Source organism: Microtus pennsylvanicus, chromosome 7 (assembly GCF_037038515.1).
Source record: "Microtus pennsylvanicus isolate mMicPen1 chromosome 7, mMicPen1.hap1, whole genome shotgun sequence".
In the NCBI taxonomy this organism is placed as follows: Eukaryota; Metazoa; Chordata; class Mammalia; order Rodentia; family Cricetidae; genus Microtus; species Microtus pennsylvanicus.
Window position 1 is genome coordinate 29,837,606 of NC_134585.1, and position 65,870 is coordinate 29,903,475.

General features: G+C 42.8%; 1 protein-coding gene across 2 annotated transcripts; it reads right to left on the reverse strand.

Annotated features, from left to right (window-relative positions):
- Window positions 1-1,316: 1,316 nt before the first annotated feature.
- Slc9a4 (solute carrier family 9 member A4) lies at window positions 1,317-53,123 on the reverse strand. Of its 2 annotated transcripts, none has more exons than XM_075980287.1 (12): window positions 52,305-53,123; window positions 45,906-46,369; window positions 31,680-31,939; window positions 29,598-29,815; window positions 25,811-26,013; window positions 25,150-25,236; window positions 24,047-24,117; window positions 22,083-22,244; window positions 13,602-13,698; window positions 9,604-9,735; window positions 8,741-8,828; window positions 1,317-2,806 (listed from the first exon to the last, which is right to left on the reverse strand). In XM_075980287.1, the coding sequence occupies exons 1-12, from the start codon at window positions 52,558-52,560 to the stop codon at window positions 2,451-2,453; spliced, it is 2,394 nt and encodes a 797-aa protein (XP_075836402.1). In that variant the 5' UTR covers window positions 52,561-53,123; the 3' UTR covers window positions 1,317-2,450. The 2 variants fall into 2 exon arrangements, with proteins under 2 accessions (XP_075836402.1, XP_075836403.1); XM_075980288.1 differs by having other exon boundaries at window positions 45,906-46,079; window positions 52,305-53,111.
- Window positions 53,124-65,870: the final 12,747 nt, after the last annotated feature.

Below are 65,870 nucleotides of genomic sequence, written 5' to 3' on the forward strand. Positions count from 1 at the left end.
AGCTGTGTTTATAGATTTGGAAACTATTGCAAGTGCACGCATATACTCAGGGTACCAGACGTGACCTCTGTAGAGAAGAGATAGAACTCTACAAAGGCAAGGTTGGACAGGCATGCAGTACAGCTGTGAGCATTGTCTTCTTGTCCTCAACATTGCATCATAGCAAGAGTCATGTTTCCGTCAACTAACCTGGATGCTGGTTGCAGTTTGCCTATAGAATGGGGTTCTTTGCTCAGAATGAGTTTTCTTAATGGCTTCCACCATTACGTTGCTCTACATCCCAGTTCCCCTCTTCTAAAATGGCATTGATGTCCAGAAGGAAATCAGGAGCATTTGACGGGTCCCTGTAATCCTTAGATACTATTAACTATTTTGGGAAGAAGCCCTTGGCACTTTGATTTCTGTTGCTATGTAGATGGAATCCAGAAAGGAAGGCGCGGCATCTTCTCCTTCTGAAGACTAGGTTGTACACATAACTCTGCACAGGTGCATTCTCGTGACCCCTTTCTGCCTCTGACCTCCAGGTGCTGAGTGAGGACCCAGTCACCCCCTCTCTGCGAAGCATAAAGGTCTTTCTTCCTTTGATCACTGCCTCCAAGAATTTTATGTGTGTTTCTTCCCTCCTCTGAGCTTATCATGTTCACTTGACAGCGCATGGTTTTTATTAAAATAAAGATATTGTATGATTTACAAAACACATTCTCTTTCGGATTCCCAAGAACAATGGGCTTCTTTGATTTTCATCTCCACTCTGGCCATAGGAACCTGGGTGATATCACTCATGCAGGGGGAGTCTGGAGCAAAGTCATGAGGTCGGAGTTGATATCCATAGGTCATGTTGAAGGACAAGTCCTTTCCCACCAAAGGAAAGCAGGCCATGTGCTGGCTTCAAGTCATATTTCAGGACATCGATTTTGACATCTGGAAAATACGAATATCTGAAGACCACACCTTCTCTAAGATCCCTTCCCGCTCAAAAACATTGCCTTCTCGTCAACAGGTAGCAAACGCTGTGACAGCTAATTTTAGGAAAACTGGTGAAAAGGAAAACAATGAGAAAAAAGTCACAACTGGTAAAGGGCCAAAGGCAAAATGATCAAACTATCCTCTCCTTGTCCTTTGAGCCATAAGACTAAACACACATGTACATGTGTAATATAACTCACAGGCAAATTTCCTAGCCCATCTGAAGAAATACAGGGGCACCTAGAATTTAGGAGAGTGAGAGAAATTTGTAGCAACAAGGCGTGTCTGCTGGTGGCCCTCAGAGATGTATGTGATTCAATCAGATGCGCATGGCAGAATGGGTAAAGCAGTAATGGTCAAAGGCTCTTTATTAAATTGAATGCCATGGGTCTAGCTATCTGGCATGGGAAGTAGCATTTCAGAAATGCTTATGCTCTTGTAGATGTCCAGGTAGAAGACAGCAAAAGAGTAAGGCAGGAGGAGAGAGTAAGTGGTTGGTAAAATTGCCAAGCTGAAGTGTGGAGTTCAAGGTCAGGTTTGGAATAATCACCATGAAAAACTCATCTGAAGAATAGTTACTAAACTCCAGGGCCCAACATCACAACTTCAGATTCAGGGCAGATAAATCCTTTTGTTCATTTCATTGCTAATTAACTGGGCCTCTTACATTTCTCAAGTTTACTTTTAAATTAACACTCTAATTATAAAAATAGTGTATAAATCATTGTTCAAAGATGAACTCCTATAACGTAGATTGCATCTATCCATATCACTGATTAAATATAACAATGTTGCAACAAAGTTTACCTCTCATTTGAGGTACATTACTGTATCTTTGCAAACAGAAGAGTTAAAAAGAAATTAAAGCCAAATATATTCAGTTTGCAAGGTGACCAACCTACCATGGGACCTTTGTCAGTGTCCCAATCTGAAAACTCTAGGACCTGAGCCAAATGACTTCAAAGGTCCCTGGCAGTTCTAATTGGTTGCTAATTACAAGTTGCTAATTGATTGTTAATTACAGCCTATAGGAATTGCTAATCAATCACACATAGTTCTTGACATATGGCATATTTCAGACGGTTGTAACAGAAGGTTCCTATATATTCTAAGTGATGAATTCTTTGTTCTTTGGTTCTTTTAACAGCAATGAGATTTCCTAATGGCTTCCATCATTGCATATCTCCAAATCCCAGTACCTCCCCCTTGATGTCTGTAAGAAAACCAGGAGAACTTGGTAGATTTCTGTAATCCTTAGATATGGCTGACTGTTCTGGGGAGTTAAGTTCTGTGACACACCAAGGCACAAACAAGTATGTGGCTCGTCCTTCAAGTTTGTTTGGAAAGTCATCCTGTTTTATAGATAGGTGTCCAAAAGCTTCAAAAATGCAAAGTCAATAGCTCTGTTCTCAACTGTGAGAATTTTTGTTTTATGGTGATAGAAGAGAGACTCTGGAAAGATCCAACAGCCTTAGCGTAGTGAACTATTTTTTATGGAGCAAAGGACTGTGGGATTTGTAGTGCTCTCGGCTATGTCTGTGCTGGGCTATCCATCTGGTCCCGGTTGCTGACGTCTCCTCCTCGGTCTGCTCCCCAGACTCGTACTCCTCATCTACTGCATAGAACAGTGGCTTGGGCCGGATGACGTCCCGCCTGCCCCATCCAGCATGCTCCTCGCGGCTGCTGTTGCTTCGGTAGCTGAAGCTGAGCGCCTTCTCTCCTCTGTGAAAACTCTTCATCGGGATCATTGCTTGGCTCTGCCGTCTTTCCTGAAGGGACCCTGCTCGCGGGTGTGCTCTGAACATTAAGGGCTGGAGTCCTGGATCGATGCCGTCATCATCTAAGAAGACATCATGACAAGAATGGAAAGAAAACGTGAAAATCGGAGTTAAGACTTCATGCCCAGGTGCAAAAAGGGTCAAGACTGCAGCTCCTGCTCTGGGCTTCATGGCTAACGTGGCTTTCCCTTTCAACACCACAACCTCAGAGGAACGGGGTGGGCAGTGCTAGATGCTTGGTGCTGTAAATAAATGGGGATGCATGGAAACCTGTGCGTCTAGCCAGTCTCCCCTAGATTTGTAGCAGAGTAGCTTATCACACTAATGGATTAATAATAACATAATGCATATACTAGAAAAAGTTTTGTCTTCTAAAAGATAAATGCTATACTAAAAAAGTTCTGTGAAAGTGGTTGGGAATTTTTTTCCCCCTGTGTGTTTCTGTTTGTTGAGACAAGGTCTAATCCTGTCATGTCGAATGGCCTTGTCTTGTCTTTCAAAGGGTTGAGATTACAGGTGTGAGCCCCATGCCCGGCTCCTGGTTTGATGCTTAATTGGTCACTTTCTGAGAGCTTTACATCTGAGTTTCACTGCCTGGACCTTGAAAATGTAATCTTGGAGAAACAGAGACGGGGGGTGGGGGAAGAGTGGGGAGTCAAAAAAGATCCCAGGCAGTGGCAGATGCTCCCCTGTCAATGGAGTCGATTGCGAGCAGTCTGCAGTGGTGCACGATGACATGATGGGGCTGTGTGCCTGTCTCTGTCCTTCTCGTTTTGCATGTTTTATCCATCTAATTACCTTAATGGCCCTGAGAGATGTATAAAACCATTGCCCTCAAATCCTATGCAAAGTGCCTAAAGTTATTGTTCAAGAGGAGGTGACTTTCAGTATGATACAGCTGGCAAAAGTGGGGTTGGAGCCATTCCCCTGTATTCTCAGGAGGTAGATCAAAACTCACACATGCTCTGGTCTCTCATATAAAACGGCACAGCATACAGTTTCATTTAAGTAATCTCTAAACCACTTGTAATACCCAATACATTGCAAATGCTAAACAAATATTTGTTTTATTGCATCTGGGGGGGGGTAATAAGGGTGAGAAAAAAAGTCTTCTTAGATGCAGAAGTCAGCTGTACGTATCACATGTATGCTGCTAAGGCTGTGTGATGAGGGGCAGGACCACCAGGTATCCATGTGATGCCCTGTTTTTGAGTCATTTTAAGATTTCTATCCTTTCCTAAAACACAGCGCCTTTTCCTCCCCTTCACCGAGGGAGCTTTTACACAAATGTCATCTATTGTTTCTTCCAAGCTTTAGACTCATGGATTTATTTTTCCCTGACATGTTCTCTTCAGACTTTCACCATTTTCAGGCATTTATTTATAAATCTGGAAATTGTTCTTTCTCCCACATTCCATCCCCACCCCCTAAAAATGCAAAAAGAAAATAAAGTCAAAAGAAGCGACATAAAATTAATGTCTAAAGGCTTGCACTCAACAAAAAATATGCATATATTACCAGACACAAAAAAAGTGTAAAAACCCTCCTCAGAATTGTTTTTCCAAAATGCAGCCAAATCATCACGGGCAGGTAGCCGGGGGCTGACATAGGGATGCTCTACTGGAGGTAAAGATAATCTATTTTCTGGTTTTCCTTCCCAATTCCCACTTAACTGGTACTGAGATCACACCTTCTCTAATATCCTTCCAGCTCAAAGTACTGAGTAGAGCTTGTACCTCCATTCCTTCCTCCAGCTCTTTTGGTATCTGTAAGACTCTCTGAGGTGTGGACACTCACTTCCGTCCACAAACCCTGTCTCGTGTTTCATTCTACCTACTCCTCCTGAGGAAGAACTCTCCGTGAGTGGACAGAGTCTAGCCAGTCTTGCTACCCCCCTGGAGGTTAATGTAGAGTGTAGCCCAAGCATTTAGAAGAGGCTTGCCAAGTTAAGCTCAACGTAAGTTACTAGCTCTGCCCAAAATGTGAAGGAACGTTCTGTAATGGAGAAGATGGAGGACAGAGGATGGGGCCTATACTTGGTCCTCGTTCACATGTCTACCTGCACATGAGCACCCAGTACTCTTGTCCCAGGGAAGGACAGTGGCTACCTCTCAAGTAACATGTGAGTATCTTTACCATCCTCTGGACTAACAGGCTTAATTACCATGGCTAAAGGAGAAACAGGGAAAGTGCTTTTACTTGGGTCAGGGTGGAGCCAAAGCCTCAGGAGATTAGCTACTTGGTACAATTTGCATTGCTTAGTGACTCAGACCCAGAGGGCAATACTTCCTTATCTCTTCATTTCCAAAGGTATATATACACATATATTTTTAAATATCTATTTAATATATATTAAACCATTTCAACCATTTCCGAGTACAGTTCAATGGCACCCAGAGCTTTCTTGCTTCCCTGTAATCCTCACCACCATCCATCTCTAATTCCATTGGCTTAAAGCTGCCTCACACGCAAGAGAGGTTTTAGGGTGGGGATCTCCATAATTATGATAAAACATGAACCCCAAAGGTATAGGAGCCTTGAGAGAGTATGCAGGTCTCTAAAACCATCATGAAATCCACAGACATCCTGCCAGGAGCATGCAAACCTTGGCAGCCCTGCAAAGAGCCAGGAAAGAAAGTGTTACCATAGATTCACAGTGGTTGGCCAGGCTACGTGGTTGAGGCAACCCCATGCCACCCAAGGTCTCCTAGTAAACCATCCCTCTTCTGATTTTCAGACAGAAGGTGATCTCGAACAATCAAACTGTTAGCCACACATGGAGGACTCTCCATTTCATTGTGATTGCTTCCATGGTCTTTTTGGGGGGAGGGGCCTTTTTTGTTAATTCTTGTTACATACTTATTGCTAAATATATAAATACAACCGGCTCAGTCTGGGCAATCTTATTTGTATGTGTATGTTTTCAGGGCCTGCCATTTGGTATTGGGTAACTAATGGGTGTGTTCTTGCCTAGCTTATCTGCTGGTGGTATCCTTGTTCACGTCATGGCGAGGCAGCTGTGCTGGTGAGAAGTCACGAAGTCAAGAGTGAGACTTGACGAGTGTAGCTTCTCATATTGACCATAATCTTTTAAAACTTGCTAAGGGGGGCTTTAAATTTCATTACCTTCATCTCTCAGATTTCTAGTTCAACCGCTTTCACCTGGGTGAAATTTAGAACCAGATTGGCATGTAATTAGAAAGAAAAAGCAAACCAGCAAAAACTGTCAGAGATTATAATTTTTCTTCAACTCCGGATTAATTCATGAGAAGTTCCCATTTTGGAGAGTTCTTGTCCTTCCCGTGGCTAGTGTTTCCTACATGCATAATTGGCTATAAGCCTGCTTTAACAGTCTTATGGTTCCTGCTCATGTGGGTACCCCGTGTCTCATTTCCAGTCGATGCTATCATAGATGAAGGCTTCCAGTACTATTCCTCTGCAAAGGTAACAGCAGAGAAGATACAGATGTTTCCTTTCGAATTCCTGTATGTTCTTGCTGCAGTGTGTCCCCACAATAAACTCCTGTTGAGCCATAATTATTGAATGTAATGAATTTGGAAGGTATTCAGGAGGGTTTGTTCTCAGTACACTGGGTACTGCTCTCTAAACAGGTTGTTATTACATAGGAGAGTTTCCTGCCTTGTCTTCTCATGCATGTGCCTGCCCAGCATTCTCATGGACTGCGACTGTGTGATGTCATTAGTCATGGGATGACATTCTCATGAAAACCTCACTTGATGTGGGTCGTCAATCTTGCCCTTTTCTGCCTATCGGACCATGAGTCAAGTTAACATCTCTTCTTTATAAATTACTTGGTCTTAGGTGTTCTGTTTAGAAACAGCAACGAAAACCTGCTAAGGGAGTGCATACAGTTTTCAGGCATTAATGGCTTTTATGGAAAATATGCTTGAGATGCTGTTTGTTAAAGGAATCTACTAAAGGGTTAGGATCAATGAACCTCGTGAATTCATTGAAGCTGTGGTTGCCCGCACAAGATCAAGCCAAACAACATTCTAGCATAGAATGGGGAGGAGTTCATTGGCCTCCACCCATGCTGAGGAACTATAGACAGTTGACGGTTTCAGGGTAAGGAAAAATCTGTTTTCTTTAAGATATGGCTCCAGTTAGGGCAACTTTCCTCCAATGGATGCTTCACACCCAGGAAAATGGGCATCACAAATTAGAGTTGGTCAATCACTTTAAATTTAAAAAAAGGACATGATATGAGGGTGGTGATGCTGATACAAGACAGGGTATCTGTAAGGAACTATAGGAAGGAGTGGGACAAATATGATTTAAATATATTGTGTGACATTTGTAAAGAATTAGCAAAGTATTATAAGATAAATGTTAGAGTCCCTTCACCAATTAAATCTGATGAATACATAAATTCATTTCCAAGTACCAAACAACTCCTACCTTCTGGAATGAAGCACACATTGCAAGGTTTAGTATTTAGAGTGACTGTGTGACTGTTCACTGTAATGCGTCTTTACACTTGCGCATCCGTCCCCCAAGAACCTGCCTGATGTCAGCCCTGGGTCAGAATCCTGCAGTACTGATGACCATGCCAGAGGAGAGCTGTGGCACATCCTTGTTTTCTATTCACTTAAATGATGAGATTTATCTTGAGTTATTAGACTAAGAAAGAGATTCTAAAACCCATCTGTTCATGTCCCATGTTTGTGTGTCTCTTTTTAATTCCCTTTACTTTTGTTTGTGAAATGCCTTCACGATATGAAATGACACTAATTACCAGAGAGTCATCAGGAACAGACAGGATTAATGAAACAAAATTACTCGTCCAAAGCCCTCTTCAGAAGGAAGGAATTTAATGTAAAGGTGGCCTTTCATTTTGTAGAAAAAGATGGTGTTAGAAGGAACATAGTCATAGCAAACAATCTGAAGGGTATACTTGACTTACTCCATATGCAAAGAAAAGGCTCAAGATGGTTTGAAATGTAAATAGATTTGCTCTGTGCAGTTGACTTGTATTTTATCATTAAAAATGAGAACTAGGGGGAGGGAGAGGGGAGGGGAAAAAAAAGAAAAAAATGAGAACTAAATTCCTACCTTTGAGATGAGAAATATGTCTTCTCTGGGACACTGTCAAATGAACTAGGAAATTTAGGGTTGGCAAGGGGAGGGAGAAGAGACAAAACCCTCGCCGATGTTTGATGTAATGTATAGGACGGTAGGATACTGGCTCTGTGAAGGTCAGTGTAACACAGAGAGAGACCTACAGAAGGATGTAAGTGTTCTGTAGTGATTACACCTGAGTCTTTAAAAGTCTGCTTGACTCTTTTCATTGTTAAAATAAAAAGCCATTTTAACCAAGAAAGTCATAACCAAAAATCCCTTTAATTCAAAGAATAATCATATTTCCTATAATAAACAATTATTTTAAGGTCCTGTGCCTTTAGTTTATTTGGCTACCCAAAGTGATTTTTAAGGTTTAAATGAGTATAAAACCAAGTGGGTATCATGGCATATGATTGTATTACATATTACCCTTTTCTAACAGACATCATTTTGATATGTATTTGAAACACAGCAAAGTTATTAGAAAAATGAGCTTTTTCAATACCTATGAATGTCGGTTATGTGTTGAATGGGTAACTGTTAATATGACTAAATCACCCCAATAAAGTTAACCTAATATTTAAATTGCACTGGACCCTTACAATTACCCAAAAGTGATCCTTTTACTCATATTTAAGACACCAGTGAAGAGATCATGTGACCTGCCAATCATTGCTACACTCTAAATGGCTGGGAAAATTAAAACAGGATAGTAGTGCATGACAAAATTGCGATGAGTTCAAACTTCTATGCCCATAAATAAAATTCTGAAATTTATTTGTAAAGGATGCTTTCATTTTTTTTCTCATTCAAGTTTCTACTTAATAGTCCTGATTGTGCCTCTTGGCCCTCACGTCTCCAAATCTTCACCATCTGACCCTGCCCAGGGGAAACAGCAGCCTAGAGTGGGTTACCTGTGGATTCAGCAGCCCTTGCTTCTCTCCTTGCTGACAGGGGATTGCTGTAGGGGAAGGAGAGGTAGCGAAAGTTCTTGGTGCCCACCTGTGGGTAATGAGAAGAAGCAAAAGCAGAATGAGTTACTGCAGTTTCGATTGGCACACAGTAAGTAAAGGGAAAGAGGCATTTAATCATTTAGTTACATCATTGGTAACAAGGTAAAAAAAAAAAAAAGGAAAGCACTTCTGACCTTAATGTCTATTCTCTCTCTCTCTCTCTCTCTCTCTCTCTCTCTCTCTCTCTCTCTCTCTCTCTCTCTCTCTCTCTCTCTCTCTGAAAGAACCCTTGTGAACCTTCCAGGGTTACTCTCATAGCCTTGCTCAGGATTACATTCAGGGTCTGTTCTAGACCCGCTGTCTGTCCAGGAGTCCGTATATGTTGAACAGGATACAGCCTCAACGAGTAAGATGTCAGGGGCTCACTGGTGATGCGAGGAGGAGACTTGGGAGACTAGGCGAAAGCAAATCCTTCTACTCTACATCCTGAGAGAAGCTTTGGTCTGAGGAGGAGTCCTCAGATGTTCAATACTTTGCCACCATGGGTTCTGGACATAGACTCAGCTCAGAGACCACTTGATGTCTCTGATCTACCTTGGAAAGCACCTCCCCAACATACTTAATTCACAGATGCTCGAAGTCCCGGGAGTCCCGGATCCAGAGACCAGAGCTGCTTTGGTACATTGCCCCCTATGACTTTCTCATCTCTCTGGTAGCATGTGAGGTTTGAGTACTTAGTAAGCGATAACAGTGATTTACCCTCAACTAACGAGGCTCTGCCCCAGGGCAGTCCCAGTTATTATTAGGCGGCAACTTACACTTACCGGCTTTCCCCAGGGCAGATTCTGCCCTTTCCGCATGCTCTCCCTCAAGGTGTTCTGGCGGCGAATGAGAATCTCCTGGGCCTGCTTCTCACTTGTTTGGGGCTTGAGGTTATATTTGTTGTAGGACAGAGTCTGCAGGAAGAGCGTAATAATAGGCAGGTAAGAACTCCAGTGCTACCAGGGGCCCCAGAAGCATCCAGAAACTTCTAGAGTGGGTAGACAGAGCTCCTGGGCGAGCTTTGCCCCTAGAATGACTGAGACAGCCTCGTGTGAGGAAAGCCTGCAAGCAGACTCTACTCTTCAGCTTAGCTATGGCTGTGGACAGTGCCTTCAGAAATCCCTGCAGCGGCTGTATCACCACCTGCACCCCGACCGGAGACCTCCCCCAACTGTGGCTGCCCTGCGCACACGTGTTTTTTCCTGGGGCCATTTTTATGTTCTAGGCCTTCAGAGTTAATGGGTAAGAAAAATATCAAAAGTAAATTTTGGATGTCCCACTAAGGTTCTGCTTTTCATTTCTCTACACACAAGCACCTGCATGCTTACTGAGGTGAGCCTGCAGCATCCAGCGGGTACTTTCCTGGGATCAATGCAGATGGAAGGGACACAATAACTAAGGGAGAAACTACTAAGCAATTTGAAGGGAAGGTAGGGAGGACCCCAGGAGAAAGTCCACCAATGAGTTTGTTATTGTGTGCCTGAAACACAGCATCCAAGACAGTGAGTAGAAGCAAGGAAAAGGATAAGAAGTGAAAATAGACATACATGCTTCCATTTTCTTGTTTCTTATCAACCAAAGCAAAAGAAATTAGGCTTTATAGTATATAATATATGGTACATAATATAGTGTTCATAATGAGCCAGGTGCCTACCCAGCCCCAAGGGGATATGGTTAGTTTCCTATTTGAATGAAAAGAGTATTCCTAACAGAGAGCTCACTGTGACTTTGTGTGTTGAATTAGACTTCACTTTACTGTGTTCTACTAAATGTAGACCCAGGTTGCCTATAGGTGATTTTCACTATCTATTAATGAAATCAATATTCTTCAAACAGGAAGCTACCAAGAAGGAATTTTCAGGTCAAAGGAAGAATGAAAAGTCCGCTGACTCTGCTCCACCTCGCAGCTCCTTATCCACCACTTTGGAAAAGCACAGTGCTCCGACAATTTGTGGGGAGGGGAGAGAAGAACTGTGAATGCAATTTGACATGAGGTTCTTGCCCATCTTCTATAAAGATGAATCAAACTTAAGTACATTTAATAAGCTTTTATATTCCTACATCCCAGATTAGGCAGCTTTGCTTTAAGTAACATTTGGACTATTTTGCCTGATAAACCGTCGTCCATGTCAATTTGGCCTTCTGCAGAGAGCACAGGAGTTTCTACACACACAGTGTACTATGCTAGTGTCTTTTCTTTCTTCTTTTTCTGTCCTTTTTAGAAGGAATCAGTGCCTGGATGAGGCTGGTTCATTCTCACTAAACCTTGAGCTCTGCTGGAGAAAGAAGGCTTCACTATGTACCTAGACCATGAACATGTTTGGTGTGTGCAAGCTATAACAACACAGAGCAGAACAGAATTAGAATATATTACTCTCTTCCTTCAAAAGTCCGTAGAAGCTTGGAGAGCAATAGAGGGCCTGTGCTGAGGCTTGTTCTATGATAAGTTTAGGGTGTGCCTTTCTCTCTCCATTCCACTGTGTTGCCGTTTCTTCTGTGGTTGTACCATTGGAAACCTCCAGTAGTTAGTCCTTCACCTCCCCACCCATATAGATTCTATCCTGAACATGCTAAGAGGAAGTATTTTTAAAAGATGTGTCCAGAGTCCCAGCTCAGTTTCCTATCAACTGTAACTTAGGATCACCCAGAATCTTACCATATACTCTGCCTGGCCCTGCCCCAAAGCGACTGCTAAGTCCCTAAGACAAACTCTTCTAAAATATGCAGTGATAAATGTCTCCAGCCATCTGTCTTGCACCTCTTGTCCAGACTTGAGGACAACGGATGACTTCTACACAAGCTCTCTGTCAATCCTTCAAGCTGTAGACTGTCTGCTTTAAGCAGTGGATGTTTGTCCAGTTGCTTAGGGTAGCGTTTCCAGGAGAGATTTTCCTTTGAAAGAGTAGAGGACTTTCTCAACCCTACAAATGCTAGAGGTGGGTGAACAAACAGGTGTGTTGTCAGTTTTTGTGAACTTGACATAAATTGGAGCAATATGGAAAGAGGACATCTTAGCTGAGGGATTGTGTTTATTATATTGCCTGCAATCAAGGGTTTGTAGGCATTTTCTTGATTCTTGACTGATGAGGGAGGAGCCTAGCCCACTGTGGGCCATGCCATCCCTGAACAGGTGGTCCGGGGTGGTATAAGAAAGATAAGAAAGCAAATCATGGAAGCCAGGGAAAGTGAGCCAGGAACCAAAGCTTCTCCATGGTTCCTGCTTCGCTTGGTTTAGTTCTTGCCCTGACATCCCTCAGTGATGGGCTATGAGTGGGAAGTGTAAGCCAAATAAACCCCTTTTTCTGAGTTACTTTTGGTCATAGTGTTTATCAAACTAGAATATTAGGGAATGGGGACTGGTGAGTTCTATTTTCAATGAATTGAACATAGAGGTGACCAGGTCCCCGCAGCCTATCACTGCACTCAGTCCACTGATCTTATTCTGATTTGATTCTACTTGACACTTCGCAACAAATCCGTGAATGAAAAGGGGCCGACATACTCAAATTCAGAAAAATCAGGAAGGAAGAGTGACGCTACCTAGTTTAGAAGAGAGAACCAGGTGAAAGAAGACAGTGGCTATCTGTGTGTCTACAGCTGGGGAATAAAAGAGAATGTGAACAATGAATCATTTCATCAGAACATATTGGAGTTTCAGGGCTCCAACCTCCTTCCCTGTATCCTTAAGGTGGGGAAAACATCCAGTACCAGGTACTCAGTGAGCCTGGCTCTCCCTCAGCTCGCCATTCTTCCCACCAGGAAGTTCTTATCTACGTAGGGAAGGTGAAATGCAATAGTCTGGCTGGAACAGTTTCACTTGGAATGATTTGAAAGTCATTGAAATTTACCCTAAGAATATTGTCCCAGAGCTGAGCTATATATATTCCTTCAGCCTTTTCTTTCTTTGACACAAACTCTTTGATTATCAACCTTCCTGACCCAGAACCACAGAGAGCACCGACCTTCACTGGCTGTGTGAGTCCGGAGTCCTAGAAAGAACACTGGCTCGGGGCTCAGCAGAAACTCTTAACTTGTATTTACTTTATCACCTTGAATAAATCCAATCATTAAGATTGTTAACCCCAACATTTACTAGAAAACAAATAGTTTTGACTAGATAATTTTTTAATCCCATCCAAAGCATGATCTATGGCATTACCCAAAACAAACATCCTCACGAGAAACATACTTAATCACAGCAAGAAATAGAATGGACCAACGAGTCACCGAACTTGAAAAGTCTTTTTCGGGGATGACATTGACTTAACTGTCATTAACTCAGAGTCTCTGAAGATCCCTCCGCTAAACTCTAATGACGAAAGAGTCCAGACCAAAGCACCGAGACTCCAGTATTTCTTTTTAGTCTGGCTTCCAGCATTGTAGCTTCATGATTCTAACCCAATAAGTGCTGTTTGTTGACTTTTATCATAGTGGATCCCACTGGACATCTCGAGGCACAACAGGATCCTGGTGCCATGTTTTTCTTACACTGCAGGAGGATGGCTTCATGTCTTCCCTTTGAGGACAGGGAGACCTGTGGGTTCTGAAAGCTCTGGCTACAGGGCTGGGGCAGCCTGACCCCTAGAGCCAGAAACTGGATTTGCATTTCTTCTTAAGCCCCTGATGCCAACCTGGCAGCTGACAGCTAGCTCTCTGTTCTCCAAATCCAGCAGGCCAGCTGCTTGAGAGGACACTGTGAACAAGGCCAGGATCCTGAAGACATGGCAGAAGCAGAACAAGGCAGGGCAGGGGGCAGCGCAGAGGGCTCACGCTTGCTTACTCTTTGTCGAACTTGGTACATGTTTCTTGTCAGAATGTCCCGCATGGACTCCACATCTTCAGGGGAAAGCCTCTTGGTTCCCTGTATCCTCTCGGGCCTGGAAACACCATGGGAAAAAAGCCATTATTTTTCTACTTGGACAAAAAGTGCCATGAAGATACAATGGGCTTCCCGATAGAACATCCCCATTGTCTCAGTGTGTGGGTATACCCCTCGCGGTCCTGAGTTCCTTGCTCGTGCTCCCTCTCCTTCTGCTCCTGATTCAAGGCCAACTGGCCTGGGTCTGAAAAAGCATGGGATAAAACCGGACTAGCTGAACATAGCGGACAATGAGGACTACTGAGGACTCAAGAACAATGGCAATGGGTTTTTGATCCTACTGCACGTACTGGCTTTGGGGAAGCCAAGGCAGTTTGGATGCTCACCTTACTAAACCTGGATGGAGGTGGGCGGTCCTTCGACTTCCCACAGGTCAGGGAACCCTGATTGCTCTTCGAGCTGATGAGGGAGAGGGACTTAATTGGGGGAGGGGGAGGGAAATGGGAGGCGGTGGCGGGGAGGAGGCAGAAATCCTTAATAAATAAATAAAAAAAAAAAGAAGAAGATACAATGGGCTTTGCCTTTTCCTATCCTGGCGGAATTCCTAAATTCCAGGATCGTATTTGCCCATAATCATTCCTGCCACCCTGGCAAATCAATTTCAAGTCCAAACATAAGTTTCGATTTAAAGATTTAAAAACATGTTCTCTCTTACAGTTTTATGTGCTCATTATTGTAACCCATTTTTCAAGGGAGGATTAAGGTCATAAGCACCAACTAATATATAAACTACAATAAAAATCAATTATTTGGAAGTGATGCCATTAAATACAATCCCAAGATTTTACTGTTCAATGTAATAGAAATAAAAGCAATCAAAAGTTCGGGTTTTCTTTGTTAGTTCTCTGTTCGGTGTTATGTGGATGGACAACAAAGAGTTCAGAGTCCAATACCATCCACACCACTGCATTTTGTGCCTCACTGGTATGTTGGGTTATCGAGGTTATATGAGGAAAGGAAGCTTTCTGGGAATTTTGCCTTTAGAGGTCTGCCATGGTGAGTTTGAACTGTCAGCTTGAAATGGTCTAGAGTCGCCTGAGAAGAAGGGGTTCTTAAGGGGTTGCCTAGGTCAGGTTGGCCTGTAGACAAAGCTGTGGAAGATTGTCTTGATTGCCTTAATTGATGTAGGAGGACTCAGACCGAGGAGGCTCCATTGCCCGGCTTGGGGCCCTGGGCTGTGTTAGAGTAGACAAAGGTGACTGAGCACTGAGCATGCCTGCCTGCATTCTCTCTCTCTCTCTCTCTCTCTCTCTCTCTCTCTCTCTCTCGCTCTCTCTCGCTCTCTCTCGCTCTCTCTCGCTCTCTCTCGCTCTCTCTCTCTCTCTCTCTCTCTCTCTCTCTCTCTCTCTCGCTCTCGCTCTCGCTCTCGCTCTCTCTCTCTTTCTCTCTCTCCGGATTTGACTGTGGTGTGTGGTGTGACTGGTTGTTTCAGGTTCCTGCACTGACTTCCCCCAATGATGAACTATAATCTAGAACTGTGAGTTAGAACAAGCACCTTCGCCCTGCCTTGCTTTGTAACAGGATTTATTGTTATTATTATTATTACTACTACTACTATTATCATTATTATTATTTTGCTTTGTTTTGTTTTTATCATGGCAACAATACCTAAATTAAAACAGGGCCTTATCTTTGGTTAAGGAATAATTGAGAAATGGGACTCACGCTTTATAAACAGAATTAAATGATTTGTACCACAGAGATCACCCCAGCTGAGGCACTGGGCTCCCAAAGAGTTTAAAACTTAGCCTCAGGGCCAAGCTAGTGATCAATGCCCAATTGTCCCCTGAGATTTCAAAGCTAAGATGTTGCTATGACAAGAATTCTTATGTGACAGATGTATTTGATTGCAATCTAGTAGCGGTAATTGAGAAAACCTTTTTATTACACTGGAAATAGACATCAAGTCTAGAACATAGGTCTATGGAAAGAGGAGCTGAAAGCTCAGCCCTCCTTTCAGCACAGCCACCTCTCCCAGCATCGTGCTATAGCCCACAGGGCTTTTGCTTTTCTAGTCTCTGCCCATTTCTTGGAAGCACAAAGGCGCCAAAGCCTTCAGTATCTCCTTTCTCATATTGTCAGGGTAATTGGTCACAGGGATAAATCAGTAAATTCAATACAGGTTACATTTAAAGCACTCTCGCCAAAATTTCATAGCCATTTGACAATAAAGGTGGTTTGGATATAATGTGCCTTTTATGAAAATAAAGAGATTTTATATGGGGTATCATGGGTTACAGGGACTTTAGTTAGCAGCTGCTATCTGCAGAATGACTGACGTCCTTTTCTACATGCTGACTGAAATCAGAGTTTCTCTGTCTTAAGTTGCAAATGTCACTTATTCTGATATCAGGGGCCACCCTCTATGATCTATGTAAATGTAATTGTACTAATGTCCTCCAAATAAAATTTATTCGGATTTAGGTATGCCTGTTCACACAGTCTGAACACATTCTGTCATTATGGTGTGTGTGTGTGTGTGTGTGTGTGTGTGTGTGTGTGTGTGTGTGTGTTTGCGTAATGGATTGCTAAACAGAAACACCAGCTAGTCAAACATTTTTATGTTCTATGTTCATATAAAACAAATAGGAAAACCACAGATAAAGGAAACGGCAGGCGAAGCTTGAGAGAGCAGCAGAGCTGGCTTGGCATTCTCCCCGGTTTATAACTGACCACTCCAGGAAAGATCGGGCTTAGTTAAAGTCCTCTTGGGTTACTGGCTAGAGTTGAGTACCACAGACCTCTCAAAGCTGAGCCTCTCCCTGACTCACACCAAGAAATGGCAGGTACAATTCTACAACACTAGGTAACCTGAACCAGGAGCTACCTGGAGTGGTCTTTATGTCACTTCATGAGCACAGCTGTCCCTGGAATACTCACATTCCAGCTGCAAGAATGACACAATCCTTAGAAGACAATATTGCCGGGAATCTTTAGGACCAGCGATTCAGAGGGTAAACTGCACAGCTCTTGTCTCTGGAATATTCATATATTACAGGTAAAGGGGTCTCTCTACTGCTAACATCAACCAGGAAAATCTAAATCCAATTGCATCTGTACACAATACTTACATTTTTCATAAATTTTCTCCTTCTTCGTCCCCTCCTTCCTTCCTTTCATGAGATGCTATACTAATGTAAAGATACTTTAAGTGAATTATGAAACCTAACAAACACTATATTCACATCTTAGTAAGAATATCCCAAGAGCAACAACCACTGTGCCCAAATTCTTTGAGAAGAATACATCTTTCAGTATCAAAGTCATGAAGTATTCCTCATGAGTTACTCCATTTGCATGGCTACATGCAGTATTCCCCATCAGTTACCCTGTCTGTATGACTGACTGTCTTGCATCTTTTGGTTTGTTGTTGTTGTTTGTTTTGTTTTGTTTTGTTTTTCGAGACAGGGTTTCTCTGTAGCTTTGGAGCCAGTCCTGGAACTAGCTCTTATAAACCTGGTTGGCCTCGAACTCACAAGATCCGCCTGCCTCTGCCTCCTTTGTGTTGGGATTAAAACCATGTGCCACCACCGTCCAGTTTTGTCTTATATGTTTTTCAAAGGCCATTTAGATGTCCATATCTAGCATGAACAAAGTATGGTTTACAGGATACACAACATTCAGTCATGGAATTTACATCAGAAACTAAATCCCAATAGTCTCTTGTCAGAAAATAAATATAAGAACTTAATCCCATCAATGTGAAATTGATTAAAATAGTTCTTAAGCTACAATGAATTTGCCTAAATATTAAAAACCAGACAAACAAAGAGACTGGAGAAGGGACTTGGCAGTTAAGAGAACATACTACTTTCTCAGGAGATCTTAGTACAGCTCCCAACACTCTTATCAACTCCAAATCAACTCCAAAGGGGATCAGAGGTCTCTGTTCTCCATGGCACCTGCCCTCAGGCACACCTGACCACATACAGGCTCTCTCTCTCTCTCTCTCTCTCTCTCTCTCTCTCTCTTTCTTTCACACACACACACACACACACACACACACACACACACACACACATACATAATTTAAAAAAGAAGAACATGACACATTCAAACTCTTGGGAGTTTGGAAATAAAATGATTTGTGATGACAGAATTGTAACTAGTTATTCATAGTTGGCTTAATACCTGTAACACTAATCTCTATAAAATTAGTCTACTTATCTGAGGTAAGATTTTGAGAAGCTCAAGCTAGCTTTGAACTTATTCCCTTTCTACCTCCAGTTCCCAAGTGCAAAAGATGACAAGCTTCATCACCACACCCACTGGAAATCAAACTCAGGGCCTCATGCGTGCCAGGCAGGCACCATAGCAACTGAGATATATCCTTAACCCTAACAAAATTGTAAGAAGAAAACTGTTTTATGTTTATTTACCTGTCGTGTATGTGTGTAGTGGCGTTTCAACTCTATTTTAATAAATAAAGCCTGCCTGAAGATCTGAGAGGAAAACAGCCCCACTGCTCAGCCTTACAGATCAGGTTATGGTAACACACACCTTTAATCCTGGTAGCCATAATGACACACACCTTTAATCCCAGCAGCACACTAGTTGCTATAGAAACTGAGCAGTGCATGTCTTTAATGACGGTGGTGCATGCCTTTAATCCCAGCCCTAGAGAGGAGTATAAAACAGGGGAGACAGCTCTCAGGTGCAGCCTCATTCCGAGATTCCAGGAGGCAAAATTGTCCTATCAGACTGAGGTCGAAGTAAGAGCCAGTGGCTGACTGTTTCGCTTTTTAGATCTTCAGGTTGAACTCCAATTTCTGACCCTGAGAATTGCTAAGCATGCTTCGTATGTGTGGATTCGTGTGTTGGTGGACAAGCGCAACAGTGCACATGAGAGGTGAGGGGACAGTTTGTAAGAGGTGGTTCGTTTCTTCCACCACGTGGGTCCAGGGTACCAAACTCAAGCTGTCAGCCTTGACAGCGGGAACCTTTCTTTATGGAGCATCATACAAGCCCAGAAGCTTCTTTGCAGCACTTATCACTCTGAGTCAGTGTCCTTTCATAACCTCTAACAGATTCCCCGTCCTGTGTGAGAGGACCAGCTCTCCATTGGAAATAACAAGAGAAATGCCTATTCCAGCTCTCCCATAGGGTGGGATGGGGATTCAAATAAGTACTACCAAAAATATTATACCATGGCAAAAGCGCTGGGATCCCACAGAACCAACGTGCTCTGAGCTGTACCAGAGTCGGGCCAGATAGTAGCCTTCTCCTGAAGGTCCAAGAACTTGGAAATTAAACTATTGTGTGTAACGATTGCTTAAAGTCATAAAGAAAAAAAATATGTGTTTGTGGCCGTTATCTTCTCATACTGAATCCTGAGAGGCGCCTGTGTACACGGGTCTTTTCCTATTATTGTATGAAGGTTTGGTTTGTGTTTTGTTTTTTTGTTTCAGAAACTGGGCCCTCTTTGATCTCAGGAGAGGAATTCCTTTTTACTTGGTGCCCTACAGGTTTCTACTGAGATCAAATGAATGTAAGTTAAATACTAAAATTAAACTGACCACCGACGTTAACAAAATCTTTCCCACTCCAGTTAACTTACTTGACTGGGCTACATGAGGTGGAAAAATCTCTTACCTATAACACTCTGAAGAATCTTGGATCATTGTCTGAAGAAATGATTGATTCAAAGGAAGCAGGGGAGCGTGCCAAATAAAACTGGTTTAAAAACTCCCTAGTGGTTGGATTTGAAGCAGTTGCTTATGGCTGATACATGTGATGCTATACAGAAGTTAAAAATACGTTTTAGCCCAACAGACTGAAACACAGATGAGATTCTAGTCTGAGATAAGAGAAAAGCACCCTCGCATTCCTAGACAAAGTGCTCACACAAGCAGCAAGCAAACTGATGGAGGAAGTTTCTAGTGGTTTGGTCTGTCTGGAACTGTCCAGCCCTCCTCTGCCTCTGCAGTAACTGCAGTTCCTCCTTTGATGGGTAGGCCGCACAGCAGGAGATCACACGAGACACACTTCTCTTACAGTCACATCGATTCCTACTCCGTATTAGACTGCACTGTGTGGTCTTGTATATTAACGACATGTCTTGACCATGCCATGCCTGGAAGGGCAGCACCTATGTCTGTCTTCACAGCGTTTAGCACACACGCTAGGGGCCTCCCAAGCAGGACATGACCTAAGACACATGTAAGGGCTAGCCAGAAACTTTGGTCAAGGGTAAGATCTGAGTATGTTATCTTAGGAAGTAAAATGAACGCAAAGAGAGAAACTTCGATGGATAAAATAAGAACATGTCGAATGGGAGCAGGATCAGCATGCCTGGTTTTCCCAGTCACCCCCAGGTCCACTGCGGCTCCGGACAGCATGGCCAGTAAATATTTGTTAGCACATTCCCATTTTAGCAGCAGGCGTCTCCTTTTAGTTACGTAATGGCCAGCACGACACAAACAAACAAACCACCTAAAACAATCGCAGGGATAAAGAAGGCACAGAGCTTTCTGTTTAGGTCGGATGCCTTCAGGGACACTTGTTTACCTCTTCTCTGGTCTTGTAGGAAGGTGCTGGTGCTTCTGGTTCATTAGCAGGTGATGGGGGAAGGTGTTACCTGTGAGATAACACTCAGCTGGTTTGTGACAGTTCCATTGGTACCTATTCTTAGCTCTGTTCTCAACTCGCTTTCCTGATGTGGGGACATCATTGAAGCTCATGATCGAGTGCCATTATCCAAAGATGACAGGGTGGAGGGGCTGGCGTGTCCTTTCCCTAAATATATGCTGTCATTAATTTTTGCACGTTATACGCCTTTGCTTAGGAGAAAGATGGGCTGCTTTGGGAACTAATTCTAGAAGTACTGAAGGAGCTTTTGTAAAATGTCCGACAGTTAAAAGAGCTTTTAGAAATATCTGTCCAGCTCTGGGGACAGTTGGTTACCAGGTGTGGAAGACACTCAGCACTTATTAGTCTCGTCCCACTGCCTTGCCTTCACACGGAATCTGTATTCTCCTTTTCACCTGGAAGCCAGTCAACATTCTGGTCATGCTCCAAGCTGGTCTCACAGATTTCAAATCTCACATACAGACTCTTTTTATCGCAAACACCTCTTTACCTTTAAAGAGCCGTAAGCTGCCACACCTCTACCTACCACCTCGTTTCCTCCCTGCCTTGGTTTAGGTGAAGTCCTCAAAGGTCCATGTGTAAAAGCTGGGTCTCTAGGGTGGCAGTGTTGGGAGGTCTCTGCAGGCCTTTAAATGGTGTGCGCTAGGGAGAAGCTTTTAGGTCATCAGAAGGGTGATCTCAAAGGGGATTCCAGGACTAATTTTAATCCTTCCTTTCTCCCCTTGATTAAGGATATCCACCTTCACTGGGGTACATGCCTCTCCCACTCTGTTGTTATCAAAGAATCATAGACTTGACCTTAGATTTGAACCTCCAGAGCTCGGAGCTCCAGCTAACTTCCCTGCACTTTTACAAGTAGCCTGCTTCATATATTCCATGGTAGCGATAAAGGAAGGACTGATGTACCTCCCAGATCCAGGTCAGCATCCCAGATATCTACCACCTCTTCCCATGGAAGATAGGAAGAGAAAGACAGCTCACACAAAATACAACAGTGGAAGGAACAGAACCAAGTGAACAGAGCTTGCAGGAGAGAAATGTTATAAACTCTCCTGTCATTCTATGTCTTTACTTGGAAAATGTCATGTCATGTAAAGAAGGCAACTTGTTTAAAAAGTACTTCCCCTAACTGGTGAAACGTGGCAAGCTTGAAGCAAAGCATGAGATGTCAAGAACGAGACAATTTTATGATTCCTTCCTCATCTAAAGCCCATGTTCTAATAGTTTGGCCCCCAGATCATGGCACTACTGGAAATGGGGGACCTTTCTGAGATATTATCAAGGGGGGGAGTTTCAGGCCATTGGGGACCTGCTGTTGAGTGAGACATTGGAACATCTAGCTTCTCTTCCATGAGGTGAATGTTTTGCCATCATGGTGACATAATACGCCACCTCATTGCATGCCCGAAACTACCCACCACTGGCCTGCTAGTGTGAGCTGAAATAAACCTCTCCCCTTTCCAAGTATTTGTTACAGTTCAGAAGGTTAACTGTCTCACTCCTCTTTCCGCCTCCTCCCTTCTGCTACTTCTTTCAAATGAAGCCATGACGTAGCCCTGAAATTCGGATATTGAAAGTCTGAACCAGCAGTTCTCAACCTGAGGGTGGCAAACCCCTGGCGAGTCACATATCAGATGTTTTCATTATAATTGATAAGGGTAGCAAAACTGCGGTTACAAAGTAGCAATGAAATATTTTTATAGTTGGGAGTCCCCATGACGTAAGGAATGGTACTAAAGGGGTGCAGCGTTAGGAAGGTTGAGAACCACTGATCAAAAGGCAGATGGAACTCACTGATAGGATGTGAGGAGAGCAGCAGAGGTCAGTATCCCCGTCTCTACCATCTCGATGGCCTGCTTCATCTCAAGCTTCTTATACAAAGAAACGATGCTTGATTTCGGCAGGTTCCTCCGGATTAGAATTTTCCGTAAGTATCTATGATCAAACTTCTTGAACCTAAACATTAAAACAAACATCTCCATGTGTGTTGTGGAAGTATAGATTTATCTCTATACAACTGACAACTGAAATTCCATTCTGAAAAATGTCAAGTGCCTTAAATTCATCACATTTGAACACATTTTCTTTTTTTTAAAAAAAAAATCATAGCATTTATGCATTTAAACAACAACAACAAAAAAAAAGAATGGCCTAGTGGCCAGGATACAATGAAATCAACTAAACAAAAAGAAAGGGACAAGGTACAATCAGGGCAGAAAGTGTGCATAAGAGGTGGGGGAAGAGCCCTACTCAGTTCTAACTGTAAGACAAGAATTGAAGTGGCTGAGGCTTTTCAAAAAGCTTTCTCTCCTAAAGGCTCCCAACAACAGCTGCTTCTCTTTTAGTCGTCTAGGTCTGTTCAGCCAAAACCCAGCAACTTTAAATTGACTGCCAGTTAGAGCAGTTTTGCCTCATTGTGTTGCGGATCACTTTGAATCTTGCCAACGAAGGAAAAGAACTACCCCCTGCCCCCATCAAACGTCTCAGCAATCTGAATAAAGGAGAGCTAGCTGACTACGGTTGCAAACATCTGGTCAACGCATTAGTCTAAGCTATACACTTGCAATGATGCCTTGGGAGCTTGTCTAGAGTCACAATTTTCAATGCTTCTAATCATCTCACATTCAAAGAGGAGTTTTCTGCCTGCTTCGTTTTTTTGGTAGGGAAACACAGCTTCCTGGAATGCTGGCTCATTGTTTAGTGTTTAATTCCCTGGACCATAAGGTCAACAGACACCATCAGTTAAGTCCTTTCTGTGCATGGAAGACTGACCTCTAGAGCATTGTCATCTTTTTGGCTTAGATCCATAAGTTCTTTACAAGGAGGTCACCCCTTGACCTTCTGTGCTTGGTCATGATATGCTATATGATTCCTCCTCAAAGCTCTGTAATCAGCACCCCCCTCTGCCCTGAACCTGTCTTAACAATGGCATTTGACATTCCTCTTCTGAGTCTGTCTTGACCTTGTACTTGCCATCTCCTGTGACTGCCATTGCCCCCACCTTGTTAACCACTTAGGTCTCCTGATGTGCCAGGTCATTCCTTCCGTGTTGGCTCTCTCCTGCCTCCCTCCCATCCTCTCTCTTGGCTTCTCCCTGACTTCATCTGTTCCTCCATTTCCTCATCAGCTCCATCAGAGAGAGAGAGAGAGAGAGAGAGAGAGAGAGAGAGAGAGAGAGAGAGAGAGAGAGTTCTGAGTCCTCTGTTCAGTTTGTCCTCACATCTTTGATGAAAATCGCACATATGCCCATAATGTAGCTGCTAACTACTTGCTGATGACTTACCATCTGTCTCCAGCCACATTCCTCCAGTTTGAGATTAAAAGAATCCATTCAGAAACGTGGGATGCGGTGAACAAAAAGGCTTAGGCATTTCAGAAGAATTGCCATTCATGAATGACTTTAGAGGTTTCCAACTAGGGTTTCTTCAGGCCCTTAAAGAGTCACTAAACTCATCCCCAACTTCATGAACTTGAATATCGCATGGTTGAGCTACTGTTGTAAGGGGACAGGCATTGTCTTTGTTTCCAACCTTAAATATGACTTTCTACTTTCTGTTTACTGCTTGGGCTAGTCCTCTTCAAAACAACCTGCCCCACCTCTACAGCTTCCTCCTGACACCTCTCATCTTCCATGTTGGGCACACCCAGCTGTTTCTTGTATAGTATAATTCTGGATCCTCCATCTTCCTGGCTCCCTTTACCTCAAGGCATCATACTCTGGAAGCCGTTATTAGGCAATGAAACCCTAACCTACTTACTTGTCTCTCACTTGGTAGTGACTCCATTGCCCACACACATCTTCAATCCCAGCCTTCAGATGATCCATCAGCTGCCAAACCAAACATAAGAAATGTTAGTAAAGTATGAACTCCACAAGGCACGCACGCATGCACACACACACACACACACACACACACACACACACAACTATAGGCTTTGGAGACTAAGGAAGGCCTTAATTTGCTTAAACATAACCTCTTTCTTAGAACTCTGGTCATGTCATAGAATTTGTAATGCTTTTCATAGTAATTCCTTCTCTTTATGACTGAAAGATTCTGAAGATAAACTTCTTGATAATTTGCACAGAATAGAGTGAGAACAGTGTACCTGGCACTTGATTTGAATAAGACTTTTCTAGGAAGATCTAGAAATTTCTCATTATTGAAATCATATGGATGCAAAGCATAATGATCAGCTACTACTTTTTATTTTCATTGTGAAAAGAAAATCTCATGTCTAATTTGCATAGTTTTCCAAATATAATTCTTCAGATGCACTACTATAATAATAATCGTACTTGTCCATGTTCCTCACTTTTTCACATCAGATAGATAGGAAGGCAGGCAATGTCAGAAAGACCCAATCTTCATACTTATAAACCAATATAAGATCTTCATATTCATTTTAAAGTTCAATCCTTTAGTCTAGGAATTTACAGTTCAAAACACAAGTCAATTATACCATGTTTGTTTTGTTTGTAATAATTTATAAGAATTTTGGTGGAGATATAATCTTAAGATCTTCTAAATAGATCTACAAATAATTAAAAATTATTCAGGTTTATGACAGTTTCAGTTTTATTTTGAAAACATAAAAAAAATGCAAAATGGTTACTTAAACCTTTAATTGATCTATTGTCTTCTAATGATAGTAATAAAACAGTTTTTGAGGTAGGCTCTGTGGGTGTATAGATCAGACTGGCCTTAAACTCACAGAGACCCACCAGCAAGAGTAAACAAGTCTCGGCCTTTTCAGTGGCACTGGGAGGAAAGAATCGGAGTCTCCTGACATGTACACAGTCTCCTGGGGGCTCTTGACAACTAGCAGAAGTAATTCATTGGAAAGGACAGGGCTAACTTACCCGAATGTGAAGCTCTTCATTGATGGATTCTTTTTTATTGGTCTTTCTGACATCCAGGTACCTGACCAGTGGGCCAATTGTGATTCCCTAGATCACAAATAACAAAATAAAGGGATTTCCTGAGGTAAATAATGTTACTATAGAGAACAATTCTATCAACAAAACTATAAAATGCCCAATTTGTATGTGTTCGTTTCTATCTTCTATGGGATTTAATGCATCAAAATTACTTTAATTCCTAGTTCTTCTACACACTCCAACAAAACATATGCTATAATCTATTTCAATACATTGTCTAGGTGTCTTTAAATAAATCTTCATTACCTCATAACGACGTAACTTCAGCTAAACCAAAATATTGTGTTATCAAGTACTAGCAGCTGTCATACTTTCCAAGATAAACAGAGTAACACTTGTTCACGCCTTACCTGGGAACATCGTGATCAATATGTTTTATTGGCTCAAAGACAATGTATTGCAGAAGTTAAAGCTTTATCGTGAATACGTCTCTAAGTAATTTAGACTCTATTTAGACTCTAAACTTCAGAGGATGAACCAGAAGTCTAAACACCAGATACAGCATCTTTCTTTACATCTTATGAGTTTAACATAGAGCTGCAAAGGAACATATGCATTTAAAATATGAAAGAAATCCACCAACCTGAAAGAATACAGTAAAATATGTAACGACTAAAGTAGCAGTAACAAATAATTTCTTCCTAGGAAAAAGGGACAGAGGAAGCAGAAACGCAAGGGAAAAGCTTCCGGCGCCTCGCACGCCACTGTAGAAGATTATGAACTGATCCTTGACGGAGAAGGGAAAAGTCCGGAACTGGTTACTGACATAGAAGAGAGTAAACACGCCTGGAAAGGGGGAGATACATATTAGAGCAGCAGGGCATGGGTGGTGGCGATGCAGAGACTCAGCAAGGTAGCCCGATCCTCTCACACCCAAGATCACTCACCCCCAACAGACCCTTTCTCAAGGCTCGGCGTTTCTGTGATATTTTGGCTCCTTGAGTTAGAGAATTTCCTTGGTTGCTCTCTCTCTCTCTCTCTCTCTCTCTCTGTGTGTGTGTGTGTGTGTTTGACAGACACAGAGAGAGATTAAAATAATAAAAATCTTGATTTGATTTAAAATAAATAAGAGTCATATATTTCTAATCTATATCCACATTTGTGGTGCCTTTAAAGCCAGTTATAGATGTCCGTGGAATAAAAACCTCTTATCTCATATTCAGGGAACACCTCCAAGAAGTCTGCAGTTTGAAGGTGAGGTGAGACCACTCAGTGAGAGTATACATGATGGGAAGATCCCTCACACGACGGGCAGACTTGGTGCTTGAGGTTCAGGTAAACAAGTGAGAAAGTTTGCAAGAGTTTAGGGTTGGGGGTGGACATGGGATGCTTCTTGTGTGTAGTAGTAAATGGAGGTGGGAGGGCAGGAGAATTCATGAAAAGCATAGAAGTGGTTTCCACTGTGCAGATTCCCCATGGCCATTTCTTCCACAGGAAAGCCACTACCACATACTGGTTCTTGGCAAGCAAGGCTTTTATCATCTGCTAAGGCTTTGAGAGAGTCTTAGAAGTGCCATCTCTTTATGTCCCCCTGTGCTTCTAACCCCATATCTCACAGAAAGCATTTTTTTTATATCAGGCATATCAGACTACAAGGAACAACATAATTTATGGGTTTTGTTGGTGGGTCTATTTGAGCTTCTCTTCACCTTCTAGCCATGTGACCTTGGGCAAAGTTCTGCATCAGTCCCTATCATCAGATAGGGCACAGTCAGCCCTCAGTTTCTGCAGGAGACAGGACACAGGGCTCTAGCCGATGCCCATGTTCATGAATGCCTAAGTCCCTTTCTATTATGTCAAGTGTTTTTGGGTATAGTCTGTCCACATTCTCTTGGGTACTTGCAGTTATCTCTAGATTGCTTACAACATGGTTGCTATGCTGTATCGTCTAGGAAATGATAACAAGAAACAAAGCCTGCACGTATGCAATACAGATGCATTTCTTTCCTCAAAATGATGGAGCTGTGGTCGGTTGAAACCACAGCTGCAGAGCCAACAGATACAGAAAACCTAGTATACTTACCTAAGTTTGCGGATGAAAAGTTAAACCAACACCTTTCTGATACGTAACGGAAAACATTGCCTCTTAGACATAAGCCTTCGTAATCAGGAGCTATGGTTGGAGATAATGAGTTGGGAAGGAGAGACAACAGGCAATGACCTGTATTCTCACCCTTGCTCTTAAAGCCATGGTGGCCTGCCCAAGCCAGCCACTCTCTAAACTTTGGTTCATCAATTCTCTAGTAGAGGATTACAGTGAGGGGCTGGATGATCACTCAGGGTAACAGAAGCCTTCCATCTGGGTGGCTCCTTTTCCTGTTTGCTTGGCTGACTCTTTCTCACTTCACTTCTCTTGACATTAGTACTGTTTCCCTGTAGATCTGGAGAATATCATAACAGGAAGGGATTGATAATTTTATCCAAACCTGTTATTTTTAGGCTGAAGAACAAGACTTTAAATAGATAAATGTCTGTCCAGCTCCAAATAGTGAGTCAGCAATCACACCAAATTCGATGTGAGATTTTAAGTTTATATCACAACAGCCTTGATTTTTTCACCAAAAATTAGCATATATTCAGCTACTCTTTGTACTGTTTTAATATTTCTATATTCTTATCATTTTAAAAAATTTTAACATTTATTTTATGTGTAAAGGTGTTTTGCCTTCATATATGTATGTGTGTGCAAAACATGTGTGCAGTATCCATGGAACATTAGATCCACTGGAACTGGAGTAACCGATGGCTGTGAGCTATCATATGGATGCTGGACCTCACACCCAGGTCCTCGAGAAGAGCTGACAGGGTTCTTAACAGCTGAGTCATCTGAGCCCTCTTGTCTTTCTCTTTGCAACCCCAAAGCTATTATAAATTAATTTTAATATATATTAAAAATTGACTGAAAACAAGTGGTAAAATTGTTTAAAATATAATTTCTAAAATAACCTCTCTCTCTCTCTCTCTCTCTCTCTCTCTCTCTCTCTCTCACACACACACACACACACACACACACACACAAATATCTATGGATCCTGTGGTACAGAACTTGCTTTAACTTTACAACTCAGCACATATCAATGGGTTAATCTCAATGATTTTGAAGCCAACCTGATCTATATAGTGAATATCAGACTAGCCACGACCACACAGTAAGATCCTATCTCAACTATATTATATGTAATGTATATTAGAGATGGGCTTCTTATACATACAACTTTGCTTCGATGGTATAGAAAATACATGTCTCCATCTCAGCCTCTGTTCCTTTTGTAGACTCATTTATATTCTTCTAATAAAAGGCCAGCATAGATAATGTAAGTCAGTACTAATGAGTTACATTACTTCTATCTCCTGAAATATAAGTGTATAGCAACCACTGGATCATATTCCTTATAATAGGAATAATTTCCGGAAGTGAGGTTATTTATAGTATTCTAATTAATGTTATAATTAAGAGTGCTCACCTTCTCTCTCTCTCTCTCTCTCTCTCTCTCTCTCTCTCTCTCTCTCTGTGTGTGTGTGTGTGTGTGTGTGTGTGTGTGTGTGTTTATACACAGAGTCCAGAGGTGGGGGTGGGGAGAGGTCATTGTCTCCCTTAATCTCTTAATCTTTTCTCTGCCTTATTTTTGAGATGGAGGCTTTTGCTGAAAATGAAACTCACTGGTTGACTGGACTGGCTGACCACAAACAAGCCCCAGGGATCTTCCTGCCTCCCTCTCCAACATCCCCCATCCCTGCCCTGGAATCTGAGGCATGGGTAGCAATTCCTGGTTTTCGTGAAGGTTCTGGGGTCCTCATTCTAGTGCAGCAAGCACATTACTGATGGAACAATTGCCCCAGTCACCCAAAATGAGCACTTTAAAAATAGTAATTCACTCCTTGATCCTTCGCTGGCTTTATAGCCATCACTCGCCCATCCCTTAGATCAGCTGCACTACTTATGCAAATGCGTCCTGACTGTGTTGGTCTTACATAGATACAGTTTGTGTGAGATCTCACTTATCCGGTATCCGAAGTGTAAATGCCCACAGTTTATCATCTATATCTGAGTTAACATCTAAGAGGCTACAAGCTGGCAAGGAAGCGGGGCAACAGATATATTTACTGAGTTATTTTTAAATGTGTCCATGTGAAAGTGATCTCGCTCGTCAAAACACAAAATATTCCCTGCTCCATCCTCGCTTCTGAGAACCTCTAGTCAGCTGGTGGCTCTGGTTTGACTGAGGAGGGCAAATTAACTGTTTCTGGTCAGTAAGGATGAGCTGTCTACACTCCCCTGTGCAGGAAAATCCTAGCATGGGCTCCCTCCTTCTGGTTCAACACGGGGAAGAAGCAGGGCAGGAGCGTGTGGGAGCCCTGGTGTCCCTTACTGATGGCTCTCCAGATCTGGCAGAAGACCAGTGTGAAGCAGATGAACGCCCAGTTCCACTCGTGGTTCTTCCCGATGGTGGACACGCCCATGAAGATGAAGATCAAGGTCTCGCTCACGCTGCTCAGCATCTTCATGAAGTACTTGATGGTCGTGTAGGACGTCTGGGACACGTTCTCCTCCACGTACTTTTTCATTGTCACCGCACAAGCTGTGATTCTACGAAAGAAGCAGAGACTCAGGGAGAAACAGGACCGCCACACCACAGAGGTGACCTGCTGAAAGCAAGGCTTTATATAGAGCAAGCCCACCTCACTCCAGAATCTGTGTCTCATCCTGTCTCTGGGCCTGTCGGTCTCTGACTGTGGACCACAGATTTGGTGCCTTGCTCTTCAACCAGGTATAGGAAAAAGCAAGTGTGGTAGGAAGATAGGTGTGACATGGCCTTCACACAAAATACACACACACACATACACACACACACACACACACACACACACACACACACACACACACACTGGTAGGTCGTTCACTCAGGAAAATCAGAATCAAAATGCAACCCTTGCTAGAGAATACTTGACTCTGTCTTACACCAAATTAAATCTACTTCAGTTCCACAGATCGAACACTCAGTATGCTCTCTTTTTTAACTCAACTTTCTCCTTGCCTCTGTCTCCTGGGTGCTGCCATTACATATATACCCCATCCAGCTCCCAAATGGTGCTTCTTAAAAACAGCAACATTATTTAAATATTTCAAATGTTTCTTTTCTGGATCCATTTGCCTTGGATAGAGTAAAGAAAACCCTTTTCTTATCCTCAACGTTGTGGTTGTTTTGAGGTGCAAAAATAACGGTACCTAAAGTCCATATTATTATATTTAATGGGCATAAGGATTTTTTTTTTTTTTAGATTTTTCGAGATAGGGTTTCTCCATAGCTTTTTGGTTCCTGTCCTGGAACTAGCTCTTTTTTTAAAAAATATTTATTTATTTATTTATTTATTTATTATGTATACAATATTCTGTCTGTGTGTGTATGCCTGCAGACCAGAAGAGGGCACCAGACCCCGTTACAGATGGTTGTGAGCCACCATGTGGTTGCTGGGAATTGAACTCAGGACCTTTGGAAGAGCAGGCAATGCTCTTAACCTCTGAGCCATCTCTCCAGCCCCTGGAACTAGCTCTTGTAGACCAGGCTGGCCTCGAACTCACAGAGATCCGCCTGCCTCTGCCTCCCGAGTGCTGGGATTAAAGGCATGCACCACCACCGCCTGGCTGGGCATAAGGATTTTTATATAATACAGTTAAAGCTTCCTTCCTGGGTAGAGACCAGACGTAAGAAGCCAAACTGAGAAGCCTCATTCTAGGAGACACATTCCAAGGATATGGGGTTGAGCACTTAAACAAATGACTTCATTAGGACAAACAACTGGACCTCAGCGCGTAGCCCACTCACCCAGCTTTACTCTTTCCTGGGGAGAGCGTGACTTAGGATAGGGTTGGAGAGAAGCAGCCACAGCTGAACCCAGAGTGGAAGTTCCTTATGGCATGTCTTCCATCTACCTTAAAATTATTACTATTATTGTTGTTGCTGCTGTTGTTATCACTATAATACTAATTATTATTATTATTATTATTATTTTGAGACAGGGTCTCTCCTGGCTGTCCTGGAACTCATTATGTAGACCAGGCTGGCCTCAAACTCATAGAGCTCCACCTGCCTCTGTATCCTGAGTGCTGGGATTAAAAGTGTGCTCCACCACGCCCGGTTCTAAAATTAATTCTTTGAGGGAGAAAAGAAGCTGCTCAGATGGCCTTGAAGCTTGAACTGTTCCAGCTCTTCCTCGCACCAGCTTTCCCCCAACGTTTTAAATTGACAGTCTGACTGCTAGAGTTCCTCAGGCAAATGTCGCAGAGAACATTTGTTTGGCAAGGGCTTGAGTCAGCTTTCAGAAATGTAAGAAATCCTAAACTCTGCAGTGCCTCCGGGGACTAGTCTCGGGCTTTTCCCAGAAACACAGGCTACCCAGCTCCTAAACCGTCCGCCTATTTCCCTGGGTCTCCTTCCACCGAGTGTACTCACGCCAGGATGCCGGAGAGATAAAGAGTCTCGGCGGCTAAGTACGACAGATAGCTGAACATGAACACGATGAGGGGCTCAATTGCAGAGATATTCTGGGTGAAACGTGTGATAAAAGCCGAAATGAACCCAAAAATAATGCCGAAAAAAACTCCCCCGCAGCCCACGATGACAAATCTGGCGCACCCAGCCAAAATGTCCACAGGTTCTATGTCCTCAAATTTATGCATCTTAGTGAAGGCGATTAGTATGTTGTATAAGACCTGGGAAAACACAGATGAGAGAGACAGGAAATGGGTGTTAGGACTTGTTAAACATGGACTCTCTCAACTCGGCATTCCGTTAAACAGAGCACCAGAGCAAAGGGCACGGATATTAACACAGCTACCCAGTTTTTAAATGCACTGCAACATATGTAGACCCATCCAGATTCACTGAACAAAAGGGAAGTATTTGGATATTGATAATCAAGTGCATGACAAATGTTTGAGGAGGTGGGGATGCGCTAATTATCTCAATTTGACTATTACATATTGTACACACATATTGAATTATATATTTCACCCCATGCACAAGAACAAAGGAAAGTAATAATAATGATAATGATAATAATAATAATAATAATAACTCCTCTCTGTGTGCCAGTTTCTCTGCTGAGATTCCTGTTTCGGTTAATGTATTGCCTCCCTGCTTTGGGCATTCACTTCCTAGCTGTATTATAAACCTCGCAATTTCTTTTAGTTTTCCCTTTAAAGTAAGCAACAAGGTTAAACTCCCTCAGCAGAGAGCAGAAGGAGCACAGGGGAAAGGGGCTTCTTGGATGTTCTTTAGGTCCCTCGGGGAGAAGTCAGCCATGTTGATATGACGACTTCCGGTGGAGCCTACCTGAGTCACTTGCCCAGAAAATAATTCCTCCACAGCCTTGTGGCTCCTGCCTCTGTAAAAGTCCTAGCATGTGCCACGTGCTTGGGTTTAAACCTGCCGGTGCGTTCTCTGCTAGCCCAGCTCAACCTGTTTCCCTGGGTCCAGTCTTCTCCTCTGAAGACCTTCTACCCACTTTGGAGCCCAGAATCTCCACCAAGAGCACCAAGGTTTCATCAAGTCTGGCCATGCTTGCCTTTCAGAAAGTGGCCTTTAGTTTGTCCAGCACCCCTTGGCCAGTCCGAGGTTGGCTGACTCGGCCAACTTCTCGGTTCTCCACTGGTCAATCCAGGTCTTTCCCAGTGACATCAGAATCCATGCAGGCTTGTGCACACTGCTAGGCTTCTCCAGGCCTGAGCTTCCTTATATAGATGCACAGGGGACGTGCGGCCTCACACATGCTGGGAATATACCCCACTCCTGAGCACTCATCTAGCGCATCTCGAGTTCTTATTTTGTACTTCGAGATAGGATCTTAATAAGCCGCCAATCTGGCTTTGAAACTCATTTTATAACCCAGCAGGTCGTGATGGTTAATCTTCACTGCCAACTGAGTAGGATATAGAATTGCCATGGAAACAGTAATTCCAGTGTGTCTGTGTCTGCCTGTGAGGGAGAGTCTAGATTGAGGTACTGAGGTGGGAAGACTCGCCTAAATCTAGGCAACGCCATTCTCTGGCTGTGAGTTCAGGACTGCATAAGAAAGAGGAAAGGACCTTGGCATAAACACGCATCTCTCTCGACTTCCTGGATGCAGGGGGCAGAGGGACCCATGGCCTCAGTCTCCTGCCACTGCAATGGTCTCTATGGCCCCCAACTGGAATATGCCTCTCCTCTCTTAAGTTGCATCTTGTTGGGTATTTGGTCGCAGCAGAAGAAAAAGTAACTAATTCATAGGCCTTTGACTTGTAATTCCTCTGCCTCTACTTCTCTTGTAGTTGGGAATATACACCATCAGACCAGACTATCTATACTCTTCATTGGAGCCTAACAGCTTTTGAGCTCTGGCTTTGGCGATATCTACAGGGCTTGCCAGACTGCATGCTTCTTCTGCAGACTCTGGCAGCTCAACCTTGGTTTGCAGGCTGCATCAGCTATTCCTTTAGAGTTGATATCCTGATCCTGAGCACTCTGAGTCTGTTCTAGGCAGTGCCTCTGTTGATTTCCCACATAGAGAGCTTGGCAATTAATGATCATTTACCAATGATTGATTTCTTTATTTTATTATTAATTATATGTAAAAGTGTTCATCGCAGTGTACCTTGTGCGTGTATGAGTCAAACTACATGTGAAATCCAGAAAAGGGCATCATATTTCCTGGAGCTCAAGTTACAGCTGAGTGCGTGCGTGCGGGCTGGTGGGTGGGCACACGCGCGTGCGCATGTTTATATGTGTGTGTGTGTGTGTGTGTGTGTGTGTGTGTGTGTGTGTAAGAGAGAGACACTTGATGAGGGTGCTGGAAACCAAACTTAGGTCCTCTGAAGAATAGTATGTGCTCTTAACCCTGAGCCATCTCTAACCGGTCATGCCAAAGTCATCTCTAGATTGGAATCTTAACATGAATAAGCAAAGTACATTGAAACCAAGCCTTCTTTAAAGCCACATTCTAAGAAAAGCCTCACGTTCAAGCAAAGTTTCCAGTAACAAGGGGTCTATGAGGAGGGAGGGTATCCTTTTCCAAGAACCCTGAAGTCAGCATGTACCTTGTTTCATTCACTGTAAAATGGTATGTATGTATGTATATATGCAGGTATGTGTGTGTGTGCAGATATGTATTTGTGTATGTATATGAGCTGACTAGTCTTATGTCGACTTGACACAAGCTAGAGTTATCTGAAAGGAGGGAACCTCATTTGAGAAAATGCCTCCAAAAGATCCATCTGTAGGGCATTTCTTAATTAGTGATTGATGGAGGAGGGCCCAGTCTGTGGTGGGTGGTGCCATCCCTGGGCTGAAGGTCCTGGATTCTACAAGAAAACAGGCTGAGCAAATCATGGGGAGCAAGCCAGTAAGCAGCACCCCTCCAGTGGCCTCTGCAGCAGCTCCTGCCTCTGGGTTCCTACCCTGTTGGAGTTCCTGCCCTGACTTCTTTCAATGATTAACAACAGTACAGAAGCATAACCCAAACAAACCCTTTCCTCCCCAACTTGGTTTTTGGTCATGGTGTTTTGCCGAAGCAATAGAAATCCTAACTAAGTATGTGTGCACTTATTTTCCTGCCTACCTTTGTGAACTATCAGAAATTTTACAGTATGGCCCTCATCCTTTGAGTGTGAGCTTGAGGAGCAGGTAGTTCCTGGAAGCGGCTCAAGAATCTGTCAACAGACCTCATTCGATACGCCTCATTGACATGAGACTTCTGATGAGAGAATAAAGCCGCAAGGGGAAAGCCCAGGACACATCTGAATATGTGTACTAGTCTTTTCTTTTTAATGTCATAAGCAGCTAGCAGCAAGTTTGACCAGAGATAGAAGTATGAAGAGATTATAGCCAGGCTTTCCTCCTTTCCCCAAAGAGAAGTTTGAACTCAGCAGAAGAAGAAGTGGCTGGGGATAATGGAGAAGGAGAGAACACCATGCAGATTTGCTGGAAGGCAATATGCACTCACGCATACACACAGACTGGATGGAGTGAATTTCTGAAATAAGATCACTACTTTAAAAAGGAGAGGCTTGCTTAAGGACTCTTGAGTCAGATTAGTACACATGCACGCACACACACACACATGCACACAGAAAACACATACACACATATGTATGTACACTAAAATGCAGAAATATTGAGATGGGGAGTGAGGAGATGACCTCCCTGCTTACTCACGGTCCCTCCTACAGAGACCATGGCAAACATTATGCATTTGTCTCTCTTGGTCCTGTGTGTCCTGCCTGTGTGATGTGGGTCATCAGTTTCTGTGCCTGGGGCACTCAGAGGTCCTCAGATCTCTGGCTGCAGAGAGGGAAACTCAGCGCCACCTATACTTAATTCCCATCAGTTGTCTCCAAGGAGGACCGAGGTGGCACGGACACTAAAGAGGTACCCTTTCCAGGAAGACAGATACTCTTCTGATGATGCCCTCAGTCTGAGGGCTCTACAAGGGTGAGGTAAACTCTAAGAAAGTCAGCAAGACAGTTCCTGCCGCCTTCCCTCCTTCCTCTGTGTGTCAGAGGCCAGGCTATCTGGTTTTCAGGGCTGGCTCTCTCTCCAGCTGCCCTACAAGGGAGTCTCCCTAATTACACATTACACATCTGATACCCTCTGGGCGTTTGATCTACGGGTGAGCTAAACAACACCTATCAAAGGATTTATGTACCAGACACGTTTTGCAAAATTGTTCTTATAATTCAAGCAAAGTTTATTGAAGCATGTTTTGGGAAGAGCTTTGATTAGTATTTGAAGTTTGCAATTTGGGGTTTTTGAGTCATTCCAGAAGAAACTGGGCTTGTATCCTGACTCATTTAGTCTCATATCACTTCCTAGCTGACCGCGAATCAATCCACACATGGGTCTTTGGAACTTTGGACATCGCTCCTTCAGGCTGGATTCACAAAGGAGCGAAGCAGGGCTGCAAAAATGGTTCCACAAACCTACAGAAAGTGGGTTTGAACGCAGTGACGCGGGCACTCATTTGACTCTCAAAGCAGAGGAAATTCATGGACCATAATTGCAGCTCAAAGATTTGCCTATTGTTTCCACAAGCACAAACTCTTTTGCATAGATTCCCAGATTACAAAAGGCTACACAGCCATCAGGACCTACCTTGACCCTGGATTCCAGTGGTGGCGAATATAGAAAGATGTCTTGGAGCTTTCCGAAACTAAGTGTCATCACAACTAACAGACTACTTTTACACACAATTCATACTATTCTGTGAAAAATCTTGGCCTTTCAAAAATAGCAATATCTGGCTATCATTATAATGGCAAAGGATTTTCTTTGGATTCAATATATTTCATGTATGAACAAAGACACCAAATCCAAGGTCCCTATAAGACTCATTTGTTCCTCTTATCTCAGGGACAGAGTCATGCTACCTTTGACAAAGGCCCCCAGTCACCCATGGCTGTAACTGAAGCCACTGTTCATAAAGCTTATTAAGTGCGGAAACCCCTCACATGATAACTAAGTACGTCAGCTGACCCACTGACACTCAGATGTGGAATGTCAATTCTAAATGCGAACACTTCTCTCCATCTTCTCAACTTGGTGGAGGACTGATTTCCATCTGACAGACCCACTGCTGAAATGAGTGCATTCTGGCCCTGCTACACACCCATCAGAAACCGCTTTAGTGACTACACAGAGACCATGAACAAAAAGTGTGGACTCGAATGAATATTTCCTCCTTAGTGCTACTCATTTCGGTGTTTAGCGACACACAGTGACCACGACCCTATGACCTTGATGAGGTCACCAAGGAGACAAAGGTCACTATTCTAGCAAGGCTATGGACTCCTAGTGATCTTCCTGATTCTGCAGGCTTCCTCTGAGCTTCAGGGCTTTCTCTATAGAAGTTCTGAGAATAGCTATCCTCATGGTGATCTTCATCTTAGGAGAAAATGTTTGGTGTTTAACCTTTGGCATGATGCAAGCTGTAAGTTTTCTATCTTACTGAAAACAATAGGTCTGGAGAAATGGCTCCGTGATTAGGAGCATGTGTTGTTCTTACAGAGTTCAGTTCCCAGCATCTTCATTGTGGCTCATAAGCATTTGTAAGTCCAGTTTTGGAAAATCTGTGAGCATCATGGATATAGGTGGTGCACAAACATGCAGGAAAAATATTCATACACATAAAACACAATCTTTAAAAAAAATCTCCTAAAATAAAAATAAAGTTCTAAAAGGTTTCTTACTCCTCCACATTGTCACGAGCATTTATCACAAATGAGAGATGAATTCTCTCAAATAATTGACTATATTTGTAAATAAAATCATTTATTTTATTTATGTGGTGAACTGAATTCACAAATACAATTCATTGTGGTAATAATTTTTGTGCTTTTCATATATTGTTGAAATTTATTTTATAGTATTTTATTAATTAATTTTTGGTCAGTAGTCATGATGGATTTTGTTCTGTAGGTTTTTTTTTAATATATATTTGCCTGGTTTTGGTGTCAGGACAAAGCTGGCTACATAATAAGGCTGGAAATTAGCCCTTTCTCCATTATATCTGAAAAGGTTTATGTGGATTAGATATGATTTCTCCTTCTAGGAATAAACAAGATATTATTTTAGTTATTATTTATTACCATTATTACAATTGCTTTACTATTGTGACCTTTGATTAGCTATAGTTTTTCTTGTTACAGGTAGGGTAATATCATGGATTTTGATCTTTCATTTTTTTGAGATCTCTTTTACTTTTTAAAATAATCTTTTCTCATTATACATACCAATCCCAGTTCTTTCTCTCTCCTCCTTCTCCCACTCACCCCATTCCCCATCCATTCCTCAGAGAGGGTAAGGTTTCCCATAGGGAGTCAATAAAGTCTGACACATTACTTTGGGGCAGGACCAAGGCCCTCCCCCTGTATCTAGGCTGAGCAAGGTATCCCCCCACAAAAAGCATGGGCTCCAAAAAGCCAGTTCAGAGTTTTCAATTTTTTTAATAAAGAGGTTTTAAAGCTGTAAGTGTTCCTTAAAGCACATAACATATAAATTATGAATGTTATATTTTATTATTTCATCAAAATGTTATCTAATGTCTTTCATAGTTTCTTTTTTTGAGCTATGGAGTATGAAGAAATTATTGCCTAATTTCTAATTAGTAAAATTTTATTTTCATTTTATTCTGGTATAGGTGGACAGTGAAAGCCCTCGGAATGGCCTGAAGATTTCTAAATTTATAGATTTTTTTAATTGTTAAAAAAAGTTGTCATTTCCAGTAAGCATGCACTTAAAGAGGAATGCCCAGCTTTGGGTCACTAGACATAGTGCTCACAAATGGCAGCTCGGACAAAGTGGCTGGTAGGATGCTGTCCCTTTGTGTCCTGCAGGCATTTCCTAGCTTGTCCTATCACTTCCTAAGACTAAGTGAAAGGCATCTCCGGCACGGCTGGTCGAGCAGTCATTTCCTACTGGTGAATTGTCAAATTTTATTTCATGTTTTGTGGACCCTTATGAGTAGATTCATATACATGAGTGAGTTCTGGATATCCTTATGAAGCAACATTTTCATCATAATGATGTACTCTTCTTCACCTGTGCGGTGCTGTCTATTGCTAGAGTGATTTGATCTCATGCCTGTGTGACTGTACCAGCATCCTTATGTTACCTGCCTACTTCTTTCCTGACTCAATGGTATGAAATCTGATCAGAACCAGAAGAGAAACGGGGCAATCTGTTGCAGCAGAGTGTTAATGAATGCTGAAACATGTTCATAGTGGGGCTCTGGAATGACGACCCTCACTGTTTACCCTGAATTTCTTGTCCTCCGACAGACACATTTTAGGACTGCACTTGTAGCCTTTTAGAAGCTGGTTATCGCCGGTCTGACAGGTCATGTTTTGAGGGCGGTAGTTTTGAGCAGAGTGGAACCTGTCATTTTAAGGATGGGTCTCTCACTTCCTAAAATGACTATCCTCTTCCCTGTGGCACAGTGACCAGCAGTATTCAATCTGGTGGATGTGATATGGGGTGTACTCTTAAGTTAGGGCACAGAGAAGAAGGTCTCCTAAGAAGGTGCTTTAGATTTAAAAGGCTTTGAACCTTGGGTAACCACCGTGGAGAAATAATCCCAATCGTGCCCCCAAATGTACAGACCTGCAATCCAGGCAAAAAAAAAAAAAAAAAAAGCTTAACAAAAGATTTGTTCATAAGCTTAGAAAACTGGGGACAGTGATTGTTAGAGGACCCGGCTCCTCCCATGAATCATACCTGTCTCCTACCCTTAGAGGCTCATTTTCTATTCCACGTCCTATTATAGCATGAACAATTTTTTCAGGTAGCTTTATGTCTTGATACTTTTAACCCTCAAACTATAAGCCAAACTCAACTCTTTGAGTCATAATCAAACTCACACTTTGTTAGAATAACCCCAAATGATGCCAAATGACTAAGACATTCCCCAATAACCAAAGTTGGTCCTGGGACTGAGGAGGAAGAACGTATAAATTACTATATCCTAGAGGCAAAATCAAAGGTTCTCTCCTCATCCAATTATGGTCTAATGCTATAATGCAGGCTTGTAAGATGTATAATTTGTATAATTCCCAAACTGTAGGGAAAGTACTTGCGCCCCAGAAACCCCTCCTTCTAGAATCCGCCTTGTGTGACTTTCCACACGAAACTGACCCTATTATTTCCACACTGCAGCCCAAATGCCCAACTGCGAACATTAGGACAGGGGCTGGCAGAGGAGGGTCACACAAAAGTCACAGTACTCGGAAGTTCTCCTGGCTGTGTCTGAAATGCCAGGGTGTTCTTTCCCATCAGGAATTTCCATGAAAATATTACATAACCTCCTACAGGACCTTTGCAGCTGGGACAGGTTCTAAGAAAGCACAGACTAGGAAGACGCATGGTTCTGGGTTAAAATAATAGTTTAGCAAGAAGGATTCTGAAGGCTTACAGTTTGGGGACTCAGGGCGGCAGTCAGGCTTGCTTTCACATCTAAGGTGCTTGGTATACTTGGTTGGGGAGTTCAGGGTCCTTCCTGGTATTAACAGAATTGCATCTGGGTAGTTTCCTGCCCTCATTCTCATTATTCCCGAAAGAGTTAAAGGGCCAACACTCTCCTCCGATGTGTTCCTTCTCCTCTAATTTCTGTTCCTATAGCTGCTCAACTCCAGCTCCTGACAACGAAAGGCAGCTTGTCAACTAGCTAAATTTTATTCTTTTTTCCTACCCATGTGATGGAAGTGAGTGTCCACCTCCGAGTGGCTCAGAAGAGTCTTCTGGTTCAAGATCAATCGGTATAATTCAATTCTCAATTATTCTCTTCCTTTAAGCGGAAGCAAATGATCCAAAGGTGTGTTTGGGAGTCAAATTTAAAGGAACTGTCATGAAATCATAGTTAAAGGCCCCTGTCCAAGAGTATATACTTCTAGCATGCCACGGAGGGTCATGCCCTTCCAAAGGTGCAAGTTTTTCTAGTTGGAAAGCCTGTAATGTAGACACTAGATATTTCGGGGACAAAGTGTCACCCAGTTGTGGAGGGGCTGATGGTTAGAAATGTCTCTCCATGTCGGTAAAACTCCATCCTCTGAAACATACTCCTGGGGACTTCAAATGATTGTCTTTACTTTTTGTTTTTTGTTTTTCGAGACAGAGTTTGTCTGTGTATCTCTGGATGTCCTGGAACTCACTCTGTAGATAGACCAGGCTAGCCTCAAACTCATAGAGATCCACCTGCCTCTGCCTCCGTGAGTGCTGGGATTAAAAGTGTGCACCATCATCTCCCGGCTAGCCCCCATTTATTCTAGCTCCTGCCACCTTCCACCTTTCCAACCTGGCCACTGGCTACCGATTGGTGCTGCACCACACACACACACACACACACACACACACACAGACACACACACACCGGTCCTACCATGTCTCACTGTCAGAGGGCAAGCTCACCAGATAAGCCTCCAGATACTTTGACTGGCAACACATTTCTAAAGGCAAATATTGGAGTCCCAGTAGGCGGCTCTGATTCCTCCCCTGCCACCAGTAAGCTGGAAGCCCCCTGAAGAGGTCTTGCACTTAGTCGCAGGCCCCTGAGCTGACCAAGCAAGAATTCACTACTCTGTTTGCCTGAGATTACATCTTTATCTCTGTGCCTGGTAGTCACCAAAATGTTGTGATCTCGTATGGCTCTTCCTCTGGATTGTGAGGACAAAAGGATGTTTATTCATCACCTACCATTGCTAGATGTCCGGAAGTCCCATTTCATGACCTCACAACCACTTTCTCAGGTTGGGGAAGTCCTTCCCATTTCAGATATAAGGAAATGGACTTGAGATGCTTGCTCAAAAATGATGTTTGTGTAGTTTCATATCCCCTCATACACCACCTCTCATATGGTTTCTTTCAAGAACTGGGCCAACACGCATTGACATAGGATAGAATCTCACATCTCAATGGACTCATTGCAAGCTGGAAAGATCATGGTTACAGTATACTAAACCCACTTCATCTAGCCCTTAGCCCAGCCCAGCATCCCAGCACACTGCAGAATGTCAATCATTTCCTCTCATCAGTGGATGCTAACTGGGAAGGAGGTGGTCCAGACAAAGCAGAGGAAGACTGCCTCAGTTTCGGTCTCAGACCTGATCCTGTGGAGCTTCATCCTACCAGCTGAGGTAGAGTAAGAGATGGGGAGAGATTGGGTGGGTATTTAGAACCATGAATGAAATCACCTGTTGCTTATCCAGCAAGTTGATATAGACAGATAGATAGATATAAATAGGAAAATAAACATCTATTCCTATAGCCAATGGGGTGAGCCACATTTAGAATTAACTGTCCAGCTATAGTGAGCCAGAAGTGTTCATGGCTGATGTGAAAGTCACAGACAGGAGCCACTCAGTGCCCTTCCCAGTCCAAAAACTTATTGTACTTAAAGCTAAATATGAATTTTCCACGGACCCTATGAGTGGAAGAATGTCTTTATCCCGACTCTACAGCAAGAAGAGACGTGAATGAATAGTTTTGCCTAAAGCCTTGTGTGACAATTACTAAACCTGTCATTTCTATACAAGAGAAAGATCAGCTGTGTCACTAAATTTGAGCCTAGTCCAATCACTAATAGGTGCGGCTAATTGTTTTTGCACTCTTAGGCTCTTTGGGGGACTCACCACCCATTCGCAAATACATACATGAAGCTTTTTCTTACTTAAGAATACCTAGCCTTAGCTTGGCTTCTTTCTAGCCAACTTTTCTTAAATTAGCCCATCTACCTTTTGCCTCTGGGCTTTTGTCTTTCCCTATTTATGTATTTCTTTCTTTACTTCTTACTCCGTGGCTTGCTGTATAGCTGGGTGATTGGCCCCTGGAGTCCTCCTCCCCTCTTTTTCTTGCTTTTTGATCTCTTCTTCCCAGATTTCTCTTCCTATTTATTCCTCTGTCTGCCAACCCCACCTATCACTTCTCCTGCCTTGCTATTGAATGTTCAACTCTTTATTAGGCCAATCAGGTGTTTTAGACAGGCAACATAACACAGCTTCACAGAGTTAAACAAATGCAACATAAAAGAATGCAGCATATCTTTGCATCATTAAACAAATATTCCACAGCATAAACACATGTAACTTATCTTCAACTATTATTCTTCATCAAATAGGTAGGTTTTTCTCCTCTCCCTTACAGCTCAGAGTTAAAATTCCAAAAGGTAAGAAGAAAATGGGAGGGAAATGGAAAGACCAGAAATGGGCACCGAGGTCTGCTCTGTAGCCCAGGAAATATTAACTTCTTGCATCTGGTTTGCTTCGTTTTTGAATGGAGGATATTTTTCATGCTTCATAATGAGATCCATAAATTTAATAAAATAGTAAATACAAAGCTGGCCCCCGTGGGTCCTGGGCTGAGAAATTCTGCCTATGCCTTCTTCTAGGATCTTAGCCAGAAGACTCCATTAGGGATTAAGTGATCTTAGGGTACCTTTTTTCTAGTAATATTTGAAATACATTTTATTTTTAAAAAGAAAGTTGTAAATATTCAAGTCACACAATATCATACCTTAATGGACACATCCTGATAATAAAATGATTGTTGTAGAATAACTGATTCTCTCTCTCTTTCTTTCCCTCCCTCCTCTCCCCTCCCCCATCTTCCTTCATAGCAAATCTCCAGTGTAGATTGCAGTACTGGGTTACTGGGCACAGTTTGTGTCTCTGCCCTACTGGCCGCCATTGAAGGTCTGTCCTAGCTATCAATGCCATAGCCCGAGAACGCCACAGAAGGAAGGAATAACTGGAAAAGCATGAGCTGAACCCCTGATGTGGTTCGTTCTTGGTGAATCAGATTCATAGATATGTCGACTGTTCTAGAAATAAGAGCTGCACTGCCATCACATGTAACCCTCAAGCCGCAGGCCACCTCTGGGTGACTCAGACCTTCTGCAGGGTTGTGACTGCTGCCCTTGGGCAGGCTCTTTGCTCAATGAAAGGGTGAGTACAAAGCCCTCAGCTCAAAATACCATTGGACGACAGAAAGTACCAGTTGCTCTGAGCTGCTTTCTAAATCTAGCCCTGGGCTTCTCTGGTTTCACTTAGGGACCCAGTGGTGCTCCAGCACACACTTAATACTCGCTGTGTTGTGGGCGACCAAAGATGAACATGTGGGCAACCCCACCAGAGCCAAGGCAATGGCAACGTTGCCCAGCCGAGGTCACAACATCACTCTCAGCAGGCACTACAGTTACTCAGAAATTATAATCTTATTTTGAAATGATGAGTCTTTAGAAGCCTCTATGTGGAAGCCATTTAGCCTCGAGAAAGTCAAACAAATGTCACTGGTGATGGCATTGCCACCGGAAACCACGGCGGGGTTGGCTCTGAACCGGCTGTCAGAGAAACCTCAGGGTGAGACCTAATCCGCTCTCAGCGGCAGCAGGCAAGAACTTGCTTTGGTAATGAATCCAGATGATTTCTCAGCAAGAATTTCTGCCTATCACATGATCACGCTCCTGATAAAGAGACCACGTGTTCCGGGAAAATTAAAGAAATCAACCCTATCTGTAGGAGCAAAAGCTGATAAAGTCTTTCTGGAAACGCTTGGCGGCTGAGGTCACCCGAGTTCAATGTCATGTGTTACCTTGGCATTTGGAAAAATTCAAAGGTGCCCAGCCTAGCTGTAAATTCCTCTTAACCCCATTGCTTCACGTTTAACAGTCCCAACCAGCCAAGTCTTCTGAGCACAACTGCCAGGCTGTGCTCCCTCACATTCCCTTGCTAGTCTGCAAAATTCTTCATGCAATTCAAACGCATCACTGAAGAGCAGAGTAGCTCCAGCCTCCCGCCTGCCCTCTCCAGCCCTGCTCCCCTCAATCTCTAAGCCTCATGCCTGCCTCCTTTAACCTCTGCTGGTGTGTTCTTTTCCTAGGGCACTCTGTGTGGTTTGGGGATCTTACTTGATGCCCCTACTCCCTGGGATTGGGTTTATACTTTCTAATCACCTGCAGTTGGAGCAATCTGCAGTTTCAGGTTGTATTGCTTTGGGTGAGAATGGCCCCCATAAGGTCATATGCCTGAATCCTTGGTCCCCTGTTGGTGGAACAGCTTAAGGATTAAGAAGTGCAGTCTGCTTGGAGGAAGTGTGCCTCTGGGCGTGGGCTTTGGGGTCTCAAAGGACTTACTCCATTCTCACTATTCTCTCTGTCTCCTACCTAAGGATCAAGACATCAGCTCTCAGCTTCCTTTGCTCGGCTGTCATGCACTCCAACCCTCTGAAACCACAACCCAATTAAATGCTTTTTTTTTACACAGCCTTGGCTTTGGTGTTTCACCACGTCAATGGAAAAGGAACTAAGACACAGGTATGATCTCTTTGCCCATCCCCACAACTCTAGGGTGGTAGCCTCTCTTTTGCCAATGGGGTAAAGAGGAAGTGATTAAAATAGCCACATGTATCAAGTTTTAAATCTATATACTGCTTAACTTGGAAATTTCATTACTGACAAAATATTGTTTATAGATAATCCCAAATGCAAAAATAATTCCAGGAAGAAATAAAGCTTATTTATTGCAACATTATTTACATAAAAAAATAGAAACCATGGAAATAATCGCCCACAGAGGAAATTGTAAAATAAATTGTGTTAACGTATTGTGTTAATTAACTTTGTTAATTGTGTTAATTAACTTTGTTCATCTACAAAGCACTGTGTAACAGCTGAAGAGACATGCAAGGACCCAGGGTGGCCACAGCAACACATATGGAATGTGATCCCTCGGTGTTTGCCAAGACACTATGCATCCGCATCTGTGCAGGAGCGTATGTATGCATGTCTCAATGACCAGAGGAATTTTATTTTAACTTCATCTAGTGTCTCATGATATGTGTGTGCGCAAATATACATATAGACATGTATTAAAAAACAAAGGTATTGTCTAGACCAACAAGAATACCAAGATTGGCTGTAAATAATAGTTTCTCCATGATAAATAAAAAAAAATCCTTGAATTGACAGGTAAATTGAATTATGTATTTTCTATTCCTTTTCTCTCTTTAAAGCAACTAATGAAAAGTCAGATACAGAAAGTGGATCCGTCGGAAATGTTACCAGAATTTAGGTCACAACCATGACAAGGAGAGCCGAGGCAGCCCTGACCGCTGCGGCCACCCCAGCCCCAACCCTCCGGGGACGCGATCTGGGTGACTCACCACACTGATTCCGTCATTGAGCAGGGCCTCCCCGAAGATCATCATGTAAAGCTGTTCGTTCACGCGGGCCTCCTCGAACACAGCCAGGACGGCCACGGGGTCCACCGCCGAGATCAGGCTACCGAACAGCAGGTTCTGCAGCAGGTTGATGTCGCCAAGGCCGAAGGCTTTGATCTGGCAGACGAAGTAGAGGGAGAGGCCAATGCCAAAGGCATTGATCAGGGCCCCCAGGCCTGCCCACCACAGGATGGAGCCAATGTTCTCAAAGAAAGGCCGCGTGGGCATGAAGTAGCCGCTCTCCAACACGATGGGCGGAAGGAGATACAGGAAGTAAATGCTTGAATCCATGACTGGAGGCGATTTGTGGTGGGTGCCAAAGATGATGCCACCCACCAGCGCGCCCACGATGATGAGGAGGCAGCTCTCTGGCATGAGGTGGGGCAGCTTATGGTAAAGGTGGAAACCTGGGCACACAGAAGACCGGACATTAATCTTTGCCAATGAACCAGGCTACATGGAGAGACAGTAGGGTGGGGTGGTGCATAAGCGGCTGGCTGCTCTGAGGTGGGTATCGCATCTGCTGCAGGAACTTGGGAGTGTCACCTAGATTAACCTCACTGCCACCAGTAACGGCCTGTGGTCCCGCTGCTTCCCTGCCTTCTGCTTCTTATAAGGGTACCAAAAGACTCACGAGGGGGAAGGGGGGAAGTGGGTGTGAAAAGCATACACGCATGCGTCACCCAGTGCCTAGCTCACTCGGAATCTGACCAGCTCTGAGATCTCTTCTTATTCCATACTTACTCCACAGCACAGAAATAAAACTTCTGAATTTTGTCTTCCCTCTTAACTTAATAATGTTGCCAACTGGACCCATGGGAGAAGAAAATAGGGTCACATTCTTATGAATGACCCTTGTCGGTTTTATTAATTATGTAATCAACCCAGATTTCCTCCGTCACTATTCTCCTTATCTGTCCCTAAAGTCCACCCCTTCCTCTCCATTTCTACCTCCGGAGCCTTTATTTAGGTCCTTATATTTCTCAGGCTATTGGTTGCATAGCTTTTCTATAGTTTGGATCTTAAACGTCCCTTTAAAATCTATGAATCTACTCATGTCAAAGGATGTGCTATAAGACAGGTAAAACATTTACTGACAACACCATTGTGCCTGTGACGTCACAGGAACTGTGCTTTCTGGCCCAAGACATGCCCAATATCAAGGCAGCCAACATTCTAGCATGGGTGGGTGGGGAAGGGACACACTAGACCCGTGCCTAGCAGAGGAGCTATCGAGAGTAAATGGCTGCTAGAAGAGAAAGAATCAGGGGTGTGCTTCCTGGTGGGTTCACCATGCTCCAGTAGGTGACCCCAGACCTATGCACTAGTTGGACTTCATGGGGTCATTAAAAATAATTAAAGAGGTGTATGAATCTGGGAAGCAGTCTTAGGGTTATCCAGGAAGAGTTGGGAGAGGTGAGTGGGGGGTGAATATGATCTAAATGCTATACGTGCATGTAGGAAATACTAAAAAAAAATTAGCTAAAATGGAAATATTATAATTATCAATTCTGATGTCACTTTGTATAAATATACACTAAAAGGCATAAAGATATTTCAGAAATGATGGTAAATTTTGCTCTAATCCGAAGCCAAAATGCATTTAAATTTTATTTTATATATAGAATTCCTGTTAGTAACTCAAATAGCAATTTTAAAGTCAAGCATCTAAACACAACATAATTCGAAGCCGGAGGAATTTAACGTGTTTAGGGATGATGGTCAAAAAGTATCAGAAGTGTTTTTTTTTTCTATACTACACCATGGCTTTTCTACCCGTTCAGAAACTGTCATGTGGAACTAAGGCGCAACACTGTGGTCCACAGTGCACAGCAGCCTCAAGTAAGAACCAAGCGTTCGAGGCAGTGGTCCCTGTGTGAGCAGTTGCGCACACCCTGCATGCTCACAACCAAGGCTGCATGGAGACCTCGTGACGCAACATGATCAAGCACGCACAAAAACACCCTGATCTCATTACACACTTGATTTCTGGATTGATTGTTGGCCAGTTCTTCAGGAACCTTTTCTGTTATTGTTGCTACCAAGCTTTTCATGACCCTAAATTCCAGTGTACAAGTGTGTGTGAGGTTGGAAGAAGGTTAAAGAAGCTATAGTCTCTGACCCTGTCTCAGTTCCACCTAAGATGTGGAGGGCACTCAGAGCACCATATGGATTGTAAACTAATGGTATTTAAGCACTCTTCTGTAAAGAAAAACATACTACTGACTTTATTGAGGTAGAAAGTCAAAGATGTAAATTATATGGCATCTCCCGCGGTTGGCAAAGTTTTAATGGTAAGACACAAATAAATAAGAAGACAGATATAATATGACCTATGAGACTTTAGTAATATGTACATAAAATATTCTATAAATACAAAGACATCAGCATTCAGAGGATCATCAAGGGGTCCTCAAGCCACACCCCCTGCCCCAAGCGCCTCCATCCTTCAATACAGCCAATCAAAATCCTTTGCCAGCAGGCTCCTTTCCTGTCTTGTTGCTGTTTTCCCCGCTTAAATTGTCCTTTTCCTTTGTTTTTGGGTCCTGCTCAGAATTGGAGGCTAACTCTTTCCAACTCCCCACGAAAGGAATTAATATGTCTTCCTCAAAAATTAATGTCTTATCAAAACAATTTATCTCTCTGATGCTTGTTTAGTAACAGTGATGCTTATCTCCCACTTTCGTGCATGACTTATCTGTACTTGAGTGCAAATTCTCCCAACTCCAGGAAATGCTTTACATCATTATATTGCTTACCAGTTTACATCATTACAGCGCTTAACAAATATCAGCAGCTAAGTCTGTGTAACAGCTGGGTCTCAAAGTATTTGAGTGTATGAATGAATGAATGAATGAATGAATGAATGAATGAATGGGCTAAATGTCCATCAGAGATGCTTTCTTATGGAAGGAACTGGGTGCCTTGGGAAATGGCTGAGATAGCCACAGTTGTGTAATAGAATGAGAAGCATTTTAAGTGAGGGGAGGGAGCTTCAAGACGAGAGAGAGAGAGAGAGAGAGAGAGAGAGAGAGAGAGAGAGAGGTAGAAAAAGAAAAAAAAAGTGTCCTAACAGACACTTTGTTCCCTCATTGAGAGATGCCACCTGGCTTCAACAAGGTATCAATTAGTAAGATTATTAAGGAAAACTGGAAGATGGTGTTGTGCCGTCTAACAGGGAGCTTGGCTTCTAAATTACCTAAGGTAGATTTTTTTCCAGAGGCTTTGGAGAACCAGTGAATGTCTCCTTGGAGAGTTTTATGTTTAGCTTTATAAAAAGAAGATGTGGGTCTTCCTCAGAACTACTTTGAACTGCTCCAAGATATATATGCATACGAGAGTATGGGGTGTGTCTATGTGCATGTGTGTACATATGTGTGTGTGTGTGTGTGTGTGTGTGTGTGTGTGTATACAGGTTGATACAATTGAGCAAAGTTATCACCAAAGAATGTGACTCATACTGTCAGTTAGGCTTCCCTGGTGTCCAGACCAGTTGAGGGCCTTCTAAAGCCTGGGTTCTCAGTTTGCTAATCACATTTTTAACCTTCTTAGTTTCTTCTTCACCCTCCTTATTTTTGTCTCTCAATTCGTGTTTATTTTAATCAAACTTAACTTCTAATTTATGCCGTAGAACTGGAAGAGCCTGTGTGTTTTCTCGGGACCTACGTTTTACCATTCTGGCTCCTGGTCCTCCAAGTGCATCTACCTGCCTCAAGGTGACATGAGTCTGCAGAGTTGTGGCAGAAACAGGCCACTCGCTTGTCGCATTGCAATAGGAAGTGCTTAAAGCATTTTACACTTTAAATCACGTGTCCCGCCGGGCGGTGGTGGCGCACGCCTTTAATCCCAGCACTCGGGAGGCAGAGGCAGGTGGATCTCTGTGAGTTCGAGACCAGCCTGGTCTACAGAGCTAGTTCCAGGACAGGCTCCAAAGCCACAGAGAAACCCTGTCTCGAAAAACCAAAAAAATAAATAAATAAATAAATCACGTGTCCCCCTTGGGGAAGGAGAGCAGATTTCACAAAGTCAGTCACTTTCCATCTTTATAACCCCAGTGCTTGAACGGAAGTGGGAAGAAATGCTCAGGTCCTGGGAAATGGAAGACAACTTTCAATGCTGTTCTTCCTATTGGTCCCGGAACCGGTTCCGCAGTATTCTAAGAACTGTGATGGAACTAAGAGATAACTCACAGTCAGAAGTGACCTGAATTATCTTTGTTCTATAATTCGTGTTTATGGTTTTATAGCTGGCTATTTAAAAGGAATGGGGAGTATTCAGCTATTTTCCTCTCACAGTGCTGACCAGTGAGTTCTCGGTTAACCCCTTAAGGTCCAACCCATTCGTTTCCAGGTATTGCCTGGGTACTCTACAAATCAGACGTAATACACGATGGTGAGAATAAGGCTGAAAATTATGTTATTGTTCATAACCTATAATCTGAATATTCATAGGCATTCCTTAGATGTTAAAGACTAGAAACCATCATCATTACCATCATCTTTACTGCTATTACTATTTATCTCTCATAAACAAGTCATCATAGTACACAGAATGTCAGGCTCAGTATTTGGCACATAGTGGATATTTAATAAATAATGCCTCTTTTCAGTTCCCAGTGCTTACAGCGTATAGACTTTTCTAGATTCCTGAAGACTAGCAATTATAAACTCATTCTTGAGTAAGTATGTTTCAACTGAAAACCTACAGTAACTTTCCTTTCTGAAATCCTACTGAATTCCACCATCAGGAAAGTCAGTAACATTTAACTGAGAGTCCCCTGAACAACAGTGTCTCCCACAGTCTCTTCGTACTTCCTGATAGTAAATTCGGGGCACATGCAACATGCCCAAATAACAACCCCTCATGCAAATGTACAAACACCAATAAATTGGGCCCTCCTCTGCTTCTAGATGTCTAGCGGTAGATAAAGGAGCCAGCTACTCAGCAACAGCTCTGTGTTCTAAGGACCCTTAGAGCTCCAACCATTGCCAAGCTGTTGCCAGCTGTTGCCAGCTGTTGCCAAGCAGAGGGAGAGAAGCTGTGGGAGAGGGACAAGGGGAGACAAATAATACTCCCCGTTGTTTACAAATGGCACAAAAGTATCATGGGAGACAACTTTGAAGGTTCCCATTATCCATCCACCAAATGAAAGGTGCCAGACCCGGGTCTGGCTTGAGCACAGTCTTCACCTAGAGAGCCAGTTTTGCTCACGCACCCCTTCAAAGATGGGCGCTTGGTGTAAGCTCACCATTCAGCAAACTGCAGGAGATTTCTCCCAACCGGCCCTTTCTGCTCCATTTTAAACTTTCATAGCTTAAGAGGCATAGGCTTGAAAGAGGTACCCAAGTACTCCCAAGCCCCTAGCCCACAGGAAGGAAGGAGTTACAGAGACAGACAAGAGCCCATAAATATTCACTACAGACTACACATGGCTCAACCTACATCTCACGTCTGTCATATATATGCATGTACATGTACCCATGTATGTTTATACATGTACGCATGTAGAGATGTTTGAAAGATTCTACATCAACAAGGCAATCTGTGCACTCAAACTATCAACAGTTTATCATAGAGAAGGCAAAGGCAATAGTATATGCAGTAACTGGCATAACTGTATGGATTTTCGACTTTGGAGTAAGCAGTTTTAAGGAGAGAGCAGTGCACATTGGTGGTAGAACGTGAACCACTACTGTGGCTTCTGAAGAAGAAACACTTGACTAGAGCTCAGCGCATTCACTGGAGCTCCCTTCCACGCACAGAGGAAATCAGAGCGGCTGGCAGCTCCATCTGAGTTAGGAGGCAAGCCATACTTTACAGGCAGATATTGGCTCGTATACCCCGCACCCCATTGCTGGGGTGTTAAGAGTTGCCTGTGGTTATTTTTCTCCTTGCTTCCTGTCACTTTGCAAGAAACGTGAGTCTGTTGGAAAGAATAAACAACCAAAGCTATTGACAAATTACAGCACATGGCTAGGAATGAAGGAAGATCATGTTACATAAAGAAATATTATTCAATCTCTGGCGTTCCCCAAGCTCTGTACACGTTACATTTTATATTCTTTTAAACATGGAGCATTAGATTTTTATATGACAGATAAGTCACATGACTGTGTTCTCGAATTACAAAAACAAAACAATAAATGGTGTAGGCATATGCATTTAAATTTCAAACGCAGTCCTGAAGCATTAAACAGCCATGGCTTTCTCCTGATTTCAGGGAATATGATTTTAATGCACTACAAGCAACGGTTAATATCTGCTTGACTCATCGGCTGTCTATGAGAGATTTTCATATGGGATAAGAAGTAATCCTCCTTAAACATATATTTGAGGACTTACCGATCTTTGCAAGAGATGCAAGCAATATCCAGAGGGTGACCTCATAGGGAATTTGAACATAGTCATAATCCAGTTCAAACACAGATATTCTTTCATCGGGGTCTGAGCTGGAAGCAGCAAACCGAGCATCAGGTGCCTGCTGGGTAGTGGAGTTGGAGGATTCATTCACATATGAGGATGCTTCGGAACATGCAAGGACCATCAGCCATAGCAACCAGTTCCAAGAACGAAAAGCCATATGCCTTGCCAGACCCATGCCTGTGGGTCTCTTCCTACACACCTGGGGCCTGATGTGTGCCGTGCATCTGAGGCGGGCGTTTCCAGTCTCGTTACCCGAGTGAGAGACAATATATGTGCAATCCAGAAATCATTCCCCAACGAGTCCAGTGTGATGATTCTGCAGGTACATGCTTCCAGATCTTCTTAAAATCTGCCGTTGTTCGAGCAGCTCAGCTTCTCCGGCAGATGTAGGCTTCCAGTGAGCTCTACCTGCACGACCTTCATCCGACTGTGAACTAAAGAGAAATCTATGAAGAGAAATTTCTCTTCATTCGGAGCTGTTTCCTCACTCACTGAACACCGGCTTCATCTCGTGAGTGTAAATTGGAAAGGACGCTCATTCGGTGAACCACTGAAGTCCTTGATAAGGAAGGAATCCTTCCTGCCCTGCTGGATCCCAGGAAGAAGTCACCTGTAGTGTACCTGGTCCTCCACCCCTCCCTCTTCGGTCTCACCTGTTTGGAACCGGTCAAAGCTGCAGGTAGCTCTTGAACCACTCCTAATTATTTGCTTTGATTTGACTTTTGTAATGAAATGCTTGCTCTGAAGATTCTTCGCAGGCTACGCTACTGACACCTAGTGGGCACCTGCAACATGGCACCCTTTGCGAGTTGGTAATGACAAATTGCTAAAAATGCAGTTAGCATCCAAACCAAGGCTCTTTTTAAAAGAGGAAGGGCTGTTAATATGTATGCCAAGCCATGAGGAGGAAATAGGACTGTCTTGGAAGACCTATAGGACTGTCTTCATAGACAAAGGAGGCGGAGGCAAGGCAAGGACCAAGAAGCAAATGAACGCTGGATTTCTTGGCCAGTTATAAATGAAAGAAACAAGGCTTCCTCTCTTTATACACTTCACAGACAGTTTCTACAAAGGAAAGAAACCAAATAAGAAGTTGGATGAGTGTGTCTGCAAACCCAGTTGTGAAATGCCCAAACCTGTAGTTAACCATTTTGTTATCATGGTCTATCTGTACAAAAGAACCATCGGCATGGACTGTCTATGGAGTTCAGAGTGGGTTTTGTCAAAGGTCCTTTATCTGAAAGTGACCAATTGTATCCATTCCAGGAAGTGTATAGAACAGTAAATAAGAAAGATAAGAAGAAAAACTTCGAAAAAGCCAAAATTTCCTACAGATGTAATACGTATTTTCCTAATGATGACAGAAGAGAGGATGGTATAACAGTCTGTGCTTATGGCCTTAGTGTGCGTCTTACCATGTTACCATTTACCATTCCTGCCATATCAAGTGCAGCTTACAGAGCCACCCTCTGACTTCATTTACAAATGGGAATTCTTTAAGACAGAAGATAGAAATAACAGAGTCAAAGAGGAGATAGCACACTAACTGCCCAGGCAGAAAAGTGGGTTCATTTTACAAATCGCCCCTAAGGGGGTTTTGATATAACAAACATTGCTGGAAGTAGAGAAGGTATCCTAGGGAAACGAAAGGCTCAGTCATTCAAGAAGACGTATAACAATTTGAAGCATGGGTTTACAAAGTAAGATTGACTCTGGGAAGAAAAAAAATGGATTGATTTCAACATCATTTCATATGATAGGATGAAGGTCAAAGTGATATAGATCGTTTCAATAGACAAAAAAAAAAAGTATGAGACCAAGCCAACACGTTTGCATTTTTAAAACTGACACCAAAATGGGAATAGAGGGAGATGCCTTGAAATGATAGCACCCACAGGCAGCCACATGCTCCTTAGTCGAAAATGAACGGCTTCGCCCTGATCGTACTACACTGCCAAGCAGGCTCTATCCAGAGGCATTAAACCATAAAGATAGGGGTACCTGGGCTGACTTGAGAAAGGAAAAAATATTTCTATGTGCATATGACACAATCCATTTTAATGGAAAATCATGAATCATTGGCTAAAAATCTGTGAGATCTATTTAAGGAGCTCGTGACCAGAATTGTCAGAACCAGTTCCCCGACCCTGGCAGCCGTGATGAGCTAGGCTCAGACACCTGTCCTCAGTATGCCAATTAGATAAGCAATAGGAAAAGGAGAGTTAATCAACTTGGCCATGTTGGGGTAAGGGACAAAGAAGTCCAGTGATTCTCCCCCCCCCCCACACACACACACGTCCATCTTCTGGGTCCTGACATGATGTTGGGTTTTAGCAGAGGCCAAGAGGGGTTCATCACTCAGCAGTCCCATCATGGTAGTCTTTGCCCATAATTGACCTGTCAGCTGTCTCCTGAAGGTGGCCTGATGTGTGAAACCTCTTTTCTTGGAAACAAGTTCCTTCTCTGCCTGGCACCAGGCTTTCACTTTTTTTTTTTTTCCAGTTTGAGCTTTCTGGAAAAATTCCAATTACTGATAGCCAAGGAAACAGGCACAACTGTCTCTTAAGAATACCCTCACCCCTGTTGCCAAACGTACTTCTTAGAGAGCCAGTGTCCAATATTTTCTAATTATTTATTCTAAGGCGTGGTCTGGAGTTCACATTGTTAGGTCATGTGGAATTCTCTGAGCGTAGGGTGGCTAATCATCATACAACTGGGAACACGTGAACACAGGCTTGGGAAGGCGTCACAGCACCCAGAATTTTAATCTGAGGAACCTCAGAGTGTCCTCCTGCTCTTTGCAATCTAGAAGGCAATAGACTATAACTATAAACTATTTGATAACTAAACTGTAAATTTTTCAGCTCCATAAAAGACTCCAGAAGGATATAATATTACCTAAGTAAACCGAAGTGCATGGTAAGCAACTTCCAAAACTCTAGAATTGACAGAGACATCTCGCTGCCTGGACAGTCACCCAAAGTTCTTCTGTAACATTGGGGCATCCATCTTCAACCTACAGGCCCACAGTATCCAGCAAAATTTTCCATGAAGCTGAAAATTTCAAAGACAGTTCTGCCTATATTGGCAGTTTTCAGCCACTTTTTTCTGTGTCCTGCAGAATGTCTGGCAGACTCTTATGTGTAGCAGGAACACTGAAGGACCATGTCTTCTTTAGGCAAGTTCAGCAGTCATTTCTCTGTGGGTCCTGCATGTCCAATTTTTGCAGCATACCATGAAGCAGACCAGACAAGAGCAGTTTCTTGTCCAGTTGGCTAACAAACTCCATGAGGAGCCTCTTTGATGGCCACCATCCTCTTAAATTAGTGCTTCCAGGAGCAGATGTGTCTCATTGTCATGAAAAGTCCTAAGTTTTTAACATTTAAATACAATATTCTGTAGTCTTTGAAAGGTTTGAAAAATACCTATCCATCTGAAATACATCTCTGTACATCTAGAAAATCTAACTAACAGATTTGACTATTATAGATGATTATCTATTAACACATTTCTTAATTATACATTACATTTTTAAATGAGCTGTACAAACACAATACCTTAATCAAGAGCAGAAATAAACATATAACAAAATTGTCCTTAAATTTGTATCAATAAGCTAAGATCCATACCAATGCATAGTATTGATCTCTATATCATATTCCCCCTTTAAATGTAAACAAACATTTATAAACAATTATTTAAGGAATTTGGGTGTAGCTCTCTCCAAACTGCTTCCTGAATTTTGTTAGGCAAAGTAATTTGGGGGGGGGGGTATTCACAGCAACCTTTCAGATGGTCTTGGTCCATCAAACTGTATTAGTCTGGAAGCAATCACAGGTTCTCATCCTCTGTGGAAACAAAAGAAGAACCTCTTTTATAACATATCCTTAGATCCATATTTTGAAATCAAGATATCTTTAAAGTATATATGTTGGTTTAGCTTAGCAATCCCAGAATCAAATGTCTCTCTGCAGTCAAAAAATTTGAATAAAACGCAATAATAGACATAATCCAGACTCTCTATGAATTTTCCATCTTTACATGGCTTATTTTTCTTTACTCATTTTAATTTATGACTGTCTGTACTCTGTCTCCTTAAAGACTTTACCTTAAACCATTTACTTATTTTTATAACTGTCTATATTTTTTTCTTCTCTCTCCTAAGCCTACATACATTTATCCAACACTGTGACCCATTTAGAGGTCTTTTTTATCTGGATTTGTCTTTATTGCATATCTGTAATTATTTTCTGACCAGAAGTGCTTCTTAAATGCTAAGCCCTTCTTCTGAACTTAAGCAGCACCATTGCTAGGGAAAATACGGCACTGCCTGCTTGCCCCACCCAGTTCAGCACGGCAGAGCTGTTAACTGCCTCTGAGAGCTGTGCTCATAGCCCCATTTTTAGGCAAACAGCTAGTCTATTTTGCCATTAAGCAAGTTGTAGCACTCTGTTCACAAACCCCATTTAAATGCTCCATAGCTGGACCTCCAGAAAGAGTCAGGGTTCATGCTGGCAGCACAGTCCAGAAAGCCAACATTTCAAAATGGCAGCTTTTTTTTTTCTGCTACCATTGAATCAGGAAAACCTCTCTTACAGGAACCATGTCTCTGCTTGCTTCTAGCAAACAGAGCCCACCCAAGAAAATGCTGCTACCAAACCATGCTTAACTCTGTTCTTTTGTGTCTAGGATTCCTTTTAAAACTTTCTTGGGTTCTAAGTAGATTTTAATCAACCATGTTGGCACTAATTTGTTGTAAGGAGAGGAGGCTGTTTGTTGGTTCCTGGCTGCCCAGACTCCCAAAATAACCACACAGAAACTGTATTAATTAAAACACTGCTTGGCCCACTTGCTCTAGCTTCTTATTGGCTAAATCTTACATATTAATTTAACCTATTTCTAGTAATCTGTGTATCTCCACAAAGCTGTGGCTTACTGGGTAAAGTTCCAGCATCTGTGTCTGGCAGGGCTACATGACTTCTCTCTGACTCTGCCCTTCTTTCTCCCAGCATTCAATTTAGTGTTCCCCACCTACCTAAGTTCTGCCTTATCATAGGTCAAAGCAGTTTCTTTATTCACCAGTGGTATTCACAGCATACAGAATGGAATCCCACATCAAGAGTGCTGTCCTTTCTTGTTTAAAATGAACAGTTTTATCTGTTGAGGTCAGACTCCAATCTCTCTCTCCCTCCTGTCTTTATACACTGCTTCAGAAATCTACCAGAAGATTTATATAATACACGAGGCATAAATACATATAAAAGAGCTGGCAACAATTGGAAACTACCAGAATTAGAATTACCAGAAAGTTTAGGAAATCCTATCTGGGTTGCCATATGTTACCAAGGAAATTGTGGTTCTCTGGGTTCTTAGTCACATTAATAAGAAAATTTAAGAAAAGATTCAGAAGGAAGTTTGAGAAAAAATTGTTAAGAGTTCAAAAGAAAATCAGTGGGGGAAGTTAAGCTGAAAATCTTGGCAGCTGCCCAGAAAAGAGAGTTGGAGAAGATAGAGAGAAGCCATGCTTTTGAGTTAGGCTTGCATGTTCAGCGATAGAGGTTCAGCAGCTAACCCATCTTGGATAAGCAGGCAAAGTGGAGAGGGCTGGGAGTTCCTTCTGCGAAAGAACAAGGAAGCCTGGCATGTGGCTACTATCTCTGGAACTGAAAGAGTACATTGTATCATGGCAGTGATACATCTTTTCAGTGTGGCCTCTGGTGAATTAGCCTTCCTGAGACAGGGTCCATGGTGTGGGTGATTAGCCAAGGGATTAATACTCCCAGATAAATTAACTTTTTACAATCACATCTATTGATTAATTTACTTATTTATTGATTTCACATGGTATAGAGTGGTGACTGTGTGTATATGCCACTGGACGCATGTGGAGGGCAGAGGGCAACCCTTTTGAGTCTCTCCTCAGTTTTTATCACACAGGACCATACTCATGTCTTCAGGCTTAGAGGCAAGTACCATTAATTACTGAGTCTATCCCAAAATTAGCTTTTATGGGAGGAGACAATGACAATGGTATGCCATATCTCAACTCAGGGCCAGAGGCAGATTTCATTGTTTTGAACAGGAGCAATAGTTTCGTCTTGCTAGGCTTCAATAGAGACCCGATGTCCTTCAGAACCATGGTACCATCCTTCCTTCTGAAGAGGTAACTCTAACATCATTTAGGAGGTTGAAACTGGAAGATAGATATAACCCATTTCCACCATGAAAATCCAGACCTCTAGTTCTAAAGTTATCCCAAGATCATCTTAAATAGCAAGATTGCTCAAATGGTAGGTTTTGCATCTTCATGGGACTGGTGTGTGTGTGTGTGTGTGTGTGTGTGTGTGTGTGTGTGTGTGTGTGTAATCATGCATGTGTGGATGTGTTCAAGAATATGCAGGGGGGAGTGAAGGAGTGAGATACCCAGGGAAACCAGAAGGCATCAGATCCCCTGGAGCTACAGTTGCAGGTCACAGAGAGGGGGCCTGGGACCAGAGCTCAGGTCTTCTGCAACAGCAATATGTATTTCCTGACACTCCACCCCACGCATTTCAAATTAGGCATGTCAATAATTTTAATTTTTATTATACAGAAGATTCAAAACACAAAAGTAAGCATGAAGTGGCCGATGCTTGTTACTGAGGTTTTTTTTTTTTCGGGATCCATAGAAACAGATTAAATTTTACATCATGCTATTTTCAAACTCATCATATAAGTTTAGAAGAGGCTAGCTAACCAGAATTCTACTTGGGAAGTACCAAAGTAACAAACAGGTAACATTTTCCTTGGTTACCCAAATGACAATCAAGGTCTCTTTAACTCCCTTGTTCCTCCATCTGAAATGATTCAACAAAGCCATAAAAAGGGCAAACATTTCTTTATTTTTATGGCAGCCACCCAAATAGTTCATCAGAACACTGTATAAACTGTGTAAACCATACCACTCCGTGGTATGGTTAGGGGAGATTTTTATTGTAGATATGAGAGAGAGAAAACAGCCAGAGGCATCTGGAGGAATTCAGAACAGAGAGAGAAAGAAGTAAAATGTACATGGCTGGCAGTCTGGACCTACTCAGAAGAGAAGCAAGAGCAGACTAGGGGAAGGGAGGAGACAGGGAGAGCATATTGAGAAATAGCAGGGTTATAAGAAGGATGAGCAGCTGTGGGGAGGGAAGCCCATGAGATGGAGGGAGCTTAAGGTAGGGGAGGAGGTGAGAAGAGCTAGGATGCTAGCTCCTATGGACTTTGAAGGAATGTGTAACAGGTGCTTGTGGCACTGAGGGAGCCTGGAGGCACACGTGTGCTTTGGTATGTTGATAGGCACCATATATATCCCTTCTGCCTTTTGGGATTTGGGGAAATGGAGTTTCTTTGGACATGGTAAACACCGAATGTGCTTCAAAAAGCCATCAACTTGGTGGAGCCTGTCACCAAAACAGAATGGTGTTGATGGTGTTGGATAGGAACTTACTGGACAGCTTAAGGCCAGGAAACCAAAAGGAATGGCTTCAGGAGTACCGTTGGTCGAGACTCAAAATGCCAGAAGAGCACTCTGACTTCCGCTCTTCCTAAATGAATATCCCCTCCTGGAGGTTACATGTGAAGGTGTAACTGAAATCCAGTACAGATGCCAATGCCTCCTGGTGAAGAGCCTTGGAATTAGATCTTAAGATTTTCTCTGTGGAGATGGGCTACATTTATTCCAATTTCAACCGATATGGTAAATGATTCTGGAGTTACCTCCTCTGCAATGGAAATGTTACTGTAGACTTAATAAGGTTCTGTTGATGTCCATTAAACCAAAGCTATTCCCTACTGGTTAAAATAATGGAATCTATTTCCAGGCTTAGGTGGAGACATACGATTCCAAGCTCCTAGAAACACAAAAATTAATCCATTTGGGTCTGTCAATCACCTAGCCAAGGAACCATTCCTCAGAGAAGCAATTGCTGAAAGGTGTGCTAAAGATGGGAGGAAGAATCACCCCTTAATAAGATGAAGGACTTTTCCTTTGCAACATCTTACCCTGGGATTATGGACCTGCCTTGAAACTCTGTCTGTCTTCCCAAGCCTTGTTGTTTCTTGTTTGTGTGTTCTTGCTTGCTTATTTTAGGGTTTTCAAGACATGGTTTCTCTGTATCGCTCTGGTTGTCCTGGAATGTGCTCTATAGATGAGCTTGTCTTCAAATTTAGAGACTTGCTGCCTTTCCTTCCCAAGTGCTTGCATTAAAGGCATGTGTCATCACCTCATGGTTTGTCTTCTCAAGTCTTAAGTCTAAATGACATTTTTTTTCCTTTTTCTTCTTTTCTATTTCTTCATATATTGACCAAAGTCTACATCTACCTTCTCTGTAACTGAGGCATATTTACTCATTGTCGGAAGCTATCTCCTTTCTTCTTATGTGGCTGCTTGCTGAACTGTCCTATCTGGCAAAACCAAGACTTTCCTTGATCCTTTTCCACATCTCCCTTTCCCACAAGATAGAGATTTCCACCATGCCTGTCTGGTGGTTTTTCCTTGAAAATCTAATAAAATTATTCCTGAGCTTTTTTTCTGAGTCTGTTATTAAGTCCTTTTCTTAATGAGACTAAGAACCCTGAGGCAGGACCTCAGCTTCCCTGGTAACGCATGGCACCCCAGACGGGACCTAGCCCTAATAACAGCATTATAAATGATATATTATTGACGAACTTGTAGCCACCTGGGCAGACGTGCAGATGTTATAAGGAGACGCTGGGACCCTCCCTTTGAACATCAGAGGACTGGAAAAATGCTGCACCAAGAAATTAGAATTTCTTATGGTAACAGGAATCCAAATGGCTCAGAACTCTGAAAGGCAAAGCTGGTCATCAAAACTGTCAAGATGGCTCATAAAGAAACTAAGGAGGGATACAAACTAAAAGAAATGCAAAGTCTGACGTGCATCCATTGCGGAGTAATTTACCAAGGGTCTCTGTCAAGAGTCAAAAACAAAATCTCTGCTCCATTAGATAGAGGCATAGTTGGCTAATGTGAGCTGAAGTGGGAAGAGGAATGGAGCTCTTCTAGGTGGTGCCTGAGCCGTTCACTCTTTCCTCTCATTGTCAGCTTCCAAGTGTCTGACAACCAAAAGTATCTTGACAATAGAAAGGGCAACTTTTCTTCCATTCTTCTTCTTCTTCTTCTTCTTCTTCTTCTTCTTCTTCTTCTTCTTCTTCTTCTTCTTCTTCTTCCCCCCCCCTCTCTCCTCTCTCTCTCTCTGATGCTAAGTCCTGTAACAACATGAGAGTATAGTCCATCACGGTGGGCAAATGGGAGCTGCCTCCCTGTGCCTGCTATCAGAGGGACGAAAGGGGTAAATGCTGATGTTCAGATTTTTCTTCTCTTCCCTTCTGTACCCAGTAAGGAACCAAGACCATGGGACAAAACCTTTTCCATTCAGACTGGATTTTCTCTTCATTCCTCCTCTCAACAGCTCTGGAAATACCCTCATAGACACATCCAGAATTGTATCTCCTAGGTGATTCTAAAGTCCAGTTAAACTGACAAGGAAGACTGACTTGAAGGAGATTTTTTTTAAGAAATCATATACATAACAGATAAATAAAATATCTATCTGAACCTTAATTCTGCACTACGCTTTGCAATTGCCTGGAGTTTATGATCTTATCATAAGAAGGCAAATCTGTTGGTGGTAAAAGCCTGCCCTTTTCTGACCCCATTTGGAGCCAGTCTTAAGAATCCTTGCGATCCCTGCCATATGCTCTTGGAAACTGGTCTACACGTGGGGTCCAGTGGTAAAGAAGGAATAGCCTGACTTCCCTGTCTTCTAGATACCTTATAATTTAGGTTACCATATCCTGCCTATTCTCATGGGACTAATTGAAGGTGGTATACCATGTAGGGAAATCTCACATCCTTCAGGGTTCAACTGTACAGTGACAAGCAGTGATTTGGAGGGGAGGGCCTTTTTTTTATTTTCTTAACCTTTAGACCCAGTGGTAAGTTTTGTTTCAGAGATGCTTTGAAGGAAAAATGAGCAAACCTCACATAATTTTCTTCATGACCATGTGATGAATTTGAAAGGCATGTCTCTTCTAAAACAGCTTTCAACAAAAGCATCAACACGCCTTTCCGCCTCACCGCAGAGTGTAGTCATAAGTGGCTTTGCCAGAACAAATTTGAGCAGTGTTTGTGGGGGTCTCATCATTGGATGTTTGCCCCCGATCTCTTGTCGTTGGCGAAGCTGAAATTTCTGTTCTTTTTTAGTAAGAAAGAGGGGGAAAGAGCCACGATAGAAAACTGGTTGGCTCTGTCCAAAGGATTTGCTTCCTGAGTCCTCAGCTAGCAATTAGACTGTGTGGCCTTGGGTCAACTTCTGGTGTATCATCCCCCTAAATTGAAACTCTGCATCCCAAACTAGAGAGGAGACAATAGCTTTGACCTTGCCTTCAGGACAGAAAAGCTGAACTCTGTCCCTGGCTTGCAAAGTCAGACCTCCACAGCTCAGAGAGAAATGGACCTGGTGATGGGTATAAGCAACTCCAGAAACACCCCAGCATGAAGAGTAGAGGACCACCCCAAGGGGGTCGGATGGACAGGAATGTGAGCCTGGGAAAGAGCACCACTCCAAACCAGGATTAATGCCATGTTCTTAAAAGTCTAATCGGACAACCTCTCCAGAGCACTTAGTATTTTGCAAGGAAAAACTTGAAGCTATGTGAAATTAGGCATGTTTTAAACCTCTCTCTAGTCTTGGTTGCATTTGGTTGATGATGATGATGATGATGATGATGATGATGATGATGATGATGATGATGGTGATGTCATCTGTCCTAAAGATAGGCTGAAGATAAATTCCAAAACAGGATGTGGGAAAACCTTGGTCCACAATAGGTATCACACAATCGTCATATTCATTGTCAAACAAATGCCATATAGGTAGACATATTACATTCCTTCATATCACCACACTGATAAGTTATTGCAACTAATAAGTTACCCTTGGTGCAACTGAAATTTATTGGAAAGATGAAATAAAAACATCAAGTAAAATGCTTTCAAATGCAGCCCGTACCCTTGCTCTTCCTACTCACATCGTTGCCAGTCACCGTCTCTCAGACATCAAGACACAAAGACTGTGTTTTAGTTCCGTGTACCTGTGAGTCCCTGTGTGTGGTGTGGGGATATGCATGCGTGGCTGTGGTGCCTGTGGAGGCCAGAAGAGGCCATCAGATGCCCGGGAGCTGGAGCTACAGGTTGTCATGGGCTGTTTGACTGTAGTAATGGGAAACACACTAGGGTCTTCTCCATGAGTAGTAAATGCTCTTACTTGAAAGGTAACTACCATCCTGGCCTCTGATCCTGATCTGATAGGAATTTGACTATCTCAGATTCTTCATGTAAGCGTTCAGTGTTTGTCTTTTCGTGCCTGGTTTTATTTGCTTCTTTTTGTTTCCTTAACATGTCCTTTAGATCCATCTGTGTGTGACTTGCTGAATTCTCTCTTTTGGTTAAATAGCATTCGTCAACTATTGCATTTTAGCAATATTTGGATTTTTGTTGATTCCTTTTAATGGCAGTTAACGAGTTAAAGCACACTATAGCGTTATTTTCTCATTCTCTCTAGAATCAAGTCTCACCACTTTAAATGATATACACATACCATATCACTAGATAAAGCCTTGCCCTAGCTCCTACAGGTTGCAATCAAATGTCTGTGCCCACACTGAAAAATCTTTTCAGAAATATCATAATTGGTTTTTCACATGTATGTTTACAGGCTCCTATTTGTGTGGTACGCACGTGTATGCAAGCGTTTGTGCATGCATGTTCCTGTGTGTGTATGCTTGTTTATATGTGCATATATGTATGTGAAGGTTCAGAATTCTTATTGGGAGTCTTCCTTGATAATCTCTCTATTTTTTTTTAATTTTCTGAGCCCCCTTCCCTCTCTGAACCTGTTGCCTAATGACCCCAGCTAGCCTGGCTACCAGCTCGATTGGGCTCCTCTGTTTCCAGAGTGATACGATTACAGGTGCCACCTGTGCCCCCATCTTTATATGGGTGCTGGGTATTCGGATCCTGGCAGTCTTTGCTGGGGTCGCTATTACTGTGACAAAACACTGTGACCAAAAAGCAAGCTGAGAGGAAAGGATTTATTGGGCTTACCTTTCCACATTGTCGTCCATTATGGAAGGGAGGCAGGACAGGAACTCAAACAGAATAGGAACCTGGAGGCAGGAGCTCATGCAGAGGCTGTGGGGGGTGCAGTCTGCTTTTCTGATAGACCTCAGGACCACCAGCCCACGAGTGGTATCACCCACAGGGGGCTATGCCCCCCTTGATCAGTCACTAAATCAAGAAAATAGCCTACAGCTGGATCTTGTGAAAGCATTTTCTTACCTGAGGTTCCTTCCCTTCAGATAGCTCTAGCTTGTGTCAAGCTGGACATAAAACTATCTGGAGCACGTCTGCCATGCACAACACACATCGCCTGCTGAGATAGTCCAATGCCTTCATGTTTGCCTGGACTCTCTGCCTACTGGCCTTACTATCCTGTGCTTTGCAGTTTCAAGTATTTTGTTGTTGTTTTGTCAGGAAATTGGGAAGAAGGCCGCAAACTTCAGCCAATCTGAGGCTGTAATGTAATTCTGTTTGGGACCACCCCTTCCGTACTCATCTTCCAATGGCTCATTTTTATATATTTATTTATCTATTTAGTTTTTGAGACAGGATCTCTCTGGCTCTCCCAGAACACACTATGTAAACCAGGCTGATCTCGTACTCACCCAGAGCCACCTATCTCTGCCTCCAGGATCAAAGACATGCACCACATACAGCTGCAGTGGCCTCAAAGTGTGACCGTCTTGAGGCTCAACTCTCATTGTATATAGTACCACATTTAGCGTCAGAGTTGGCTTGCTGATGAGCCCTGGAGTTACAAACAATCTTGTAACTTTACTGTCCCATGCTTCTATCCTCAATATCTAGACTATTTTGGGGTATCATGGGCCCCCTCTCTGCCTCTAGTCAGGATTGGGGTTTATTAACCTCATTCTCCCATACACACCTCACATTGTAAAAAGACACAGATAAAAAGATATCAATAGGCATTCAGTACACTCTGTTGGGAGCCCAGCTCCTTAGACCTACAGAATAGTACTCAGTCCTTGGAGAAAGGCTTCTGAATATCTCTAGTGACACTCACTCGTTGAGGCCCTTGTTTCAGACCCTGCATGGTCTGAGTTCTTGGCAATGACGCAGGGAAGGGTTAAGAAAATGTAAGATGAAAGGAGCTAGGGGATTCCTTCTCAGCCTTCAAGCTTCGCCTGCAGCTCTTTGGTTTGACCTAATGCACACAGAAGACTTGGACCGACTCACAGTCTAGATCAATAGATATCAAAAAAAGGGGAGAAATTTCGATAAGCTTTAGATTCTTACTTTTTCTCAACCACTTGTTTTTGTTTACTTTTTAGAGTCCTGGAATTGATTTTTGTTTTTTG

What these genes read in the sequence shown, in the direction of transcription:
- Slc9a4 (XM_075980287.1), bottom strand. Translation starts at nt 52,560, where the DNA reads ATGGGTCTGGCAAGGCATATGGCTTTTCGTTCTTGGAACTGGTTGCTA. An exon ending in CACTACCAAGTGAGAGACAA is followed by an intron (nt 22,245 to 24,046) that starts GTAAGTAGGTTA and finishes TTTAATGTTTAG; the next exon opens with GTTCAAGAAGTTTGATCATA. An exon ending in AAGGGCTGCTGAATCCACAG is followed by an intron (nt 2,807 to 8,740) that starts GTAACCCACTCT and finishes ATGTCTTCTTAG; the next exon opens with ATGATGACGGCATCGATCCA.